At 42.2% G+C, this 60666-nt stretch overlaps 1 pseudogene across 1 annotated transcript; it reads right to left on the bottom strand.

The window, feature by feature from the left end:
* Positions 1 to 3113: 3113 nt before the first annotated feature.
* On the bottom strand, positions 3114 to 53400 carry LOC311143401 (sodium-driven chloride bicarbonate exchanger-like; annotated as a pseudogene). The gene is made up of 25 exons (XR_014615549.1): positions 53394 to 53400; positions 52608 to 52723; positions 24510 to 24591; positions 21318 to 21461; positions 20809 to 20947; positions 19290 to 19450; positions 18810 to 18998; positions 16088 to 16179; positions 14780 to 14937; positions 14244 to 14331; positions 14002 to 14148; positions 13790 to 13887; positions 12414 to 12588; positions 12087 to 12220; positions 10509 to 10754; positions 10251 to 10356; positions 9681 to 9842; positions 9137 to 9250; positions 8855 to 9016; positions 8247 to 8498; positions 7934 to 8002; positions 4390 to 4563; positions 4037 to 4159; positions 3560 to 3627; positions 3114 to 3435 (listed from the first exon to the last, which is right to left on the bottom strand). The product of XR_014615549.1 is annotated as a sodium-driven chloride bicarbonate exchanger-like (transcript).
* Between the last annotated feature and the right edge of the window lie 7266 nt (positions 53401 to 60666).

Here is a 60666-nt window from a genome sequence, read left to right as displayed (position 1 = left end):
AGACTCAGTTGAGCGGATTGCTGTCAAACACTCTCACCTACAGTGTAAGTGACCTGACCTAGTGTATACGGTTGACTGGTCAACTTGAACTCAAAGCATACCCTCACTGCCGTTATTCACTAGAATTTGCACATGCCTTGGCTTTCTCATAAGTCAAAGCTTACAAAGTGAATCTAGAAACTGTCTCAAAAGGAGAATTAAGGTTATTTTTGGGGACATTTTTTGAAGTGTCAAGCCCACATCAGACATTCCAAACAGCATGCAGTAATATTGACCGGGAAAAGAAACATGTTCAAATACATTTATTACGTTTGAGGTTTATACTTTCATAGTAAATGTACATATACAAGATACATCATAAACAGTAATACATCAGCTCCAAAGACCAATAACAACTTATTGTTTTGCAGTTCCATGTTTCCTTACAATGATTTCTGCCACAAACAAAACTGATTGAGTGACTATTTAAACTAATTAATTCCGAGCTAAGTAAAATTAGTAACGAGTAGTAGTAGAAATGTTCAACAAGAGATTTTAAAATATTTTGCAGATACTAATCATTTAAAATGAAGCAACAGGTATGTATTATAGATAAATCGGCATAGCTAATTATATGTGAACAAATTCATTGTTGTTATTGTACAAAGGAAATAGTTTCAAAAATGTTATAACAATAAATATACTATACATTTTCTCCTTCTAGAAAAAGTGCTATTGCAATTGTTTCTATAGCCATGTATGTTGCCCTTTAGCAGACACCTTCAAGTATTAGTTCAGCTTCATCTTTAGTTATTGAGTGGACAATCCTTCCTGGGCACACACGATGGCCCCTGACAAACAACAAACATAAAATGACATATAAGCATGTACTTTGCAGCTTGAAAATATTGATATACTGCAATAACTGCAACTATTTAAACTTTGGCAGTATGACTATGAAAATAAATATGATAATTTAAACTAAAGCCAGGATTTTAATTTCTTCTTTAAAATTGTTTCAATACTATCAATTGATATGCGTAACAGTATTCTACAACTTAAGTTAGGCTTGGTTTACTAATCAGATGCTCAATGTAATGCTTGAACACATTTCCAACCATAAATAATATTTTAAAAAACTATTTTCAACTAATCTCCTTACTGGTAGTAATACATTTCAACAATATTCAAAGCTTAAAGGCTATTGCAAAAAGCTGAAATCATAATGCAAAAAATGGAATGCTAAAACACAGATACTGTAGATTTTCTTTGCATTTATAGCATTTTGAAATTCAAGCAGATGCAGTATATTTTATAATAGTTAATTAATTAAAACTTCATGCGTAACGCACATTTTGACTTTGCCTATAGATAGATTAATTCATCAAAGATATATGTATATATATACTTCCGTTCATAGTCTTTAACTGCAGTATTGTACAAACTTTAAATTGATTGTTTATCTAGTTGGATAATTTATCAATTTCAAACAACTGTAATATTATGATACTGAAAAAATACAAAAACATACAAAATACACACAATAAATTCAAAAACAAACAACTTGAAAATAGTTTCTTAATGTGACAGATTCATCCTCGACACAAACATTCCGTTGCTTTCACATACAGTGAAACTAACCTCTCCTATATCTTGCTGGTATTAATTGCCATTTAAAAACACAAAAAAATAAAAATAAAAGAGGCTTACATTTCTTTAGGTTTAAGCAGTTTTGGACACATCAACTAAAAAATACTGTTTTACGCTTTTGAACACACAAAGATTTAGAAGAAAAAACATAAAGGAATGGTAAACTGTGGCACACAATATTGATTTATTTAAAACACAGTGAAGGGGGAAACGTCATAAACTTGTCTCCCTGTTCGAAGCAGCCCTTCTGCATCTTTCTCCTCTTCTTCTGTTTCCTTCCACTGTTCTTGGATAAGCTGTGGGTATAAACACTGGCTGTTAGTGCTTTCAAGTATACAGCTTCAGAACGTAGCTTATACCTATCAGCTGTCCAGCTCCAACAATGAAGATTCTCCATTGAGAATGCGTTTTAGTCCAGGACTAGGCTTAATCAGTGTCCGGGAAACTGCCCCCAAATGTATTATCAACTGATGTCTTAGTTGGGAGGGTCTTTACATTAACATTAGGTTCATATTTAATATGCTTTAGTAACCACATGCTAATCCACTCGCATATATAGTATTGTACGGTATGTTCCAGGCAGCTGAGAGGTTTGGGGTCAGAAGGGCAAGACCTCAGACAATGTTCATGAAAGAGCAGTTCTTCAGGAGAGATGTACCAATACAAAGTCACCTGCAGCTAGTATGCTGTAGCGCTCCTGGCCAACCTGCCCTTTACAGCCACTGGCTGAGGCACACAGTCAAAGGATGATTGGCATGCTAGCAGAGACTGATTGATACAGTAGCATCATTCAGAGATGGCTCCTATATGCACTTGACATCCTTGCTGTCTCAGTCATGTCACTTTAAACTGAGTTTCTGTTTAATCTTCACTGCCTGTTATCTGCTGGGTTTATATTCCAAGCAGTGGAAAGGTAATGGATTTAGCATCCAAAATGTTTATCTTTGCCTAACATCGGCAGTCATTACAGAGTTCCAAAGAGCTGTGCTCTCTCAGTGTTGATGAACTAAAAAAAAGTATCATGTAGTTGCCATGACAATTTGTAGAATGCAGAATAAGCAGCATCTAGTTTCAACCAAATGGTAAATTGAAAAGTGTGACATTTTTCTGTCCTGCCTCATATCATGCAAAGAGAAACCCATTATTTATTTTAATTTTAATTTTAAGTGATGGTCACCAAACAGACTAAGGATGAGCAAGCAAGGGCACAGGGATCAGACTCTTACCTTTGGGGGATTCAGCATCTAGGAGGATATAAGGGAGCTAATGATAGAGATGGAATGGGAAAATACAGTCAAGAAAGGGAACAACTCATCAGCTCTAAAATGTAATGGCAACCCCTTTCTACATTGAATGTAGATAAATAAAATCAAAATGTTTGTTTACAGTAGCAATGACATACAGTATCAATATCCTAAAAATCCTTTATATGAACATTAAACTTGGTAAATGAATTCAATGGTACATAGATGTTTTTCGTTTCTTTAATGGGTTATAACACAAATAAACTTGACGAGGAATCCTAACTTGAGATATTCTAAATGAACTGATGCCATGGGGAAATTAGCAAGAATGTTTGAGTTACATGCATGTATTCATATTCATAAATTTTTATACAGACTGACAGAATACAAATTTGAAGAGAGGTTTTCAACTTCAATGTGTTGATTTTGGATGAACATGACTGAGGCAATTCAATACCTTTTTGAGTCTAGCTCTTTTTTAGAGTTGTCAGAGTTGACATTCCACGTGTTTCCAAAAGAGCCTTTCAACATTTCATCAGTGATGTTGAGTGCGGATTCACTCCTAAAAAAACAAGACATAATCATGCATAATAATTCACATCAATCAGTTAACTATTATACTACCAATGACGCATGAAGTTTGATTCTATTAATATTTTTTTCACTCACAATGGCTGATAACTTACTTTTGATATCCTTCTAATGGTACTTGCACTACTCCATCTTCCTCTCCCAAAATACTTTGCTCCTCCTCCTTAGGAATAAGAAAATCAACAGGAACTTGTTACACTAGTGATATCTAGTACTGTATGTAATATATTTGTTAAAACAAACGCAGAGATGAACCATTACAACAGAAGTTACATATCTCAAGTAAAAATGATCTACTGATATATGGCATATCAGTGTCATGTATTGATTTTTAGGGTTTATTTTAGCCCACCAAAGGGCTAATCTTCCTTGATGCTATTTTCATACCACAGGAGGTTGGTGCCACCTTAATTGGGGAGGATGGGCTCGTGGTAATGGCTGGAGCAGAATTACTGGAATGGTATCAAATAAATCAAACACATGGTTTCTATGTGTTTGATGACATTCCATTGGCTCCGTTCCAGCCATTATTATGAGCTGTCCTCCCCTCAGCAGCCTCCACTGTTTCATACCTCTTCTTCAGCATCCTCCAGTTTCTTCTTCTTACTCTCTGGCATTAGATCATCCAGCCAGCTCATCTCTCTCTTGGTGAAGAAGCAATCCATCAGCTTCCTAATGAACACCAGAGCCAACACCTGCAAGGAACACAAACTCTACATTACTATACAGACAGAATCATCTGCAGAAGCAATCTTTGTCCCAGCCATAGGGCAGGAGCCTATCTCCTGTTTCTGTAGAGCATCAAGGCATCTAGGCTTCATAATGTATAACTTAAGACAATGGATTGCCTTGGCATATTTGGCATGTAAACCCATTCAGATGAATCTACTGTATGAGACTTAAAGGGAGAAAGATGTTTGCTAACCATCATGGGGAAGACAATGGCATAATTGGAGGTCTTGATGACCCAGAGCATGACCAGGCAGCTGAGCTGGATGATGGTGAAGAGATGGACCTTCCTCAGGGGAACGTGTCTCAGGTAGATGAAGTCAGGCTGGTGCTTGGCTGGCATGCCAAACAGCTTCAGACGGTCAAATAACTGATGAGCAATAGAACAATGGATTACATTACAACCTCAGGACCATTGTATTCCGGTTTCTGTGTTGCTGTACTGTGTTGAGAGGAGTCTTAATGTTCTCAGATGGTCTTTGTGAACTTAGCTTTAGATGTAGGTCAAGTGTGCTAGGACTTAGCCTTACAAGCCTATGTTTGTTTTTTAAAGTACATTTCATGCTTTATTCAGACATGCACAGAAACAGATGGGGTGAGAGTAAGGAGGGAGATTTAGGAGGAAGGGTGGAGATAGGAATTGAACCCTGGTCTCTGGTGTGAAGGCATATACACTGAGTGTACAAAACACTGCCCCCTTTTGCCTACAAAACAGCCTAAATTCCTCGGGGCATGGACTCTACAAGGTGTCGAAAGCGTTCAACAGGGATCCTGGCCCAAGTTGACTCCAATGCTTCCCGCAGTTTTGTCAAGTTGGCTGGGCCTGATCGCCGACAACGATGAGACAGCCTATACGGAGGTCAGAGACCTGGCAGCGTGGTGCCAGGACAACAACCTCTCCCTCAACCTGATCAAGACAAAGGAGATGATCATGGACTACAGGAAAAGGAGGGCAGAGCACGCCCCCATTCTCACATGTAGGGGAGCAGGTTGAGAGCTTCAAGTTCCTTGGTGTCCACATCACCAACAAACTATCATGGTCCAAATACACCTAGACAGTCATGAAGAGGGCACGACAACGCCTATTCCCCCTCAGGAGACTGAAAATATTTGGAATGGGTCCCCAGATCCTCAAAAAGTTCTACAACTGCACTATCAAGAGCATCCTGACTGGTTGCATCACCGCCTGGTATGGCAACTTCTCGGCCTCCGACCGCAAGGCGCTACAGAGGGTAGTGCATATGGCCCAGTACATCACTGGGGCCAAGCTTCCTGCCATCCAGGACCTTTATACCAGGCATTGTCAGAGGAAGGCCCTAAAAAAGACTCCAGCCACCCTAGTCATAGACTGTTCTCTGTGCTACCGCACGGCAAGCGGTACCGGAGCGCCAAGTCTAGGTTCAAAAGGCTTCTTAACAGCTTCTGTTGAGAGTGAAAAACCCAGCAGCATTGCAGTTCTTGACACAAACCGGTGTGCCTGGCACCTACTACCATACTACCATTGTCTTGTCCATTCACCATCTGAATGGCACACATACACAATCCATGTCTCAATTGTCTCAAAGCTTAAACATCCTTCTTTAACCTGTCTCCTCCCCTTCATCTGAAGTGGATTTAACAAGTGAAATCAATAAGGGATCATAGCTTTCACCTGGATTCATCTGGTCAGTCTGTCATGGAAAGATCAGGTGTCCTTAATGTTTTGTAAACTCAGCAGGGGCGGTGTGTTCATTAGGGCGATATGGGCGACGCACTGCCAAACGGGAAAAGGAAGGGATTTTTTTTCTAATCAATTATATCACGGCAACAGTAGTTTTTAGTGTTCTAATCTAGACGTCTGATCTGCCACTAAATGTCCAATCAGGCTAAAGTCGTGCTTCAAATGGCCCCGCCCGTTTTGGGGCGATTTCAGTCAGGTTGAAAATCGCCCCAGAAGTCTCTCAGACTCTCATGTAAAATCTTTTTTTTTTCAAATATCAGAGCTTTCAATACAATCTCTATGGGTTCCGGGAGGGCTTGCACTTACGCGCTTTCGTCATACGTAACATAACCATGAACATAACTAAGAAAAGAGCGGGTAGCAGCGTCAATCAATTCACGTACTACTGTCAAAATGGCTAGCGTTCAGTGCAACTCGATTGTCTCTTTGAAAGAAGTTCATTTTTGTCGGCGAACAAATCAAGATAAATTGGCAACGAAACAATTAGGACCTCCCAGACCAAATGTAATAATTCAACAGGTTTCTACTAAAGGGGGGAAGTCCTACACCCGAGGATTTTCCAAAAATTGGTACGAACGAAAAACCTGGCTAGCAGGCTGCGATGTAGCTAATGCAGTCTTCTGCTACCCCTGCTTACTCTTTCACCCTGAAGGCGGCACGGCAGACAGCACCGCTTGGACAGCGACTGGTGTAACGGACATGCACCATCTTTCAGAAAAGATTAAGAAACATGAGCTGTCAAAGACCCACATGGATAGCTGTTTGAGATTGTCTGCTTTGGGGAGAGTGAACATTGCCACTCAACTGGATGAGGGATACAGGCTAGCTGTCCGCCGCCACAACGATGAGGTTAGCAAGAACCGCCACATCCTCAGCCGGCTAATCCAGTGTGTGAAGTTTTGCGGAGTGTTTGAGTTAGCTTTGCGAGGCAAAGATGAAACTGAGGGCTCCACCAACCCTGGTATTTTTCTTGGACTTGTCAACTTTGTGGCACAATTAGATGAGGTGTTTGATGACCATCTTAAAAATGCTAAAGTTTTCAAGGGCACATCAAAGACCATTCAAACGAGCTACTGGAGTGTATGCTAGCGGTCATGAGGGAACATATTGTGGAGGAGGTGAAGTCGGCGAACTTCGTAGCTATCCAAGCTGACGAGACCACGGACGTTTCTACACAGACACAGCTGGTGCTTGTGCTGAGGTACATAGATAGCAAGAAAGATTTTATTTTTTTCCTGGGGCTTTTTCACAAAATCATGCCCCACGTCGACATTCTGTACCAGAAGCTACAGAAGGACATCGATGCTGTCTTCATCAAACGTGCCCTCGACAGCTTCACAAGCAGTGTGCAGGCCATAAGGTAAGATTAAACAATATCATTCGATCTTTCTCAAAGCAGAGCTTTATTTGAAAATGTATGCATGAAAGGAGACATCATCATATTTACAAATCTATACAATTGGCCAGAATATGGTTGTTCATTTTTACAAAGCCATACATATAGCTGTGTTTACCTTTTCTAGAAATTATTTTCAAATTCTGTTTTCAGGCAAAATGTCTATCACTGTTCATTTTCACAAATCTATACAAGAGGGCAGAATATGGAAGTCTATAAAAATGTCTTATTACCAATAACTTGCATCAATGTTTTCAGTAGCCTCTATCAAAAGCTCCTGCTTGCTTGTTGTGAATTATGCTCAGATGCACATATTTCCAATTCAACCATGAGGCCTTTTTGAAGCAAGTAATGTGTATATCAGTATTGACTTATATGCTGCCCCTGTCTTCATGTTGTTGCTGGACATATCTTTTTAAAAATGTGTGTAGGTCACCTAAATCATCAGAAAAATTGCCCCCCCTGAGAATTTTTTCAGGAGCCGCCACTGAAACTCAGTGTATGTCACTTGTGCCGGGAGTGTTATCCACTCGACCAAGGCCCTGCACCTTACAAGTCAATGTTGACTGAGAATGTAATGTACTGTACAGAAACTGCATCTTAGTGTGTTTAGTGATCTCCTACCTGTATTCCTCTGAGCGAAGATGCTCCCATGTACAGGAATACGCCATACAACACAGGCATGGGAATGTACTAAAGGGACAAGAGCAATTATATTATGATTCAGTCATACAAGCATCAACCAGGAAATGGTTGAAAAAGTGTGATTCAACTCTACAAAACATAGTGGAAAATATTTGAGTATACTTTGAGGCACTGCAGACTAATACACTGGGTGCAAAATAAATACAACGTGTGCATGAGAGACACTTCTATCACACTGCAATAGGAACACATTTAGAGCCAACACAATATGTCCTCAGAGAAGCTATCTGACCTTGAGCACAGATGTCATGAACACCGAGCAGCCCATGAGTAGGAAGATCATGAGGCCGGTGAAGCGCTGCTCGCGGATGCCCAGGAACTTGGGCTGTTCCCCGGGGGCAGAGCACTCTGACTCCAGCTTCAGACTGTTGACGTGGGAGATGGAGAGAACGGTAGCAGCCACGAACCAGGGCAGGCCCATGATGGAGCACACCCCCAGCATGAGACCCACCACGAACAGGTCCAGATGGTACCCACAGCCTTTCTGTGGGGAGGGAAACACAATACAGTACAACTGAGAATACACTACTCAATATTCCGGATCGTCAACATTTTATAATAGTTCAGGAAATTATTGTCAAAATGTTAACTAATTCCCCAAGTAGAAAAATACTTCTGAAAGGGACTTTTCCAGTCCATATCAACCAGTACTGGACGCTTTCCAATATTTCACAATCAACTACACATGCACCAAATCAAAGCCAACTAAAAAGGGGACATTCAGGTTATGGTGAACAAAGCCTCCCATATTTACATTTACATTTACGTCATTTAGCAGACGCTCTTTTCCAGAGTGACTTACAATGAGCTGAGCTGAGCCATTACAGTATCCTACACTACCTTTAGTTTGTGCTCCTTCCTGTTGATGATGACAGCGGTGATCTGTTGGTCCATGAAGATGAGGATAGTGCAGAGCAGAGCAGGGATCACTGTTACGATGGTGGTCCACCAAGGGTTGCCGCCTAATGGGCTGATCAACCAACCACGGTCATCTCTGGTCGGCTGCAAGGATTTGGATTATTGGTAAATATTGCATCTACATAGCATGGCACATGTCCATGGTGTACAGTATTTTGAGTAAAAATGTATAATCATCTTGTAATACTTTGTTATATAGCTCACCTTAAACACACTGGGGACTTTTAGTTTTGGTGATGGGACCCCTAAGGCATAGTCCACCAGTACCATGGTAAAGATGGTGATGAACACAGCAAAGTCACTGATGACAGCTCTCAACTGTGCAAGAGAGGGGTGCATGTCAACTGTCTGGTCTTAGTACAGGAACCATCTATATCATTGTTTAATATCAATCACAGATTGCACAGGGCACTCAAACGCTGAGCACAATGGTTGTGGATTCAATTCTCACATGGGCCACTAGTCAGAAAAAAGGGGGGTTCCTTGCCCAAACAATGGGTTATGCCTTAAATCATAATAGAATACAAAATACAAAGTGGAGGCGCGACTCTTTTCTTAATTAAAAACTCTATTTTATTATTAATTAGCTTTGAACTACCATAATCAGACAGTACTCACATATGACCACTAGAGTGCTCCACTGCACCATAAACCTCAGCAGAATGACAGAAAGCCTGTCTGCAGTCTACAAACACATAATAGATACAAACCAATGGGATTACAGTAGGATCTGGGTCTGCTGCCTTACCTTGGTGGGGAAGTAACGGCTGAACTTGAACTCCTTTAGGAAAGCTGACATGAAGACAGTGGAGAAGAAGAGAACGACGGACCAGAAGAGAACATCTGGAATATAGGGTCCGTGAGGGCCACAGGCGCTGCCCACAAACTCCCCTCTTTTCTCTATGCAGTCCTGCAACAACAGGTAGAGGAGGATGATTGGTCTGCGCTACTACAAGTGGAATTAACGGTGCATGACATTGCTGTCAATTACTAAATCCTTTGGTTAAGAGGGCCTTGGGTTAAGAGCATCCTTGTCCACGAAAAGGAAAATGAATAATACAAATATCCAGTCAACCACATGTCCTTAATCTTCTGCACAGGACCAGCTCCATCTGGGAGAGTATGCCACTTTGTGGGGAACACCTGTTTTTGCTCTCTAATTCCGTTTATTAAACAACAAATTGTTGTCCTTTATGTACTATATGGCCAGGGGGGTTTCTCAGAACACGAGACCTGACCCAGAATAACTCCTTCTCTGAATTTTGCTTGATCCTTTCCATAGATTCCACAGATTTAACTAGACACTCTTATACGGTACCTTAACCTCGAGTGCCTCCCAGTAGATCTCCGAAGCAGTGATGTTGCTCTGCTCCCAGTACTGTACGGTGGCATTGCTTGGATCTGGAGGTTCAACACATGAACACCTATAGAAACAGTGGAACACTTCACCATTAAATCCCTCACTGATCACAATCATCTCAAATTAAAGATATGACTTTCGTTCAGAACTCTAAGGAACCGATTTAGCCTAGTTCTGGATTAAAAGGCACTTTCAATGGAGTGAGTGCAAACGTACGAGTACTGTGTGAGTTTGTCCAGGTTGTTGTTCATGTTGATGGGGTAGTGTTCCCCCAGGTGGATGAGCTTCTCCAAGGCCTCGTAGATGAAGATGATGCAGATGAGCGAGGCGAAGGCCTCCTCTGTGAAGCGTGTGATGTAACAGACCAGGGAGCTAGCGTCTGTGGCCACTAGGACCAGGCAGAGGAATGCTGTCCACAGCCCTATACAGGTTCTCAGTGAGAGGTAGGATAATCCATACTCCCTGAGGAGAGAGTTAAAACCTCACTGTACTGCAGCATACATTATATGACAACATCTGTGGGATATTTTATCCACTATCTACAGATAACTGCCAGAATAATGGAAACACTTGTGTAAATGAGGGATACAAAGTATATTAAAAGCAGGTGCTTCCACACAGGTGTGGTTCCTGAGTTCATTAAGCAATTAACATCCCATCATGCTTAGGGATATGCTGGGCATGCCATTATTTTGGCTACCATGGCTATGCCCCCGTAAGATGTCAATGCCCCCATCGACAGGGCATGAGTGGTCACTGAATGGTTTGATGAGCATGAAAACTCAGTCACCAGATCTCAACCCAATTGAACACATGGGAGATTCTGGAGCGGTGCCTGAGACCAAATGATGGAATTTCTCATGGATGAATGGTGTCACATCCCTCCAATAGAGTTCCAGACACTTGAAGAATCTATGCCAAGGTCCATTGAAGCTGTTCTGGCTTGTGGTGGCCCAATGCCCTATCAAAACACTTTATGTTGGTGTTTCCTTTATTTTGGCAGTTACCTGTATATCTATCTATCCGCAGAATATACTGAATCTGAGGTCGTCATTATAACAATGGTATTTTAATACTCTTTAAAGCAGTATAGGACATTAAATTATCCATGTATTTTGGCAGTACACTCTTAGAATTTTTTTTTCCCAAAAGGGTTCTTTGGCTGTCCCCATTGGAGAAACCTTTTTGGTTCCAGGTAGAACCCTCATGGAACCCAAAAGGGTTTTACCTGGAAACAATAAGGGTTCTTCAAAGGGTTCTCCTTTGGGGACAGCGGAAGAACCATTTTAGGTTCTAGATAGCACCTTTGTTTTCTAAGAGTGTATATTGCATCCGGTCATTCTATATTGCTATTGTTATAAGGACAGAAGATCATCATACAATCTAATCACAGATTATCCGAGATGTGGGTACAGATACAGAAATGGCCTTAGAGCAGTGGGCTAGATAGATGATTAATCACATGGGTGTTATAGAATTGTATAAACTGCATGGTTCGAGCCCTGAATGCTGATTTGCTGACAGCCGTGGTATATCAGACCGTATACCACGCGTATGACAAAACATTTATTTTTACTACTCTAATTACGTTGGTAACCAGTTTATAATAGCAATAAGGCACCTCAGGGTTTTGTGATGTACTGTATGTCCAATATACCACGGCCAAGGGCTGTATCCTGGCACTTAGCATTGCGTCGTGCCTAAGAACAGCCCTTAGCAGTGGTATATTGGCCATATACCACACCTCCTCGGGCCTTATTGCTTAAATAACTACAGTATTTTATTCAAACTTACTTGCAGAATTTGTACAATATCTTCTCAAACACCAGCACAGGCCCTGTGCTGCCCAATATGGTGAGTGGCTGGCCAGCAAACAGGGAATAGGCTATTCCCGTCATGGAGGCGCCAAAAAGTGATTCGATTGCACTCTGCAGGAAACAAATTCAGAGAATATCCATGCGTAAGAAAGGCTGAACTTCAATCAATCTCTTTTTCATTCTATCACTGTGTATTCGACAGGGATGGGCTGCATCCCAAATGGCTCTCTATTGACCATGACCCAAAAATAGTGCAGTATGTAGGGAATAGACAGCCATTTGGGATGAAACCCTGGTGTCTTACTATGCGTCCTTCTGTTGCCTCTCCTAGTAGACCCCCGAACGTGATGACAGGCGACATGCATGCACAGTACAGGAAGAGGAAGGAGGCCAAGCACTGCAGGCTGACAGCGTCTGTGTAGTCAGACAGGTAGTGTGGCGCCTTGCGTTTGATGTCCAACAGGAGACCACCACAGAATCTGGAAACATTATAACACCATAGAGAAAATAGTGGACTGCATTAATACGGTCATGTATAGCATCTCTTCTAATGACTGAATCAAACTACAACCACATGGGTAACCTGCTGTCTCGTGGTGAGGATTTAGCTTGCAGCTGGAGCCTTTCTTTTTGATTTCCCCCTCTCCAAAAGAACTTAATGGGCATAAAATAGATACAGTCATGAGGATGACTTAGCATGAGCTCATGCCCCTGCTGCAGAATATAGACAAGGCAATTGGGAGCTCACTGCAGGAAGTTGCTATGGCAACCTTTGCATGAACTGCACACAGTCACCTGGGAGGGAGATCAGTGGCAATGGCAAGCCTGGCCTCTGTGCAATGTTCCATAGATAGATGTTTCAAATACCAGGAGAAAAACCTGGTTTATTTTTATCCATCTTTCTTTCTTAATACACAACCACAACCACATAATACACAACCACATAATACACAACCACATAATACACAACCACATAATAAACAAACACAACCACATAATACACAACCACAACCACATAATACACAACCACATAATACACAACCACAACCACATAATACACAACCACATAATACACAACCACAACCACATAATACACAACCACATAATACACAACCACAACCACATAATACACAACCACAACCACATAATACACAACCACATAATACACAACCACAACCACAACCACATAATACACAACCACATAATACACAACCACAACCACATAATACACAACCACAACCACATAATACACAACCACAAACACAACCACATAATACACAAACACAACCACATAATACACAACCACAGACACAACCACATAATACACAAACACAACCACATAATACCACAACCACAACCACATAATACACAACCACAAACACAACCACATAATACACAAACACAACCACATAATACCACAACCACAACCACATAATACACAACCACAAACACAACCACATAATACACAATCACAACCACATAATACACAACCACAAACACAACCACATAATACACAACCACAACCACAACCACATAATACACAAACACAAACACAACCACATAATACACAACCACAACCACAACCACATAATACACAACCACAAACACAACCACATAATACACAATCACAACCACATAATACACAACCACAAACACAACCACATACACCCCCCCACCTACCGTCCTGTCCGCTGCAGCTCCGGACCCCCATGTCCCTCGTCCTCCTCCTCTTCATCCCCTGGGTCTGTGCCGCACTGTGCTGCACTCCTCCTCTTCTCCTGTTTTTCAAACACCACATCTGTTATTTTTTTCCTTTTTCAAATGAAAGACATTGCTGTGATTTGTATGTCCAATGATGAAAGACTTGTTTTTAAAGAAGGGGCTAAACTCACCTGAGACGGTACATTTTTTGGTGGCTCTATTCTTATAGAGGGATCCCACTCCCCCGGTGGCAGGACAGTCACTTGGTCAAGGAACTCATCGATTCCAGCAATTAGATCATTGCGGTCCTTCGCTTTGTAGGCGACATCATGGAAAACCTTGGAATGAAGAAGAATGAAAATTCAGTCATTAATTGACATGTTCGTTCAGTCATGCCCAACAACTATGTTCACCATTGGAGAGGCTGTCTTACCTCGTCTGTCATGAGAGTTGCAATGGATCGGCCAATCTCATGATACTGTGGCCCTTTCCCAAGAGGCCCCAGCAGAATGAACAAGAACCTAACAGGGGAAGAGGAAATGGGCCACAATAAGAGTCAGACAGAGCGGTGAAGAGACAGTTGGGGGTCAGCCCAAATAAGGACTAAGAAGGTCATAGTGTTAGTCATAGACAGGAGACCATAGTGATAGACTAATTGGAAGTAGTGTTTGCGAAATCCCTCATTAAAATGCAAATCAATTTATAACATTTTTTACATGCGTTTTTCTGGATTTTTTTGTTGTTATTCTGTCTCTCACTGTTCAAATAAACCTACCAATAATATTATAGACTGATCATTTCTTTGTCAGTGGGCAAACGTACAAAATCAGCAGGGGATCAAATACTTTTTTCCCTCACTGTATTCCTGATTCCAAGGAATCTTCGAACCATGATTTCTGGCAAACCTGGGAATTTTGAGAAAGTTACTGCAATTTTGCAACCCTAAATGGAGGTCACAGTGTTTCTAACCTGGTAACGATGGGGACCTCAGCCAGCCCGTTGAGCATGACTGCAGGTGAGAGACGTACAAACGCCACCACAGGCTTGTCTAGGAACTCTGCCTCACCCACCAACACATTGGACGCTTCCGCTCCCGGCGGAATCTTCTTCATGAAATGGAGGTCTATCTACACGGACACAGGATAGAATACGCAGTCATTAGTTGAGTCTAAATGGTGCATTTTACTGTGTGAATATCGCAAATCCTCAATCCTAAAGAAGAGCATAGGAAAAGAAAAGCTGAAATATGAAATACATTCTCAAAACAAACATAACGTAATCCCTACTGTTGATCCCTACTGTGACTAGGGTTGCAAAATTCCCTCCTGATTTGGGGAATTGTCCAACCAGGATTACCAGTACTGGAAAACCTGGTAATTTTGGGATAGTTATAAGAATTTTGGAACCTTATGTGTTTTTGTAATTAATATCCTGTTGATGACTTAAGATACATAATAGATTAGCCAACTGGACCCTATTTCATCTATTTCATAACATTACCATCATAACATACATATGACCATGTGTTATGATGAAATATTACAGCAGATTGCCATCATCAGCCTAAAGTGGTATCATCAGTTACATAACATTTCCAGAGGTTATCATCTCCTTGATACCCTGTCTGCCCCCGCAGTGACACATTCATCCAGACCTGAGCCTGCCTGACTGCCTGCTAACTGATCCTCCAATCACTATTCTGCTGCGATCCTGTCTGTCTGTCTGTCTGTCTGTCTGTCTGCCATGGAGCTGCACTGCGTCAAATGGAAGTGCTGTAACATTAAGTGGAAGCAGTAGGGGCATCAGAGTCCCAGTTATAAACACCATGCTCACTGCTAACAGAATAGGGAAACCTTGTGGTGAAGGGGAACAAAAGGCTCTGAACAAAAGGTTACCGACAAAAGGTTATCATTGTAGGATTCGGAGGTAAGATAAACTGTTGTTGTCCTACTATAATCTACAGTGTTAATGGCAGTGTGAGTGAGATGACTGGTTTGCTATATTTATAGTATGGTTATAATCATAGTTTATGGTTTAAACAATTTTTTCAAGCAATACATACAAACAACAAATGAAAATGGAACAGATTATTGTGTTCATACACACCTGAACTGCCAGAACTGGCATGTTGAGTATGTGGTACTGTAGTAGGATAGTACGTTCAAGGCCCGTATTCATAAATCGTCTCAGACTTGGAGTGCTGATCTAGGATTGGTTTTGCCTTTTAATCATAATGAATAAGAGGGGGGACCTGATTGTAAGAATGTCTTACTGTACCTTACTGAAGTCCACAGCACTGTTCTCTCTGCTGATTTCAGCTTTGCCGTCATTGGGGACGGGTAGAGAGGTCTGGGGAGAAATCACCTGACCTAGATCAAACAGAGATGACAGAGTCCAATAAGTCAACTACTAAAACCTCTATATCAGACCAACACCAAGGTTTCACGGCAGTGCAGGCGCCAATGGTAATAAATCACAGCATCGTCACACAGAGAGAGCTCTTGGCCTACCAAAATGACCAAAAATGCTTTGGTAATCTATAGATTTGCACTCTAAAGTTGAAGTAATCTGGGATTTATTAGACATTGGCAAAGTACCCTTATTTAGTGCAGATCTCAAGAGAGGACAGAAGATAAAGCCTATGAGTGGCTGCATGGTGAAGGATGGAAGTCATGGATGGCCTTGGTGAGGATGGGTGGATGAAGCTTGTCCATTAGGATTTCAGCATTATCATTGTGTCAAGGAGACTGACCGATACAAACACGAAATTAGCCCACAGCTGCCAGAGTAGAGCAAGAAGGATTTAAATCGAAAGGATTCATTTTCATTAGTGAGAGGGTACAGATAAATACTCATTTCAGTGTTTGATCCGTTCACAAGCCAGTGGAAGCTATCAGTGACTAACGGTTGCATTAAGAATCAAGAGACTCAGAAATAAAAGCATGCCTTGCAAAGATTCATTTCGACTCATATTTCCACATGAAATCAATGAGAGCCCTAAGTCTGAAAGCAATTTACAGAGTCAGCTGCTGCTGCCCATGAAGAAACACAGCGACAAACCCTTTAGATTGAAATGTTCTTACTTGCAATGAGCAGGAGGGTGCCCTCACTAAGATGGCCCCGGTTTGGTTTATTAGTCACGCACTCGCTGTTGCCACGTTTTAATTTAGCTTTTGCATAACTCTACTAGAATGAATGTGCCTGTGACAAACCGCTCTGATTTAAATTACAGCAGAGAATGATTTGCTAAAAGGGTTTTGGGTGGTCTTCATGTATCAAAATTGGCATGTGGAATGCTGGCAAACTTGCTTCCGAAACATAATTCCTGTAAAAGGTGATGGACATTCTCAATGAGGTATCATTCGCAGCGGAACGTAAAGGTTCCTTATGATTTTACATTTTCATTTTAGCCCATTTAGCAGACACTCTTATCCAGAGCGACTTACAGTAATGAGTGCACACATTTTCCTACTTTTTCGTACGGGTCCCCCGTGGGAAACGAACCCACAACCCTATTATCAGTGAACACCTCTGCTCAGGGCCTTTTCTCTTCTGAATATTTTCCTGTCAACATCTTCTACACTTGTTAGGCCTACACTCTATCACTATATTTTAACATAGTCTGATATTAAAAACAGAGAAATTAATATATAGTCGATGTTAATGATAAGTTCAGTAACTCTTTCATGCAACTCTTTCAACTTTATCCCTGTTGATAGTTATATCTAGTAACTTCCACTGATTTCTCACTGTGCTCGATAAAATACAATGTACGGCTCATATGATATGAGATATTGTCTATACTATACACTTTCTCACCTGATGGGCTATAACTAACTTGATTAAATTATCTGAAGTTCAAAACACAACCTCTAACTATTATTGACCGAAACAACTTTGAGATTACCACCTTCACAAGTTATGTTTTAGGAAGTGCTAGCAGTAGAGAAAGGTTCTGTCAAGGTTTAAGAGTTGCCTGGGTCCGGGTCATCCTCCTTGTCCACGGGCTGCATATCAGACTGGGGTCTGGGACCCTGTTTCTGGGGTCTGGGGTCTGGGTGTGGAGTGGCTGGAGGGGGGTGGGTGGTGGATGAGGTCGGGAGTGGAGAGGAGATGGAGGAGGAGACACACTGGGGACAACAGAGTGGCCATGGGGTGCAGGATGAGACCTGCCTGTCACTCCTAGACCCCGCTGCCATAAATGAGCCCCAGAAGGAGGACTTAAGGGTAGAACAGAGTGATGGGCCGCCTGCCAGACACACATACATACATCCACGTATACACACAAACAAACACACACACACACACACACACACAAGGAAACAAGAGAAGAGAGTCACACTGAGACACTGAAAAGAAGGTCAAACATGGACAATGTCATGTAGAATGAGAAAGGCATCCACATGGGATGACTGAGAGCACTACTTACAACAAGATTATTTCCAATTTCAATGTTGCTGTGACCAGCAGTACAAAGTGAGGAGAACTGAAAAACTTGCAGTCATCCTGAACCATTAATGTACATTTTACATTTTAGTCATTTAGCAGACGCTCTTATCCAGAGCGACTTACAGTTAGTGAATGCATACATGTATTTTTTTTTTTTTTTTAATTTATACTGGCCCTCCGTGGGAAACAAACCCACATCCCTGCCGGCCAAACCCTCCCTTACCTTGGACGACGCTGGACCAATTGTGCGCCGCCCATGGGTCTCCCGGTCGCGGCCGGGATCTCTAGGATCTCTAGTGGCACAGCTAGCACTGTGATGCAGTGCCTTAGACCATTGTGCCACTCGGGAGTCATGTGGCAGCGGAATGGTTGCTGAATTCCGGTAACTTTCCCAAAATTCCCAGGTTTTCCAGAAATCCTGTTTGGAGGATTCACGGATTCCCTGCTTATTCCCTCCTGATGCCAGGAATCTTCCAACTGGGATTTCTAGAAAACCTGAGAAGGTTAGAGGAATTTTGCAACCCTAAGCAGAGGGCTGCCTGTTACTGACCGTTCTTGTCCATGGAGTGGGGCTCGGACTGCTTCTTGCCAATGTCAGCGAAGGAGCGGACAATGGGGATGCGGTTGGCCAACTTCTTCTGGTTCTGGTGATGGTGCGTTTTGAGGAGTGCCTCTCTCACCTTCCTCCTCACCTCGTCCCCCAGTGGACCTGTGGTCTCCTGCTGGTCCAACACCATGTCTGACAAACAGGACCACACAGTCAACAGTTCAACAGCAACTAGGATTCCATCCATTACATTCTGATTACAATGTTTACAATTGTACAATGAAGATCATAGAACAGGGTCGTATTCACTTGGAACAGAACGGAAGCAAACGAGCCAAAACGGTGAGGGACCTAACTGGAACTGTCCAATAAGAAATGCTTATTTTTGTTTTACGTTGCAAATCATTTTGCTATGGTATGCACTAATGAATACGACAAAGGTGTATGGGGTAGTTCCTGATGCCACTCAGTGCTCTACAGTACCTGCTACCTCCTCCACAGAGTTGGCCCTCATGTCCAGCAGCACGACGCCGTTGAGGATGCAGCTGCGCAGCTCGAACAGGCTGTGCAGGGACAGCGTGGCCACGTAGGGCTTACTCCACCGCTCCCCTCCATCCTCCACGTCCTCCTCAAACTTCAGCCACCTGTATAAGGGACAAATGCCCACACTCTTAGAAAATAATGTGTTATCTAGAACTGTAGAAAAGGCTCTCATTTTTTCTCTAACTTTTTAGTTAACTGTTCCTTTAATTGCACTTTTTTGTTAAGTGTCTCTAAAATTGCCATAGAGATGTGTAGTCCTCAAATGGCGCTGCCCATGTTATACAGGCTTCTGTGCACTAGTGATCTCTACACATCTCTATGCTCTGAGCGCACCTGCAACCAATTTCCCTTGTTAAATACCTGAGTTCCTTTGTAAAAGGGTTCTTCGGCTGTCCCCTTAGGAGAACCCTTTGAAGAACCTTTTGGTTCCAGGTAGAACCCTTTCCACAGAGGGTTCTAAATGGAACCCCGAAAGGGTACTACCTGGAACCAAAAATGGTTCTACCTGGAACCATAAAGGGTTCTACCTTCTTCTATGGGGACAGCTGAAGAACCCTTTTGGAACCCTTTTTTCTAAGAGTGCAGACCAGTAACACTGAGCCAAGGGACCAGGGGATAGATGACAGCGAGCTGTCCAGCCATCTAGAAGCCATGTGCTGATAGAGCTCACTTTACACTGATGGGGATACCAAGGACACATCAGACATTACCAAAAAGCCTACACAAATACATTTCATTCCAGCTTGAACAAAAAAGGGAATCAGGTGCTCGACTGAGGGACTTGGTCATCCAAAAAAGCATTTAATACCCCAGGATATTTCAACAGGTGACTTTCCCAAGACAATACAGAATAAGTGTCACTCTGTGTCTGCATAAACCTTGTTTTATTCACGGGAAACTAAACACCTCCTACACCGTGGCAGGGACTGACTGACTGAGTGAGTGACTGACTGAATGACTGACTGACTGACAAGCTATGGCAAGTAGAGCTCTGTCCGTCAATATGTGACAATGTGACAGATGTGTCTAGATGCACTGTAGCACAGAAAGTACTGCACAACAGGATATTTCTCCAGTCCAGACATTATGCTTGTGTACTTCCAGTAAACAAGCATTTCCTTTAGAGCTGGGCTCCCATGCATTGCACATGCAGCAGTCTTTATAATTAGAGCATTATTTAGCCCATCTCCAAGGTTACACAACAATCTCTCTTTATGTAACGTTAACTTTTTCAGGTAACAGTTGTTTAATGTTTCAGACATTAAGATATTATAATAAGGAATAAATTATAGATAATAAATCATATTATATATAACAATGTCATCACTTAGCATGATTAAAAGCAACAGGTAAAAAACAACCTATGGACCAACGTTGGAATTGACTAAAAGCATTCAGTAATAACATGACTTGGCGGTGATTGGCTGATGGGCCAGGGGTGTGTCATGTGACTCCTTACCTGGCGGTTTCCCTCCACTCTGCATCCTCTCCGTCTTTCAGGCAGATCTCGTCCAGCTCAGTGAAGAGGTCATGGGGGATGTGCTCCTCATCGTCATCCTCTGTGCCCAGGAGGAACTGCACTCTCTGGGATGGCGTGTCTGGAGCGCAGGGTCAAGTAAGGTCATCACTTACAGTACTGTCTGCTATACACACTCCCTGACTAGGGAGCTCTGCAGCAGACTATGCACATACACTTTTTCATAAATATAGCTACTATATTTGATGAGTATATGTTATGAGTACATTTGATGAGTATACATTGAGTTTTGAGTCCAGATAGCTTTTCTTTTGCGGTGAGTGGACATTAATCCCCTCTTTTGAAATGCATTATGCAGCCATATAGACGTAACATATTATTACAGAATCCTATATCTTTTAGGAGGAAAATTGCATTATTCTACCCCAAAGGACCAGACAATTCGGCTGCTGCTTTGAAATGTGCCAGCCAGCCAGAGTGGCAAAACTTACTGTATGTGGGAGAATCTCTTCCATCCTCCACTCCAGAGTCCCGCTCCCTGCTCCTCTTCCTGTGTCTGTGTCCATGATGCCGATGCCTCCGGTGGCTCTTCCTTCCCAGGGGGACATGTACCCCGATGTAGAGTGTCCTGTGACCTGGAGGCAGCCATCACAGAGAGAGAAATAAGATAAGACAAAATAAAGAAGAATAAGGTAAGAAGTAGAGAAGAAGAGAAATGATTTAATTCAGAGAAGTTATTGATTCAGCCTGCTCCTTTTGTTTATATATATGGGTCAACTTCCAACAGCAATATGCCCACAAAAAAGACAGACATTATGGGTTACAATTTACTCGACTTAGTTTGTTACTCAATACAATATATATACCAAGTAAATACCAGATTACAAAGGGCTATAAAATAAAGCATTACCAAATTGCATTAATATACTGTATCTTAGAATAATCTGGATTTATGATTCAAAGGTCATGTCACTGGTATTTTATTGAGCGATACCTACCACACGTCTCTTTGACATTAAACTGGCATGTATGCAACCCTTTTACTGATATCGTTACTTTGTATCAGTCTAAGTCTAAAAATAAATCTCTGGGAATATTTTTAGCTTCAACATCTGCCACAGAAGTACAATACAGGCTTGGTCTCGCTTAAAATCCCCTTAGTGCATCATCTGGTAGGATGAATAAATAATGTAATAAAAACTCATCTAAAAATAGTGAACAGATTTGACATTCGATATCAAACATATTTTAGTAAAATCAGATTTGATATTACTGTTAAACTGAGTTACATAAATGGGACAGTTGTCAAAATAATACAGGAAAAGCAAACTATTGAGTGAAGTACACCAATTGCAAAGTATATTTTACCATCTGTGAACAGCATGAATATTGTATAAATAGTTCTATAAATATGTCTAATATTCTGAAATTGATTAGTAATTCACACTGGTCTCATCTAGAAACTCAAAATAAACCGTATGGTGTTGACCTGGGATCTATGCAACCAGAACTGCAGAATGGGGAGGATGAGCAGGCAGCGGGGGTGGATCGTCACCCTGCTGATATTACTGAGGCTGAATAGATGTGGTGCTGTCACAGTGTGAGGGTAATCCACCCTGATTCCAGCCTGCTTTGTGAGTGCTCCTTCAGGCCTGGGGCTACTGCCAGGCAGCTAGCAGCCTCTGCTATTCAAACCAATCCCAGTTATCCCACCCACAAACACTAGGGTATCAGGACTAATCACTGCCTCCAGTACTATGATGAATGCATTGCTGGAAATTTAGATTAAATGAATTTTAAGTAACGTCCTTGAAAGCTCAGCATAAATGGTTCTGCAGACTCTTAATTTGTTATTGGAGCTAAGTGCTTTTGTGTGCTCAAGCAGCTCTTTTGTTATCACCCTCTGTAGTCTCATGTGTACGGTGTCCATATTAGGACAGCCTCAGTCTTAGCAGGAGTTGGCTCAATCTAAAAAACAACCTTATCTCTGGTGGCCATATGCAGTGAGGGAAAAAAGTATTTGATCCCCTGCTGATTTTGTACGTTTGCCCACTGACAAAGAAATGATCAGTCTATAATTTTATTGGTAGGTTTATTTGAACAGTGAGGGACAGAATAACAACAAACAAATCCTGAAAAACGCATGTCAAAAATGTTAGAAATTGATTTGCATTTTAATGAGGGAAATAAGTATTTGACCCCCTCTCAATCAGAAAGATTTCTGGCTCCCAGGTGTCTTTTATACAGGTAACGAGCTGAGATTAGGAGCACACTCTTAAAGGGAGTGCTCCTAATCTCAGCTTGTTACCTGTATAAAAGACACCTGTCCACAGAAGCAATCAATCAATCAGATTCCAAACTCTCCACCATGGCCAAGACCAAAGAGCTCTCCAAGGATGTCAGGGACAAGATTGTAGACCTACACAAGGCTGGAATGGGCTACAAGACCATCGCCAAGCAGCTTGGTGAGAAGGTGACAACAGTTGGTGCGATTATTCGCAAATGGAAGAAACACAAAATAACTGTCAATCTCCCTCGGCCTGGGGCTCCATGTAAGATCTCACCTCGTGGAGTTGCAATGATCATGAGAACGGTGAGGAATCAGCCCAGAACTACACGGGAGGATCTTGTCAATGATCTCAAGGCATCTGGGACCATAGTCACCAAGAAAACAATTGGTAACACACTACGCCGTGAAGGACTGAAATTCTGCAGCGCCCGCAAGGTCCCCCTGCTCAAGAAAGCACATATACATGCCCGTCTGAAGTTTGCCAATGAACATCTGAATGATTCAGAGGAGAACTGGGTGAAAGTGTTGTGGTCAGATGAGACCAAAATCGAGCTCTTTGGTATCAACTCAACTCACCGTGTTTGGAGGAGGAGGAATGCTGCCTATGACCCCAAGAACACCATCCCCACCGTCAAACATGGAGGTGGAAACATTATGCTTTGGGGGTGTTTTTCTGCTAAGGGGCCAGGACAACTTCACCGCATCAAAGGGACGATGGACGGGGCCATGTACCGTCAAATCTTGGGTGAGAACCTCCTTCCCTCAGCCAGGGCATTGAAAATGGGTCGTGGATGGGTATTCCAGCATGGCAATGACCCAAAACACACGGCCAAGGCAACAAAGGAGTGGCTCAAGAAGAAGCACATTAAGGTCCTGGAGTGGCCTAGCCAGTCTCAAGACCTTAATCCCATAGAAAATCTGTGGAGGGAGCTAAAGGTTCGAGTTGCCAAACGTCAGCCTCGAAACCTTAATGACTTGGAGAAGATCTGCAAAGAGGAGTGGGACAAAATCCCTCCTGAGATGTGTGCAAACCTGGTGGCCAACTACAAGAAACGTCTGACCTCTGTGATTGCTAACAAGGGTTTTGCCACCAAGTACTAAGTCATGTTTTGCAGAGGGGTCAAATACTTATTTCCCTCATTAAAATGCAAATCAATTTATAACATTTTTGACATGTGTTTTTCTGGATTCTTTTGTTGTTATTCTGTCTCTCACTGTTCAAATAAACCTACCATTAAAATTATAGACTGATCATTTCTTTGTAAGTGGGCAAACGTACAAAATCAGCAGGGGATCAAATACTTTTTTCCCTCACTGTAGGTGGCCTTCTATTCTTCCTTCCACAAAACTGAATTAAGGCCTTAAGGCATTGTACTTCATAAAGTTGATGTACCTTCGAGTTCCTCCTTTTCAAAGTTGGTTTTCAGCATGGACCGTGTTCCACCTCTGTCCACCACAGCCTCTTCATCATTTCTCTGTGAAGGAGAGACACCGTTCAGTCAGGATTTGTTGTTAGAGGATGATTGCAATGGTCAGAAATTGTCTGTCTTTGTTACTTTTCTATTCTTCACACATCATCATTCTAACGTTGTCTAAAATGTGTATGTGACTTTAGGCTACTGAACATCACTTAAACAACCTTATCAAAGGTATATTTGTAGTCTAAACCATGGTATTAAGATATCATAGCTGTCTCTGTGTCCTTGTGTTGCAAGCAGGCATTTTAATAGCAGTTGACCTTTTTTTATTCGTTTTTATTATTTAACCTTTATAAATAAGAAATAATAAAAATAATATGCCATTTAGCAGACGCTTTTATCCAAAGCGACTTACAGTCATGCGTGCATACATTTTTTTTTGTGTATTGGTGGTCCCGGGGATCGAACCCACTACCTTGGCGTTACAAGCGCCATGCTCTACCAGCTGAGCTACAGAGGATCACATGTAACCAGGAAGAAACCCATTAAGACACACAATCTCTTTTGTGTGCTCCCTCAGTGGGCTCAGTGAATAAACACACTAACCCATTTAATAAGACAGTTTCCATGGCAACTAATAGCAAGTCTGCTCAACTAATCGAGAAAATACTGTAGTCATAATCTCCAAACACATTGTTGGACAGGCCTCTAAAGCAGCCAAGCAGCCAATCAACAACTGAAACCCAAAGTTGTGTAGTAGTGAATGTGGGCATTGCTTGATGCCAATATTGTTCCATAATGGGAACAATTACAATGTTGAATCCATATAGTGATTACATAGTCATTATCTTCCCCAGGAGAATATTACTGCTTTAAAACAGACATCCATAATACCCAGGAGTCTCATTAGGCACGGTTGCTTTGAGGTGCAGTGAATCAGACTGATCACGATGCAGTTAATCAGAACTGCACTTGTTGTCTCGGAGCTGCATCCTGCACATAGTAGCCAGGTCACCTAGGCATTTCAATGTGGCCAGCTCAAACATGATCTACTAGAAGGTAAACAACAAAGCACTCAAGAGTTTATTACATGACCGTGACTGCTGTATTCATTACCGTCAAATTTCGATGACGTACTTCCAGAGTAACAAGAAACATAAACTAGTACGTATGCTACCCAAGTATTGGGACAAGAGACGGTTCAAACAGGGCAACATAACAGAGGGGCGGCAATATATAAGACATTTTTAAGAAGGAGGTTAACCTCAGAATACTTAATTAAATGGTGACAGACAGACAGCTGGATAGTAAGGATTTACACACAGTGTTTCTTGTTTAGCAAAGCCCCAGTCTGAGAGAACCTCTTCTAAAAACACGTACCACCAGAGCAAATAACTACTGCTTCCCATTGTGAATGAACTGTGATGCAGTTACTAAAGTTACATTTAGCACCTCACACACAATCCTTCATGGTGAAATGTCTCTGCTAGCCAAAATAATAGATGGAGGAAAAATACTTGTGTCTAAATTAAGTGTGAATGTGTCAGATGTGTGGTGCTGATAAGAGGGTGACTTGGGGAGATTAGTGATGAATGCTGCTGATGCTGCTTGTACTGTATGATAACCACACATCCACCCATGTGAGACAGCAGAAAGGATAATGAGAGAGAAAGAGAGAGAGAGAGAGAGAGAGAGAGAGAGAGAGAGAGAGAGAGAGAGAGAGAGAGAGAGAGAGAGAGAGAGAGAGAGAGAGAGAGAGAGAGAGAGAGAGAGAGAGAGAGAGAGCGCAAGAGCGAAAGTGAGCGAGAGGAAGGACAGATGTTGTCGTTTTAGGACTGGGTGTCACGACATGACAAGATGTTCACAAATCTAATTTAAAAAGATTTGCCCTTCCAAACCCTAGGAATTACAATCTCCAACTGAGCAGTCTTCGTCCTGAACAGACTTTGTCCAGATGTGATGTATTATTAATGTCTATTACAGTCTCACATTGACAAATCTTCTACTCACAAACATGACAGTGATAATAAATCACAAGGTTGTGGGGAGGTACAATAGCAATAAATAAGTGATTTATGCTTTGTCATTGTTATGACTTGGGATATGGCCTCAGGATGGCTGTTATAGTCCAAATGTTATGTTACTGCTAGCAAACCATAAGAACCTATGAATAGCAGAGATGGCCAGGAAATCCAACAACCCAACAACTTCAAGCTGTCTCACCCCTGCTTTGGTGGAACACAAACTCTACACAGTGTTCAGTCTAAAGTCTGCAAGTACCTCTTCTAGTACTGCTACTCTATCACGACCTGCTGTATCCCCAGACACACAGCTGGCCGGACAAGGGCACTGAATCATCAGAGCTCTGCTCAAGCCTCACAGTAGTTCATAGCTCTATGTTTTAACATGCCTTATTTAGTGCCTTCCAGTCACTTACTATGCTAATGAGTGCAATTGCTAATGTGTGCGCGTGGCAGTTTAGAGGACATATGACCAGAACTCCCAGGAGATGGGGGAGGCTGGTACAGCAGGAAGAAGCAGGAGCCTGTCTGCCGGCCTCAAAGGCACCTTTGAGGAGACAGCTGAGAGAGAGAGAGAGAGAGAGAGAGAGAGCGGCACACAGCAGAGAGAGAAGAGAGAAGCATTGACAGATTAAGATATATTTCTTCAAACAGCTAGCAGGTAGAGCAAGTGAATTGTGGGAAGGCTAGTAAGCTAAGTGCAGCACTTCAATGATACTGCCCCCTACAAAGTGCCATTGGATGCTGTGTTTTTGTCCATCCTGCTCAACAGGTCTACTCTTTGATTGGTTTATCAGTATTGACTGTCAGCAACATACTGTAACATTGGATAGGCCTGCATACATTTACCGGAACGTTGCTAACGTTCTTGCTGTCTGATGAATGCGGAGATATATTTCAGATTTAAGTCATTTAGCAGACGCTCTTATCCAGAGCGACTTATGTGAATGATCCTGTTTGTTGTGCCATATGCTCTACATTTGAGTCGCCTCTCACACAGACACACACAGACACTCACACACACAGATAGGCTCACAGACATGAGAGCACTTCTTTCAAAAGAAAAGCATTTTATGCTCTAAAAATAAATGACATTTAATCTGTATAAAACATAATCCAGCTCCTTCTTCTCTTGACATAAGTACTATCATTACAATCTCACCCTGTCTATCTGACCCAAAAAGCTGTCTTCTCCCTAACCACAGAAGTCCAAGGGGTGTTCAGGAGAACTAACGGTAATAACCTTATTACTGACAATGAGTTACTACTGGCTGATCAAGATGTACAAAACTCTAAACTGTAAACACTTGTAATCAGGGGCGCAACTTTCTGAAATTGCATTTTTGTACCCCCAGGTTTTATCATTGCAATGTGATACAAAAACCGAGTTGTAAAAGCAAGCAGAGCAGAAACTGGCTACTCTTTAGTTGACTGATGTAACTGCTGTTTAACTTAACAGAAAAAAACTAAACTAGTGTTTATTCGCAGTGCTGAGCTAGTATTGTAACTGACATGTAACGTTAGCTAATGTTTCATCCCCTCTCGACTGAGGTGAATGAATAAGTTAGCTATGCTAGCTAGTAGCTAATGTTACCACAGCCAGGTCAGCTCTAGCCCCTAGTTATCTGTCAGATAGTAATAATAGCCACCTCATATCGCTATCGAACAGCTGTTGTTTGTATGAAAATGTTTTGTAGCCTTTGTTTTGTCCCGTTTCAGAAGTAAATACACTTGGCTAGCTTTCACCAGTTGATGTACCGTTAGAGGGAGAGCTGGCCAAAAGTTGGCTAACGTTAGCTATTATTTTTGCATCAATGACACTAGACCTGAATCAAACGATGAAACCATCGGCCAAACGATTGAAGATTGATATTCTGACGTTTTTTCAGTGCAATGTGAGTTTTATTAGTCAGTATGGCAATGTACGTTATTGATCTGTCAGTTTCCCTAGCTAATTCCCTACTTTTCACACTGACACAGTAATAAACAGCTCTAACGTTACAGGCTTCACTGTGGTGCACAGCAGAGGTCTGCGTGGGACCGATTTCTTCATCCCGCTCCCGCCCGCACCCGCTGGCTTTCTGTCCAACTCCCGTGTGCTACCACAATAACTGGTCCCAAACCCAACCGCAGTCCCGCAATGTTATTTTAGGCGTATGTGACACAGCTCAGTTGCCAGACATGGTCCTAGTAATTTTGTGCCCTATAGGCAATATGAAATGCGCAAAAATAACTTCAGAAATAAGTTAAATTACCAGAGCTTTTCACATGGGCCTTATATTGTATTACTGGGCTATATCAGCCAATATGCTAGATGTAGTTTGAAGAGAGCAGAGTACTGTACAGTTCCTTGGAAAGATAACTACCCCGTCCTTCTCTGCCCATGCTTAGGCTATAGCCTACTCTATTTAATGGAGACCACACGCACACCTGATCTCACAGGTATGGCTACTGAACTGGAAGCAGCAAGAATGATGACAGCGACACTTGCTACATTTTCCATAGGCCTATAGGATATCGCTTATCGTTTAGGAGGACGATTTGCAGGCAGAGACAAATAAATGGGTAATCAACACTGGGCGCAACGCTGGCTCACCATAGTAGCCTAACCTATGTGCGCGTTGTGCCTTTTCCTTTTCAATGATGACTACATGTTTTGATTTCACTTCAACTCACGTTGGTTGAGCGCCCTCCACTTCTTTCCATTAACCATATGTATTTACAGACACTGTAGTAAACTACAGTCTAATCATATTTAAGTTAATTTCATGTTCAAGTTAACTGCCACGTGATTCTCCGCCAATGAGACCACACATACTAGGCACACTTTAACTCTCACGCTCAACTAGGAGAGGGAGGCTACTGAAGTTGAAGCAGCGAATTCTGAGTGTGTGAATAATGCGGAAAAATATGTACTTTTAATACAATACGTAGGTTAACACGTACAAAGGAGAAAGAGGACCGTTTGTGGGACAATACAAATATTTTCATCCCAAAGTCGTCTGACAACAGGAATGCAGCCCTCTAGTGCAGTCAGTACACAACACTATGCTCATCATGTCTTAACAGGATCAGATGGTGACAGGGGTCCCAGCAGGGCCAGACAGCCAGGGAAGACCAGTCTACAGAGCTCTGGTGAATGTTGCAGTATATTAACAATGTCAGTGAATGATACAAAGTTCCATCTTGAATTGATGGGTAGACCTACAATAGCTACAGGACAGCAGCTTAAAGCTACAGTCTGGGATCTGGGAATAATGGTCATTTCAATTATTGAACCATTGATTCTATTCTTGGATAATATAATGTATAACTGTACACCAAGGTAATTCTTTGTCATGCCTCATTTTAGTAGGATCAGATGGTGACAGGGGTCTCAGCAGGGTCAGGCAGCCAGGGAAGACCAGTCTGTGAGGACGTGAGGTGAATTTTATTCTCTCTGTGCAGCAAACACTGGACAAGCCAGATGCTATTTTAAGGCAGTCTGACAAACCTCCAAAGTTGATTTCCAAACTGTGTCAAGAGTTGATGAAGGCTTTTCAGGATGACACAAAACATGTAAAATAAAAACGTGAGGAAGACCTGGTAGAAGCTGATGATGATGATGAATGGATACAAATGTGTTTAAATTCCCAGTCATGTTCATATAATCTCAGACATAAATTAGTGCAGTTTAAGGCCATCCATAGACCGTAATATATGCCAGTGAAACTGAATTACATGCACTCAGAAATGTCATTCCTCTGCTGGAGATGTAAAACACAAAAGGGGACATATTTGCATATGTTATGGTCTTGTGTAGACTGGCTGAATTCTGGCAAAGAGTATGTTCTTTTATCTCAGCATGTCTACAGATTCTCCCTTCTCCCTGTTTTTGTTTGCTTGGAAAAGTTGATACTGGAGACTTTTCAGAAGAAACTGTGTAACCTAGCATTTATAGCGGCTAAGAAAGGCATTGCCATTAATTGGAAGGTTGGTTATCCTCCCACAATTTCAAGTTATGTATCACTAGATTTGATTTATTACAAGATTAAGGGTATACTGGGCAACTTTCATAAGGTCTGGATGTCTTATATGGAATACAGTATGACTAAAGGAGTCTGTATTGAAAACATGCCCACCTCAGGGGAGATACCTATTTAGGCAATCCCTATCTGCTGGGCTGCTCAGTCCTGGCCCTGGGGGTCTGCCGTCCTGTGGGTTGTCACTCTGGCCTTGGCCTAACACACCCAAAACCAATAATTCATGTTTTACTAAGATCCTAAAGCTGAGTGGGGTGTGTTGGGTTGGGGGGCTGCAGGGTGGTAGGGACAGGACGGGGCGACCCACTATATTGCGTGCAAGTAAAAAGAGCTCTACAGTCCTATTAGTCCTATGAGATGAATTATATGGATGATTTGCTGTGTTAATGTAAATTTTAGGTGTATGTGTTTTTTTATTTATTATTATTTTGTTTCCAAACCTTTCCCTTGGGAATTAAAAAATGTAAGGTGTGAACTGGGAAGGAAATTGTGTTGGGAGAGAGTCGAGTTATTGACTAGACTGGTGGGGGTCTCGGGCGTGCAGGCGGCTCAGGCTGGCTGGTCAGTTCTGGCTGAAATTTGATGTAGAGAATGTCTTAATAAAGACAATCAAAAGTCTTTGCATTTTTTAAAGCGTTGTTCGTTTGTTAGGATATTGGTTAAAGGTGCAACACAATATTTATTATTGAATTATCTTTGATCTAGTTCAGTCTTATTAATCACTTAATCATATTTAATACTGATCTCTTACCTAGCTTGATGACTGTGGGCATTTTTGCTTACTTTTTGTTCTAAATGGAGACGGCATATTGGATTGTGTAAAAATACAGTAAATGAGCTTTAGATGCCCCAAAATATTCTGGGGGAGGGCCCCCAGAACCCACGGCAGGTTATTTCCCCCCTCACTTCTAAAACCAAAGTGGCGCCCCTGCTTGTAATGCTCCCTATCTTATGTTCAAAACCTTTGATTGGGCATTCATTGGCGTTTCACACATCTTTCACCCATGAGTCATTCATGCAAAATTAAAGTTTTCTGTGAAATACCATTTTGTTTAGTTACCAATACATCAGATAATGATAGGCTCACCATTTACTCATTTTAAATACCTTTTAATTCAAAAGAAAAAAATACAAGATACAAAACTAAAAACTGTTATTTTTGAAGTCCTGGTTAGAAAGAATAGTAGATTGTTAATAGCATTTTCCGTACAGTATAGGACTATAACTTGACATGCACCATTTTATAATTTGTATCTAATGGCAGGTTGTGAGCATGTTGAGAAATATGTCAGTTTTACAGTTGAATTATCCTTATAGAGTACATATGTAGGACAAATCATCAGAAATACGGGTATTGTAAAGCAATTGGCTATTGTAAAAACGTAGCACGGTGTTGTATGCCATTTCTGGCCCATGCAACATTGTACAGTACAAGAACACCTTTTCTACTAATACAGTATTGCCTGTCTCTCTGCTTGAAATTTATCAGCTTACAGTGTATCAATGAAATTGAAATAATGAGTGGAGTATTGTTATATCCAACCCAGGTACAGTTGAAGTCGGAAGTTTACATACACCTTAGCCAAATACATTTAAACTCAGTTTTTCACAATTTCTGACATTTAATCCTAGTAAAAATTCCCTGTCGTAGGTCAGTTAGGATCACCACTTTATTTTAAGAATGTGAAATGTCAGAATAATAGTAGAGAGAATTAATTATTTCAGCTTTTATTTCTTTCACCACATTCCCAGTGGGTCAGAGGTTTACATACACTCAATTAGTATTTGGTAGCATTGCCTTTAAATTGTTTAACTTGGGTCAAACATTTCGGGTAGCCTTCCACAAGCTTCCCACAATAAGTTGGGTGAATTCTGGCCCATTACTCCTGACAGTGCTGGTGTAACTGAGTCAGGTTTGTAGGCCTCCTTGCTCGCACAAGCTTTTTCAGTTCTGCCCACAAATGTTCTATAGGATTGAGGTCAGGGCTTTGTGATGGCAACTCCAATACCTTGACTTTGTTGTCCTTAAGCCATTTTGCCACAACTTTGGAAATATGCTTGGGGTCATTGTCCATTTGGAAGACCCATTTGCGATCAAGCTTTAACTTCCTGACTGATGTCTTGAGATGTTGCTTCAATATATCCACATAGTTTTCCTTCCTCATGATGCCATCTATTTTGTGAAGTGCACCAGTCCCTCCTGCAGCAAAGCACCCCCACAGCATGATGCTGCCACCCCGTGCTTCACGGTTGGGATGGTGTTCTTCGGCTTGCAAGCACCCCCTTTTTCCTCCAAACATAACGATGGTCATTATGGCCAAACAGTTATATTTTTGTTTCATCAGACCAGAGGACATTTCTCCAAAAAGAACGATCTTTGTCCCCATGTGCAGTTGCAAACCGTAGTCTGGCTTTTTTATGGCGGTTTTGGAGCAGTGGCTTCTTCCTTGCTGAGCGGCCTTTCAGGTTATGTCGATATAGGACTAGTTTTACTGTGGATATAAATACTTTTGTACCTGTTTCCTCCAGCATCTTCACAAGGTCCTTTGCTGTTGTTCTGGGATTGATTTGCACTTTTCGCACCAAAGTACGTTCATCTCTAGGAGACAGAACGCGTCTCCTTCCTGAACGGTATGACGGCTGCGTGGTCCCATGGTGTTTATACTTGCATACTATTGTTTGTACAGATGAACGTGGTACCTTCAGGCGTTTGGAAATTGCTCCCAAGGATGAACCACACTTGTGGAGGTCTACAATTTTTTTTCTGAGGTCTTGGCTCATTTATTTTGATTTTCCCATGATGTCAAGCAAAGAGGCACTGAGTTTGAAGGTAGGCCTTGAAATATATCCACAGGTACACCTCCAATTGACTCAAATGATGTCAATTAGCCTATCAGAAGCTTCTAAAGCCATGACATCATTTTCTGGAATTTTCCAAGCTGTTTAAAGGCACAGTCAACTTAGTGTTTGTAAACTTCTGACCCACTGGAATTGTGATACTATGAATTATAAGTGAAATAATCTGTCTGTAAACAATTGTTGGAAAAATTACTTGTATCATGCACAAAGTGGATGTCATAACCGACTTGCCAAAACTATAGTTTGTTAACAAGAAATGTGTGGAGTGGTTGAAAAACGAGTTTTAATGACTCCAACCTAAGTGTATGTAAACTTCCGACTTCAACTGTATTTCAGCAGTGCATTGTACACTACACTATAATGGTAGCACATAGACTCTTTTCACTGTGTCCTATTGAAGCACACTGGCTGATGGAGCATGATGATGTAGTATTTACAGCCACATCCATATATGATTTTGTTTTACCTTCCAACATGAATTGATGTCAAATTAATAGATGTATGAGGTACAAATATAGAAATTAACAGTGTTCAGCACTTAAAGTTTTTTTTAGTATGTGGTGAATTTTCAAAACTCTTAGTACAAAACTCCAAACTGGTAACACTTGTAACACAGCCAGTCTTACATTCAAAACCTTTCATTGTGCATTAATTTTGTTTGTAGACATCTTTCACCACACAACCATTGATCCAAAATATACGTTTACTGTGAAATATAATGAGTACATTGGTTTAATCACCAAAACACAACATAATGTTATCTTCTCAATTTAGTTATTTTAACGAGTTAATCCAATAGCAAAAAATCTAAGATACATGTTTCAAAATTGCCCTTTGAATGTAGTATGCTACAGTACTCTTAATGATCGGCTATGAAAAGCCAACTGAGATTTATTCCTGATTATTATTTGACCATGCTTGTCACTTATGAACATTTTTGAACATCTTGGCATGGTTCTGTTATAATCTCCACCCGGCACAGCCAGAAGAGGACTGGCCACCCCTCATAGCCTGGTTCCTCTCTAGGTTTCTTCCTAGGTTTTCGCCTTTCTAGGGAGTTTTTCCTAGCCACCGTGCTTCTACACCTGCATTACTAGCTGTTTGGGGTTTTAGGCTGGGTTTCTGTACAGCACTTCGAGATATTAGCTGATGTAAGAAGGGCTATATAAAATAAAATTGATTGATTGATACTGTAAATTGAGGGTCGTATGCTCATGAGGATGGCAATCATACATCTTCCACCTGTAACGTAATCTTGTATTGTATTTTACAGTATTGTATTATGCTTATGTATTGTAGTGGTACTGTAGGTGGCTCAGTTCACAAGAGCATGGCACTAGCAACACCAGATTTGTGGGTTTGATTCCCACTGGAGTCACATACCAAAATGTGTGGACTGTTGTCACAGGTGTCTGCTAAGTAAATGGCATATATTACAGTATTACAGTACTGTATTAGCCAATGCAATTTTAGTAAAGCAGTGTGTATAGGTTTACCAAACGTTTAAGTGATCATTACATTTACATTTTAGTAAGAGCAGTCGGATTAACTAATAGTAAAATGTATTTTAACAAAAGAGAAGAGAATCATATCAAAAGTAATGTGAGAATTGCATTGTGAAAGGCAATTACTTTATATGAACATATATTGCAATGTGAAACATGTATTTTCTAGATGAAACACTGATTATGTTTGGTGAAAAAGTGACTGTATGATTTTGTGTGATGTACTTAGTCAATTGAAAATGTGCTTAGAGTTTTGAAACAAGCCATTTTGTCGCGATCGTCGTAAGCAACGGACCAAGGCGCAGCGTGATATGCGTACATCTTTTAATGAGTACTTTAAACACGAACAACAAAAAACGATACGTGAAGTCCTAAGGTTAACAAACACAAACCTCTCCGGAACAAGAGCCCACAAATGACAAGTGCAAAACAGGCTGCCTAAGTATGGTTCCCAATCAGAGACAACAAGCAACAGCTGCCTCTGATTGGGAACCACCCCGGCCAACATAGAAACACATAACTAGAACTAAACATAGAACACTAAACATAGAAACTAACACACTGGCTCAACATATAAGAGTCCCCAGAGCCAGGGCGTGACAGTATTCCCCCCCAAAGGCGCGGACTGCGACCGCGCCAACTAAACCCAACAGGGGAGGGGCCGGGTGGGCATTGCGCCTCGGAGGCGGATCCAGCTCCGGGCGTGACCACCACTCTCTCGCTACCCCCCCGTAGCGCCCCTGGTCTGGTCCCGCTGGCTGGAGCTGGACTGGACATTGGTGGAGCGGATTGCTTAGGCTCCGGTGTGGAGCAGCTGACCGGTACCTGACCAGGCACCGGTGGAACAGGCACGGGCTGTGCCGGACTGACGACGCGCACCACTGGCTTGGTGCGGGGAGCAGGAACCGGCCGGACCGGGCTGGCGACGCGCACCACTGGCTTGGTGCGGGGAGCAGGAACGGGCCGGACCAGGCTGACGACGCGCACCACTGGCTTGGTGCGGGGAGCAGGAACGGGCCTGACCGGGCTGACGACGCGCACCACTGGCTTGGTGCGGGGAGCAGGAACAGGCCGGACCGGGCTGGCGACGCGCACCACAGGCTTGGTGCGAGGGGCAGTAACAGGCCGGGCCGGGCTGGCGACGCGCACCACAGGCTTGGTGCGAGGGGCAGGAACAGGCCGGGCCGGGCTGGCGACGCGCACCACAGGCTTGGTGCGAGGGGCAGGAACAGACCGGGCCGGGCTGGCGACGCGCACCACAGGCTTGGTGCGAGGGGCAGGAACAGGCCAGGGCGGGCTGGCGACGCGCACCACTGGCTTGGTGCGAGGGGCAGGAACAGGCCGGGCCGGGCTGGCGACGCGCACCACTGGCTTGGTGCGAGGGGCAGGAACGGATCAGGCCGGACTGGGAACACGCACCACTAACTTAGTGCGGGAAGCAGGAACGGGTTGGGCCGTACTGGGAACACGCACCACTAACTTAGTACGGGGAGCAGGAACGGGTCGGGCCGGACTGGGAACACGCACCACTAACTTAGTGCGGGGAGCAGGAACGGGTTGGGCCGTACTGGGAACACGCACCACTAACTTAGTGCGGGGAGCAGGAACGGGTCGGGCCGGACTGGGAAAACACGCACCACTAACTTAGTGCGGGGAGCAGGAACAGGCCTGACCATACTGGGAACACACACCACTGGCCTTGTGCGGGAATCAGGAACGGGCCGGACCGGACTGGTGACACACACCACTTGCTTGGTGCGAGGAGCGGGCCTGGGTTTCCTCATAAACCTCCGCTCCCTCTGCTGCCTACTCAGTTCCTCTCGCCGTGCCTCCACACTCTCCTTCTCCCTCCTGACCAATGGCCCCCGTAACCTGGTGGCCTCCTCTCCTAGTCCACAAACTCGCCCTGTAGCTGCCTCCAGCAGCCCCGTCGTCCATGCCGTGTGCCCCCCCCCAAAAAAAATTATTGGGGTTGCCTCTCGCCTGTCTGACGACGGCCCGGTTGGCGCCGCTTCTCCTCTCCTGCCTGGACATCCTCCCTCATCGCCCTCCGGTAGCGGACGGCCTCCTCCTCGGTGATCTTCCCCCAACCGAGGAGGACATCCACTAGCGTTACCTCCGGCGTTTGCTCCTGGACACGCTGCTTGGTCCTTAATTGGTGGGATCTTCTGTAACGATCGTCGTAAGCAACGGACCAAGGCGCAGCGTGATATGCGTACATCTTTTAATGAGTACTTTAAACACGAACAACAAAACGATACGTGAAGTCCTAAGGTTAACAAACACAAACCTCTCCGGAACAAGAGCCCACAAATGACAAGTGCAAAACAGGCTGCCTAAGTATGGTTCCCAATCAGAGACAACAAGCAACAGCTGACTCTGATTGGGAACCACCCCGGCCAACATAGAAACACATAACTAGAACTAAACATAGAACCCTAAACATAGAAACTAACACCCTGGCTCAACATATAAGAGTCCCCAGAGCCAGGGCGTGACACATTTTGATGATCTGTTTCGATTTTTGTGCTTAGAGTTGTGAAAATGTACCACATACTTGTGGAAATTACACCAGTGATTGAAAAAAACTGTACTCAATAAACTGAAGCCAATTTAACAAGTTATTATCCATATACTTGAAATACATTCATAGAAATTGCTTAAAATGTTTAAATAGGAGAATTTGCCATAAGGCACCATGTACGCAGTATAAATATTTAGAAACATTGCCAAGAATTAGCATCTTGTACAGAATGTGTACACTAGGAATTATGAAATCAGCTTTATTTTGATGCTATTCACTAAGATGGTCGGAAACTGACAGATGAAATCAACTTTTTTAGTGACTAGAAATATGTAGTTTTTTTTCTAAAGGCATCCAAAGTATAAGCCAAACAAAGTGGGGGAAAACATTGCTGGCAGGCAAAAAGCTAAATTGAGCTTAGAAGACAGCAATGCTGTGCTGCTCTGATTCTTCAGTCAAGACTATGGCCTCCCACACAAAACATACTCTTGTAGGATGATGTCGTGTGTGAACGGGTGGGGGGAGCTTCAGAATGTATCAAAACAGAGACAGCGTAATGACAAAAAAGCACAGATCAAAGGTCAAAAATCATGTTTTGAAAGCCTTGATGACATCTCTGAAGTCCATGGATGTGTTCCAAATGGCACCATATTCTCTATATACAGTGAGGGAAAAAAGTATTTGATCCCCTGCTGATTTTGTACGTTTGCCCACTGACAAAGACATGATCAGTCTATAATTTTAATGGTAGGTTTATTTGAACAGTGAGAGATAGAATAACAAACAAAAAATTTAGAAAAACGCATGTCAAAAATGTTATAAATTGATTTGCATTTTAATGAGGGAAATAAGTATTTGACCCCTCTGCAAAACATGACTTAGTACTTGGTGGCAAAACCCTTGTTAGCAATCACAGAGGTCAGACGTTTCTTGTAGTTGGCCACCAGGTTTGCACACATCTCAGGAGGGATTTTGTTTCACTCCTCTTTGCAGATCTTCTCCAAGTCATTAAGGTTTCGAGGCTGACGTTTGGCAACTCGAACCTTCAGCTCCCTCCACAGATTTTCTATGGGATTAAGGTCTGGAGACTGGCTAGGCCACTCCAGGACCTTAATGTGCTTCTTCTTGAGCCACTCCTTTGTTGCCTTGGCCGTGTGTTTTGGGTCATTGTCATGCTGGAATACCCATCCATGACCCATTTTCAATGCCCTGGCTGAGGGAAGGAGGTTCTCACCCAAGATTTGATGGTACATGGCCCCATCCATCGTCCCTTTGATGCAGTGAAGTTGTCCTGTGTTCTTAGCAGAAAAACACCCCCAAAGCATAATGTTTCCACCTCCATGTTTGACGGTGGGGATGGTGTTCTTGGGGTCATAGGCAGAATTCCTCCTCCTCCAAACACGGCGAGTTGAGTTGATGCCAAAGAGCTCAATTTTGGTCTCATCTGACCACAACACTTTCACCCAGTTCTCCTCTGAATCATTCAGATGTTCATTGGCAAACTTCAGACGGCCCTGTATATGTGCTTTCTTGAGCAGGGGGACCTTGCGGGCGCTGCAGGATTTCAGTCCTTTACGGCGTAGTGTGTTACCAATTGTTTTCTTGGTGACTATGGTCCCAGCTGCCTTGAGATCATTGACAAGATCCTCCCGTGTAGTTCTGGGCTGATTCCTCACCATTCTCATGTTCATTGCAACTCCACGAGGTGAGATCTTTCATGGAGCCCCAGACCGAGGGAGATTGACAGTTCTTTTGTGTTTCTTCCATTTGCGAATAACCGCACCAACTGTTGTCACCTTCTCACCAAGCTGCTTGGCGATGGTCTTGTAGCCCATTCCAGCCTTGTGTAGTTCTACAATCTTGTCCCTGACATCCTTGGAGAGCTCTTTGGTCTTGGCCATGGTGGAGAGTTTGGAATCTGATTGATTGATTGTTTCTGTGGACAGGTGTCTTTTATACAGGTAACAAACTGAGATTAGGAGCACTCCCTTTAAGAGTGTGCTCCTAATCTCAGCTCGTTACCTGTATAAAAGACACCTGGGAGCCAGAAATCTTTCTGATTGAGAGGGGGTCAAATCCTTATTTCCCTCATTAAAATGCAAATCAATTTATAACATTTTTGACATGGTTTTTCTGGATTTGTTTGTTGTTATTCTGTCTCTCACTGTTCAAATAAACCTACCATTAAAATTATAGAGTGATCATTTCTTTGTCAGTGGGCTATTTGGATGCTGAAGGACAATGCTGTCCGTCCACAGCTGCAGTGGCACATAGGTCAGGCTCCATGGCCAGGACCCAGGATGATAATCTGAATGCTAATACACTGGAGAGGGATCAAAGTCTGTGCAGTGCTACAGGATTAAAGTACACACTGTACATTTTGTTTAGCGTACAGTATATTAACATTACATTAGCCTACATTAAAATGAGCTGTTAATGTATTCAAACGGTTTAATTTGTGTGCTTCCTGAAGTGTGTTTCTGTTTGTCGTGTATAGAATTATTTGCTGTCTGTACAACATAGTAGTAGGTTGTTGTGCGTGTAAAGAGTTAAAGTAGTGTAAAACTGTTTTAGGGTTAATCTACTGTTCTCCAGAAGCAATGGCTTGTGACCTATTTCCCCTAACTAGAACACCTCTCTATGTGTGAGTTTCTGGTTAACCTGGTGGGCTATATCCAAAACTCCTAATGAGAATGGCATTGTGCATAGAAGCATGACATACTGTAGGAATGAATAACAAGAGAAAAAAGATGGCCAAAGATCGGTAGGCAACAATACATGTCCTGAACAACAGTGGTGAAAATCGGAAGTGCGATGATGATGAATAGTGTTGGCTTAACTCACACTGTTTGAGTGGTGTGCACTCAAAGCAAAGCTATCTTTAAGAGCAGAGGACTGGAGGATTACTGGGGGCAGCCCAAGTGATTTAATTGGATGAGGGGTCTGATCCCTGCAGATGGCAATGGTCACGCTGGCAGCATCAGCACCAGGCCAGCAGCATCATAATGATAGCAACAACACCGTGCTCAGATGAGCTCAGCTTGGCATAGAACACAAATTACATAGTACAGCGAATACAGTCTTGTTCAAGTTCCATTCACTTTTCCCCAACAAAGTTGGCACATCTCGAAGACTCAGGAAGGACCTCCAAGGGAAAGAGACCCTATAGGCTTTGTAATACAAAATGGTAAGCAGGCTTTGCCTTTGCTGGTGCAGAATAAACATGAGTGCACTTATCTCCTTTCCTGTATCCCAGAGATCAATGGCTGACATCAGCAGGACAGGCTTTCTCCTCTCTCCTCTCTCCTTTCCCCTCTCTCCTCTCTCCTCTGTCCTCTATCTCTCTCCTCCCTCTTCTCTCTTCTCTCCCATCTCTTCTCTCATCTCTCCTCTCTCTTCTCTCCTCATTCCTTTCTCTCCCCTCTCTTCTCTCTTCTCTCTACTGACTGGTTGCATCACTGCCTGGTATGGCAACTGCTCGGCCTCCGACCACAAGGCACTACAGAGGGTAGTGCGTACGGCCCAGTACATCACTGGGGCCAAGCTTCCTGCCATCCATGACCTCTATATCAAGCGGTGTCAGAGGAAGGCCCTAAAAATTGCCAAAGACTCCAGCCACCCTAGTCATAGACTGTTCTCTCTGCTACCGCACGGCAAGCGGTACCGGAGCGCCATGTCTATGTCCAAAAGGCTTCTTAACAGCTTCTACCCCTAAGCCATAAGACTCCTGAACAGCTAATCAAATGGCTACCCAGACTATTTGCATTGTCCCCCCACCCCACCCCCTCTTTTATGCTGCTGCTACTCTCTGTTTATTATCTATGCATAGTCACTTTAACTCTACCTACATGTACATATTACCTCAATTACCTCGACTAACCTGTGCCCCTGCACATTGACTCTGTACTGATAAACCCTGTATATAGCCTCGCTACTGTTATTTTACTGCTGCTCTTTAATTATTTGTTATTTTTCTATTTTTCTTCTTTTTTTATTTTTCCTTATCAATTTTTTACTTAACACTTATTTTGTTGGTTAAGGGCTTGTAAGTAAGCATTTCACTGTAAGGTCTACACCTGTTGTATTCCGCGCATGTGACAAATAACATTTGATTTGATTTGATTTCTCTCCTCTATTTTCTCTCTTCTCTCCCCTCGCCTCCTTCTCTCTCCTCTCTCCTCTGTCCTCTGTCCTCTGTCCTCTATCTCTCTCCTCTCTCCAATCTCCACTCTCCTCTCTCTTCTCTCCCATCTCTTCTCTCCTCTCTCCTCTCTCCTCTCTCCTCTCTCCTCTCCTCTCTCTTCTCTCCCACAGCACTGCTGACGGTCCTCTACTGTATCGCTCTCCTATCTCCTCCTATCTCTCAGAGTTAACATTGTACTCTTACATACAATGTTAACTCTGCTATTAAACTAACGCCATTCAAATAGTGCGTCATTGTGTTAACTTTGCCCTTTAACATGTTATTAAAGAACAGGATACTGCATGCATGATAAAGTCAAGCTGTTTGACATTGAGGTGTACAGATATTTCAAAAAGGCTATCAGTATCACCAACAAACACCAGCATCAAACACACATCCTTTAACCTTAGATAACCTTAAGAACATCTAGAGATGAAAAACCTCCCAAACACAGAGCAGAGAACAGAGCATAGTTATACCTTTACAGAGTAGCAGAGCACAGGCATACCTTTAAAGAATAAAAGCGACTGTTAGGATCCAAGCCTCCAGCAGAATGCATGACCCTTTCCTTTCCTCTTGTAGTTGAGAGTGCTGCTGAGCCGAAGAGAGGAGGCTGAGCCGAGCTGGGCTCCGTAGCACCAGTATGCCTCTACTGCCGGGACAGGCACACACGCGGCAAAGCAATCTACCCGCTCAACATGCCAGGAACCGTCTTACAAACGCACCACTCGCTGTCTCTTTTGATTCACGCAACCTCAATATTTTTTTGTACAACTGAGCAACCATTTATCCACCAATCCTGCATGAGATTACAGCATTGACATCACTGGTGTCCAGCCTCTTATCTATGAGGTAGCTAGCTGGTGCTAAGCCACTGTGTTTCCCTCTTTTGTATGGCTTTCAGAGTAAAGCCCCTGTAGCAGCAGCTTGCCATCGCTGCACTGCTCCACACCGCAACGCAGAGCACAGAGCATCGCCTCGAGCCTCCCCTGGGGCTGCTGGGAGTGTTCCCAGTATCTGCAGCATGACCTGTCAGCTCAGCCACTCTGGCCTGACCTTGCTCTCTCTCTTGCTCTCTCTCTCTCTCTCTCTCTCTCTCTCTCTCTCTCTGCTGATTGGAGCTCAGGTAAACCATGGGGCAATACAAAAGATGGAGAGCCATCACCCCAATGTAGCCAACTAAAACCCTTCTGTGCAGTGTAGGGGCCTAAGTTCATTATTTTAAATGCTGCATTGACTACCAGTACCAGAACAGTGTTTGTCTCTGTATCACTGCCAGATTGAACAAAGACAACAATGTCACTGACACTAAAGTAATTCAATTGTTAAGCATTGATTCTATGAATCTATTGTAGTCACACTGGGATGTGCTTTGATAGAGAGACCAGTGAACATTTTCAAGCACTTTAAAAATAAATCAGAGAGCTAACTTACCACACTTCTGCGTCCAGGAGTTGACACCTGAAAAGACAATATTGTCATTATCAGCATCTTTTAGGCAAGCAAGACCATAGCATGAAACAACTTCAAAAGCAACTTGGTAACCTGTGTAGGGCAGAAGCTGTCCTGCTTTCCAGTAGTCTTGAGGCTGCGTCTCAAATGGCACCCTATTCCCTAATCCCCTTTCCAGAGCCCTGGTCAAAAGTAGTGCACTATAAAGGAATAGGGTGTAGGGTTGGGTGGTATCCAGATTTTTATACGGTCACACTGTTTCTGTACCATACCGGGGTATACGGTATTACCGGAAGTGCACACAAGGGGCGCTATAATTTTTTTTTACAAACATTTAGGTAACAGGGATCTTGATCCAGGAGGACATATACATAGCTTTGAGCAACTACTGAACTAGAATATAATGAAAGAATATCCTATATATATGATGATGATGCCTCTGAATATCAGTCATATATATGAATGCAATGAATGCAGCAAAGCCATGTGTGCATATTTCTGTACACTCTACTAACATCTTATGTAGAATAGGATGATGGTCTTACTACAGGCAACCTATAAAGACGCAGGCCCAGTGCAGTCAAAATTCTGTCTTTCCTGTGTTTTGTATCACATTGTACAACAGCTGATGAAACTAACACTGTAAAAGTGTGAAGAAATTTGATCAGTGTTATTTACTGATAGTTGCTGGTTGAAAATACAATCTACATAGGACCTTCTAATTAGCAGAGGTGCGTTCAGTTCGCTTGAACATTTGCTACGTTGCGGTACGGTTTGTACTGAACAACACGTTTCCCCAAAACGTTCTTGTACATTCTTAAAATGTAAAGTCTATTTAATAGACTTTGAGGTACGTTTGCTCCCGATTGGTGGGTATGGCAAGGTGTGGCTTGAAGCAATGAGTGACGTATTTAAAGGGCAGTGGCCATGCTGACAGTGTTCCCCAACCCCCAACCTCTCCCAGTTTTTCAACTGGTTGTTCAGTACAGCACCGTTTCCATTAAATGTAATGTTCCAGAATGTAAAAACATACTGAACGCAGCCCAGGTTTTGCATGGGTTGAGTTTTGGCTTGCCTGGTGACATCACCAGGCGGTATACTGTAAGTTAATATAGACCAATAACAAAGAGAGTTCACAATCTTTCTGCCATTAACAGCTACTTTCAGATTACATATCCCTCCCCACTCAGACCAGACAGTCCTCGTTTTTGAGAAATCGTTTTTCTGTTGCTAAAAAGCTTTTTTTGTTTCTTTTTAATAATTTTAATGGAGAACTATTAAAGTACGGTATTTAATTGTAACCCAGAAATGATTTGATTTTGAGATAAAAATATATAAAAAAGGCTGCACTGGGCCTTTAAGCTGTGGTTTTCATAAATCGTTTGTATGTCCCTTATAACTGTTTTATGTCTCTCTTTTTGTTGTGGATTTTTCTGAATGTAAAGTAAATTTCTATGAACAACAGACAATAAAGTATACATAATCTAATCTAAATCAAATTACTGATGATTGAAGTGCGTGATAAGTGTGTGAGGTGATTTGAAATGAGATTAAAGTCAGGAATATAATGCTGTAGGCAGAAGAGATTTCTCATCATTCCACATGGCTCTCAACAACCTAGAGAGCATTCTGATTCACGACCACTCTAATTAAGGGGGTGTAACGTTGGGTACAAGACAGCATTAAGCACAGGATCAGAACAGACTCATCCACCTGTCATCCTCCTGTCAGTCACCACACCAGTCAATGCAGACAGAGGATTGTATTTTGGGGGTTATACAAAAAGCTGCTTTACTGTCAACAGCAAATGGATAATGAAAACAAATCTCTTCGGAAGTGATTATAGCAGCACAGATGCCGGTAGTGCATAAACATTTCATTTTTAATTTAATCTGGACTTGTTTGCAAAATGTTCATTGCATCCTTCCTTCCAAATCAAATCAAATCAAATGTTATTTGTCACATGCTTTATAAACAACAGGTGTAGTAGACTAACAGTGAAATGCTTAGTTATGGGCCCTTCACAACAATGCAGAGTGAAAGGAAATAGAGAAATAATAGAAAAGTAAAACACGTAATAATAAAAGTCATAATAAATACACAATGAGGAGCAATAACGTGGCTATATACACGGGGTACCAGTACCGAGTCGATGTGTAGGGATATGAGGTAATTGAGGTAGATATGTACAGTACCAGTCAAAGGTTTGGACACACCTACTCATTAACAAAGGTGTTGACCCATGTGACCTAAATAATTATCACCCTATTTCTAAACTTTCTTGCCTAGCTAAAATATTAGAATCCTTGATTAATTCTCAGCTAAGATCTTATCTTTGAAATGTATTCTAAAATGTACACTACCAGTCAAAAGTTTTAGAAAACCTACTCATTCAAGGGTTTTTCTTTATTTTGACTATTTTCTACATTGTAGAATAATAGTGAAGACATCAAAACTATGAAATAACACACATGGAATCATGTAGTAACCAAAAAAGTGTTAAACAAATCAAAATATATGTTATATTCTTCAAAGTAGCCATCCTTTGTCTTCATGACAGCTTTGCACACTCATGGCATTCTCTCAACCAGCTTCATGAGGAATGCTTTTCCAACAGTCTTGAAGTAGTTCCTACATAAGATGAGCAGTTGTTGGCTGCTTTTCCTTCACTCTGCGGTCCAATTCATCCCAAACTATCTCAATTGGGTTGAGGTCGGGTGATAGTGGAGGCCAGGTCATCTGATGCAGCACTCCATCACTCTCCTTCTTGGTCAAATAGCCCTTACACAGCCTGGGGGTGTGTTGAGTCATTGTCCTGTTGAAAAACAAATGATAGTCCCACTAAGCGCAAACCAGATGGAATGGCGCATCGCTGCAGAATGCTGTGGTAGCCATGCTGGTTAAGTGTGCCTTGAATTCTAAATAAATCACAGACGGTGTCACCAGAAAAACACCCCCACACCATCACACCTCCACGCTTCACGGTGGGAACCACACATGCGGAGATCATCCGTTCACCTACTCTGCGTCTCACAAAGACACGGCGGTTGGAAATCTCAAATTTGGACTCATCAGACCAAAGGACAAATTTCCACCGGTCTAATGTCCATTGCTCGTGTTTCTTGGGCCAAGCAAGTCTCTTTTCTTATTGGTGTCCTTTAGTAGTGGTTTCTTTGCAGCATTTTTCGACCATGAAGGCCTGATTCACGCAGTCTCCTCTGAACAGTTGATGTTGAGATGTGTCTGTTACTTGAACTCTGTGAAGCATTTATTTGGGCTACAATTTCTGAGGCTGGTAACTCTAATGAACTTATCCTCTGCAGCAGAGGTAACTCTGGGTCTTCTGTTCCTGTGGCAGTCCTCATGATGGTTTTTGTGACTGCGCTTGAAGAAACTTTCAAAGTTCTTGAAATGTTCCGGATTCATGTCTTAAAGTAATGATGGACTGTCATTTCTCTTTGCTTATTTGAGGTGTTCTTGCCATAATATGGACTCTGTCTTTTACCAAATAGGGCTATCTTCTGTATACCTCCCCTACCTTGTCACAACACAACTGATTGGCTCAAACGCATTAAGAAGGAAAGAAATTCCACAAATTAACTTTTAACAAGGCACACCTGTTAATTGAAATGCATTCCAGGTGACTACCTCATGAAGCTGGTTGAGAGAATGCCAACAGTGTGCAAAGCTGTCATCAAGGCAAAGTGTGGCTATCTGAAGAATCTCAAATATAACATATATTTTGTTTGTTTAACACTTTTTTGGTTACTACATGATTCCATATGTGTTATTTCATAGTTTTGATATCTTCACTATTATTCTACAATGTAGAAAATAGTAAAAATAAAGAAAACCCTTGAATGAGTAGGTGAGTCCAAGCTTTTGACTGGTACTGTACATATATATAGGAATAAAGTGACTAGTCAACAGGACAGATAATAAACAGTAGCAGCAGTGTATGTGATGAGTCAAAAAAGTTAGTGCAAAAAGGGTCAATGCAGATAGTCCGGGTAGCTATTTAGTTAACTAATTAACTAACTATTTAGCAGTCTAATGGCTTGGGGGTAGAAGCTGTTCAGGGTCCTGTTGGTTCCAGACTTGGTGCATCGGTACCACTTGCCGTGCGGTAGCAGAGAGAACAGTCTATGACTTGGGTGGCTGGAGTCTTTGATCATTTTTAGGGCCTTCCCTGGTATACACCGCCTGGTATAGAGGTCCTGGATGGCAGGGCAGGGAGCTCGGCCCCAGTGATGTACTGGACCGTATGCACTACCCTCTGTAGCGCCTTGCGGTCGGATGCCAAGCAGTTCCACAAGCACTCACACACATGCTAAACTGAGGTTGACATCAGAGGCCTATGCAGTTGCTGGATATTCCCTTGGGAAGCCCATCACTCCCCAATGCAGCCAACCAAAATACTGTCACAGTTCTGTGCAGTGCAATATATAAGCAATAAGCTATACGCTACAAGCTTTAACTTTGTCCACAAGCAATTATTGAATACAATTTGAAGCCTGGTTACAGACACCCATGGTCCTGTGAGCCCTGGTCAAAAGTAGTGCACTGTGAAGGAAATAGGCTGCCATTTGGGATGCATGCAACTTGTCTGATCACTTAACTCAAGGCTCTCTGATCATTAGCAGGGCACTTGGCAGGCACCCTGAGACTATCCCCTAGGATATGATTAAGCAACCTCATAGATCAATCAGGCTTATTTCATAGGTTGCACTAATGTGTCTATGATTCGGTGAATGTCAGTGTAAACATACTGTACAATCTATTTCCCTGGGTTCATGTACTGTATGACCTTGGTGCATGGGGTCACCACTTGTTTTACCAAATTAAAATCAAATGTCATCTGCCAGAGGAGAAGCACTTACTATAATGCAACTATAATTAGGAAATTAATTAAATGTGTATAGGCCTGCAATGGTAAACTACACTCTTCAGTCACAGAAAGTCTGATTTTTTATTCAGATTCACTAATTTATTCATGAGCAATATGTTTATATTAATATTTTAGAACCCAGTGGTATAATTTGTCCTGTTTGACTCACCAAATCCTTGTGCAAGGAATGTCCTCCTAGAAGAAAATTAAGAATTCTGTTCTACTATATTCTACATGACATGAGTCTATAGACTATTGAGGAAAATATAACTATATCTAATTTCACTGATATCATAATGAAAAAAATAGAAGCCTATAATAGAATGTCTTCATGTTGGAACATCAATCAAAGCTGTCAAAAATATTTCCTTCACCTAAATTGCATTTCACATGAAAAAACAACAGCAAGTCATGTATGCATAGGTTAGAACGCTTGGTGTGTGAAAAGCATATGGCATATTTATACTACTGCAGGTGGTTGATATAACCACTGTAGCAGATTCAAAACATTATCCCGGCTTTCCTGTTTATCTAATTGTGTCAATATCGCGGATTTTCGACGTGATATCGGCTATAACACTATAGTATATTCCACATGCTACTTGTCATCATCTGAATCACTTTCACCGTCAAATATTTGGATCATAAATATGCACGCGGGATGTAGTCAATGTGCGCCACAAAGAAGATAACATCCGCTGAGTGCAGTGCAATGCGGTTGAGTGGCTCCTTACCGTTGGCAGTAGCGGCTCCATTTGAGCTCCTTGGTCCTTGATGTCCATGTTCTGTTGCGTGAACAATAATGAATCCGTGTGTATGGAATGGTGGTAGCCTACTGTTCTTTTCACTATTTCTGTCAGGTCTGAAAAGTGCGGTGCAGAAAACCACGAATTGTCACGCTATGGTCACATGTTTAGCAGTCGTCGTGAAGCCTAGCCAGATAATTATTCCTCATAGGGGCGCAGTTTATATTATATCCATTCTCACAAACCATGAGCATCCCTTTTGCTTTGTCGTGATGGGGCAGAATAGATTATCGGGGGCCCTTCTCTTACCCATGATGTTGGTAGGCTACCTCTTGAACGGATGATGTTGGTAGGCTACCATATCTCATTGAAGTTTTTGTGATGACAAAATTACAATTCTAAAAGACAAACTTTACACAACTCTGACTCAAACTACAGTACTAGGCTAGAACCGAGAGCATATAATGTCATTTTAAATGTCCATGTCCTTTAAAAGTCAAGTTTATTTTAAGTGTATAAGTTGTATTTATTAAAATGTATAATGGGTTGTGTATTACCAATAGATGTGAATGCATGGCAGTAAATATGTAGCTGAGAAAAAAGTCCATCAACACATAACATATTCTGCCCCCTCTTGGCTGGTCAAATGTAATGCTCAGATCATAGGTCATGATAATGTCTTATTTTCCCTTTCCCCCTCCTCTAGACAGCTGCATGCCATATTCCCACAAAACCTGTTACTTCTCCAAGCCCTTACAGACCATATACAGTCCAACTCTGAACATTTCTCCATCTCACAACCAGCAGCTCCCCCTGTGCACTCACTCACCACAGATATCAGGGCTCATCCTCATCAACTGTCTCAGATTAGGAGTGGATCATAATGGATTAAGATTACATGGACAAGTCCTGGAGGTTACCAAGATAGGACATCACACTACTCAGACTGGTCACACCTGATCGTTACTTGGCCAAGCTCACGCCATCCAAATTCAGTGTCCAACATGGCCTTGGTTCAAAATCCATGGCAGCAGCTCTCCTTTGGCTCTCAGCATCAAAGGGGGAGCCCACGTTGCCCTCCCTTAGGTTTCGGCTGTGCTCCAGTCCCACTCTAAACAACATGTCCTCCTCAGAAAGCTCTCACCATCCACCTCAAACATCATCACTCCTTCCCTCTGGGCACAATGCCTGCTGCTAGGCATCATATAAAATGTATCAAGTCATACAATCGTTCAGTCAACTGGCAAAGTCTATGCTGTTTTGACTGATTCAGTTGAACTATTGTTCATTCTCATATAAAGTAGTTTTGGGAAAGTATTTGATGCCCTCTGGTGTATATGAATGGAACAGCATCAATGAGATACAGAGATATTGTTGCAGTATTTGCCTTTAGACCAGAATATTGGTCAATAATCATTGTGGAAAGTTAAACTGCATTTGAGAATACAAAAACCTCTATATCAGGCGGTGTCAGAGGAAGGCCCTAAAAATGGCCAAACACACCAGCCACCCTAGTCATACACTGTTCTCTCCTCTGCTACTACATGGCAAGCGGTACCGGAGCGCCAAGTCTAGGTCAAAAATGCTTCTTAACAGCTTCTACCCCCAAGCCATAAGACTGCTGAACAGCTAATCAAATGGCTACCCAGACTATTTGTATTGACCCCCCCCCAATGTTCTAAAACTTTTGACAGGTAGTGTACATCAGTCGGGTTTTAGACCAGATCATAGCACCATCTATGCTTCATCTCTAGTTATTAATGATGTGGTTAACTCTATGGTTAAAAGGCAACATTGTGCTGCCCTCTTCATTGACCTGTCATAGGCTTTCTAAACGGTTGATCACTGACTGCTAATTCAGAGGCTTTCCTCAATTTGCCCTGACAAGGCTGCATGAAACATGTTTAAAAATGACTTCACAGATAGAACTCAATGTGTATCTACTGATGGTGTTAATCAGGTTTCCTGGATATTATGAAAGGTGTCTTGCAGGGGTCGATTCTGGGTCCAGCACTTCTTACTGTTTACATTAACAATATCGAGTTGTCTGTAAAAAATGTTAACCTGCACTTGTATGCCGATGATGCTGTTGTGTGTGCTATTGCCTCCATTGTTGACCAGATCTATCTGAACTACAGTCTGCCTTCATTGTATTACAGAAAAAACTTTACTGACCTGAAATTAGTATTGAATGCAGGTTAAAAAAAGTGCATAAAAATAACGGATTTAAGCACATGTACTTTGGATGGTGTCCATATTGATCATGTCCCTGCTTACAAATATCTGGGTATCTGGATGGATGAAAAGCTGTCTTTTAAAAGCATATTGATGAGTTAGTTAAGAAGCTGAGAATAAAAATGGCGTTATTCTATAGAAATAGGTCCTGCCTCTCGCTACATAGTAGAAAGCAGATTATTCAGTTGATGTCCCTATCAGTCCAAGACTATGGTGACATCATCTATATGAAGTGCCAATTCATTTAAGCCGTTAGATGCAGTATATCATAGCGCACTGCGCTTTATTACGGGTGACACTTTTAGTACTCATCACTGCATTCTCTACCAGAATGTTGGTTGGCCCTCTTTGATGTCACATAGGTTGATACAAAAAGTCCCACTTTACCTAACATCTTTAGACATACACTATATGACCAAAAGTATGTGGACACCTGCACGTCGAACATCTCATTCCAAAATCATGGGCATTAATATGGAGTTGGTCCCCCCTTTGCTGCTATAACAACCTCTGTGCAGGCCAGTCAAGTTCTTAAACACCAATCTCGACAAACCATTTCTGTATGGACCTCGCTTTGTGCACGGGGCATTGTCATGCTGAAACAGGAAAGGGCCTTCCCCAAACTGTTGCCACAAAGTTAGAAGCACAGAATCGTCTAGAATGTCATTGTATGCTGTAGGGTTAAGATTTCCCTTCACTGGAACTAAGGGGCTAGCCCCAGACTTTCTTTTTTACACTGCTGCTACTCGTTGTTTATTAACTATTATCTATGCATAGTCACTTTACCCCTACCTACATGTACATATTACCTCAATTACCTTGACTAACCTGTACCCCCGCACATTGACTCAGTACCGGTACCTGTACATAGCCTCGTTATTGTTATTTTATTGTTGCTCTTAAATTTTTTACTTTAGTTTATTTAATAACTATTTTTCATACCTCTTATTTTTCTTAAAACTGCATTGTTGGTTAAGGGCTTGTAAGTGAGCATTTCATGGTAAGGTCTACAGCTGTTGTATTCGGCACTTGTGACAAATAAAATTTGATTTGATTTGATATGACGAATAAGATTTTATTTGAGGTCTCCTGTTCTCTGTGATAATTCCTGCTAAAAATACCACCTGCTGTTTGTCTGTCTGCTCTCGGCAGCCTGCTGGCTGCAGGTGTGTTGATATCTCTCCTCTCAGCCTGTTTGACTGCCTCAGGAAATAATGGGGATTCAAATATAACACTGCACATGGAACAAGTTTCTATTTACATGTTGTGATGTTGTTTGAATTTGTATTCATTGGAGAGTGTGTGCTGTCATTTTTCGTATGGTTTTATAACAGCTTTCAGACACATTCTGGGTGACTTGTCTATTTGGGATTCATAGATTTCAGTCATGAGGTGCCCACAGGGCCAGACGGATTCACAAAATGCAACAGTAACAACAATTGACTTTTTATGCTAATTCAGAATTTCCTTTGTCTCCATGAGACAGTATAGAAAAACAAGAGCTTTATAGCTGGATTGAAGCTAGATTTCCATGAATGTTAGACATTACATTGTAAAGGTCAGAGATGGCCAAAGGAGTGCAGTACAGTAGGCCTACCTGTTTAAGTGCTCTTGGAGCTGATCTAAGCGTTGCTCCACCTCTCCGTATGTGATTTCACTGGCGGCGTCATCCTCGCCCCTCAGGTCCTGCAATTGTGCTGACTCATCCAGGTAGTCTCGGGGCTTCTCGCAGTCCCATTTGTCATTGCACAGATCTGACGAGGGAGGGAAACACACATCCTTTACAAGTTCACATATGGGTCAGAGCATAGGAGCCTGGTAATCACTAAACCAACCAACCACTAAAATAGAACACTATTCATCTTTTGGTGAAAAGCTGCTGTGTGTTGTTCCTTGTGTTTGTAATTGATTTGCCTAGCTAGTGTTTCAGGAGACATAATTGTTTTCTATTTCGTAGTGGGACATAGTGGGACATAGGCCAAGTTCCTAAGGTTCAAGGACAAGATGGAATTTCTGGAGAGAGCCAAGAACTTGAGAGGAACCAACATCTTCCTCAACGAGGACTTCTCTGAAGCTGTGTGCCAGAGGCGGAAATAACTTATCCCAGCTATGAAAACTACCAGAGAGGGTGGGGACATTGCTTACATCCGCTACGACAAGCTCATTCCCCACGCTCCCTCCCAAAAGCCTGGGAGGAGTGAGAGAACCAAGCTTCCGGGTCAGTAGCTTCAGCCCAACAACACACACTCACAAGTGCCTGATTGACGGACTCTATTAGCCACACAATGTTTTTAACTTATATTATTTCTACCTCCGATAAGCTACCCAGGAAAGGGCTAAGAATAGCCCATATTAATATATGTAGCCTTAGAATTAAGGTTCATGAAATCAGTAACTTGCTATCATCGGATAACATTCATGTACTGGCCATCTCTGAAACTCACTTAGATCTTTCCTTTGATGATACAGCAATACAAGGATATAACATCTACAGAAAAGACAGGAATGCCTATGGGGGAGGTGTTGCTGTATAGCTTCAGAGCCATAATCCTGTAAAGTTTAGAGCGGATCTCATGTCAAATGTTGTTGAGGTGTTGTGGTTGCAAGTTCACCTGCCTCATCTAAAGCCTCTTCTTTTGGGGTGCTGCTATAGGCCACCAAGGATAACAGTCAGTATTTTGATAATATGTGTGCAATGCTTGATACTGTGTGTGATGTTAACAGAGAGCTCTATTTTCTGGGTGACCTAAACATTGACTTCCTCTCAAGAGCTGTATTATGACCCAGGTTATCACTCAACCAACTAGAGCGCGTACCAATAGTGTTGGATCTGTGACATCCACTTGTATTGATCATATATTGACTAATGCTGCAGAGCTTTGCTCCAAAGTAACATCAGTTCCCATTGACCATAACATTGTGGCAATAACAAGGAAATCCTAAGTTTCGTCCTAAAGTATGTAATTTATAAGAGATCATACAAAATGTTTTCCTCAGGACATTTGTTGAAGATGAAAAACATTTATGTTGGTCTGATGTGTATGAGGAAGTGAATCCAGATGCAGCACAGGAAGTATTTGTAAAGTGATTCATGCCAATTGTTGACAAGCATGCACCTGTTAAGAAATTAACTTTGAGAACTGTTAGAGCCCCCTGGATTGATGATGAATTGAAAAATGGTATGGTTGAAAGATTTTCATGCAAAACAGGTGGCAAATAAGTCAGGCTGCTCAGCTGTTTGGTTGACATACTGTAAATTGAGAACTTTTGTGACTAAACGTAACAAAATGAAGAAGAAACTATAATACCAAACCAAGATAAATGGCATCAATATTTTTGGAGTATCTTAAATAAAATCATGGGCAGAAAACCCAATTCATTTCCATCGTTCATTAAAGTTGATGGGTCATTTATAATAAAAGCTGTCATGACTTCCGCCGAGGCTGCCTCCCCTCCTTGTTCGGGCAGGTTTCGGCGTTCTGCGTCACCGGCTTACTAGCTACTGCCGATCCATTTATCATCACTCCATTTGTCTTGTCTTCAATCACACACACCTGGTCCTTATTCCCTCATTAGTCATGGTATAAGTGTTCCCTCTGCTTCCTCGTCTGTGTGGGTGATTGTTTATTGTGGAGGTTTGTGAAGCTCGGTGGAGCTCGTGTATTGTGTATCGACAGGAGTATTTTTCCCGTGTGCCTTGTATTTTCCAGTGCGCCTGTTTTGTACCCTGGAGTATGTTTGACGCATTTCTGCGTAAACCTGTATTTTGCAGATTAAAGCCTGTTATTCTGTGATTTACCCTCCTGCGCCTGACTTCTTCAACACCACCTCATCTCAAAACATTTGATATTGCCAATCATTTCAATGACTGCTTCACTAGTGAAGTGGAAAAATTCAGAAGTGAAATGACAACATTGAACAGTGAACCATCATATTTTTGTATAAAATATATAATAATGAAAGAGAAGGATTGCTGTTTTGAATTTAGTCAAGTTAGTGTGGGAGAGGTGGAAAAACTATTTTTATCCATCAATAATGATGAGCCACTAGGTATAGACAACCTTGGTGGGAAACTATTGAGAATGGTAGCAGACTGTATTGCCACCCCTATTTGCAATATCTTTAACAAAAGCCTAAAGGAGTGTGTGTCCACAGGCATGGAAGGAAGCTAAAGTAATCCCACTGCCTAAAAATAGGAAAGTACCCTTGTCTGGCTCTAACAGCTGCCCAACCAGTTTGCTGCCTGTTCTTAGTAAACTGACCAAAAATAATGCTATTTTTCAGAGAACAAGTTAACTACTGACTCTCAGCATGCATATAGAGAAGGGCACTCAACGTGTACTGCACTGACTCAGATGACTGATGATTGGTTAAAATAAATGGATAAGATGATAGTTGGAGCTGTATTGTTAGATTTCATTGCAGCCTTTGATGTTATTGATCATAAATTGTTATTGAAGAAATTATTTATCCAATAGAACCCAGAGAGTGTTCTTCAATGGAAGCTTCTCTACCATCAGATATGTGCAGTGCGGTGTTCCTCAGGGTGTTGCCTTTGGCTGCTACTCTTCTCTATTTTTACAAATGATTTGCCACTGGTCTTACACAAAGCTAGAATGACTATGTATGCAGATGATTCCACACTCTACAGTGAGCTCACTGAAATTCTAAATAAGGTGTTACACTCAGTATCAGAATGGGTGATTAATAATAAATTGGTCTTAAATACATCTAAAACTTAAAGCATTGTAGTTGGTTCAAAACATTCTCTACGACCTAAACCTTAACTGGAGTTGTGCATAAAGGGTGTGACCATTGAGCAAGTTGAAGTTAAACTCCTAGGTATAACATTGGATGGTCAATTATCATGGTCAAGTCATATTGACAAAGTTGTTGTGAAGATGGGGAGGGGTATGTCTGTTATAACAAGATGTTCTGTGTTTTTGACACAAATCAATTGTACTAGTTGTTCAGTCTCTGGTTTTGTCCCATCTTGATTACTGTCTGGTAATATGGTCAAGTGCAGCAAAGAAAGACCTAGCAAAGCTGCAGCTGGCTCAAAACAGAGCTGCACACCTTGCCCTTAACTGCCTATATAGAACTAACATCAACAACATGCCAGTCTTTCCTGGTTGAGGGTTGACGAGAGATTAACTGCTTCTCTTCTAGTTTTTATGAGAAATATTACTGTGATGAAAATTCCAGATTGTCTGCATAATCAAATAAAATTCAGCTCAGACAACCATACATACCCCACAAGACATGCCACCAGGCAGGGCTTGACGTTCACTTTTTTAGCTATTTAGGATAGATGTTTTACTTGTCCGAAAGCTGAAGTCACTTGTCCGTAACACCTTCAGCAAAAGGGTGACTGAAAATGAATTAAGTACATAGGAGGGATCTGAAATAATTTTCTGCGCTTGCCCATACATCATGTGTCAAACTCATTCCACAGAGGGCCGAGTGTCTGCGGGTTTTCTCTCCTCCCTTGTACTTGATTAATGAATTAAGGTAAATGATTATTAAGGACCTCACCTGGTTGTCTAGATCTTAATTGATTGGAAAAACCAAAAACCAGCAGACACTAGGCCCTCTATGGAATGAGTTGGGCACCCCTGCCATAGACGATGTTATCGCCCCCTAGTGAGAGGGGGCGCCCCCTAGAAGAGCATTCAACTGAGACTGCTCTTCTCTGTGTCACAGAGGCTCTCCGCACTGCTAAAGCTAACTCTCTCTCCTCTGCTCTTGTCCTTCTAGACCTGTCTGCTGCCTTTGATACTGTGAACCATCAGATCCTCCTCTCCACCCTCTCCGAGCTGGGAATCTCCGGCGCGGCTCACTCTTGGATTGCGTCCTACCTGACCGGTCGCTCCTACCAAGTGGCGTGGCGAGAAGCTGTCTCCGCACCACGTGCTCTCACCACTGGTGTCCCCCAGGGCTCAGTTCTAGGCCCTCTCCTATTCTCGCTATACACCAAGTCACTTGGCTCTGTCATATCCTCACATGGCCTCTCCTATCATTGCTACGCTGACGACACACAACTAATCTTCTCCTTTCCCCCTTCTGATAACCAGGTGGCGAATCGCATCTCTGCATGTCTGGCAGACATATCAGTATGGATGACGGATCACCACCTCAAGCTGAACCTCGGCAAGACGGAGCTGCTCTTCCTCCCGGGGAAGGACTGCCCGTTCCATGATCTCACCATCACGGTTGACAACTCCGTTGTGTCCTCCTCCCAGAGTGCGAAGAGCCTTGGCGTGACCCTGGACAACACCCTGTCGTTCTCCGCTAACATCAAGGCGGTGACCCGATCCTGTAGGTTCATGCTCTACAACATTTGGAGAGTACGACCCTGCCTTACACAGGAAGCGGCACAGGTCCTAATCCAGGCACTTGTCATCTCCCGTCTGGATTACTGCAACTCGCTGTTGGCTGGGCTCCCTGCCTGTGCCATTAAACCCCTACAACTCATCCAGAATGCCGCAGCCCGTCTGGTGTTCAACCTTCCCAAGTTCTCTCACGTCACCCCGCTCCTCCGCACACTCCACTGGCTTCCAGTTGAAGCTCGCATCTGCTACAAGACCATGGTGCTTGCCTACGGAGCTGTGAGGGGAACGGCACCTCTGTACCTTCAGGCTCTGATCAGTCCCTACACCCAAACGAGGGCACTGCGTTCATCCACCTCTGGCCTGCTGGCTCCCCTACCTCTGCGGAAGCATAGTTCCCGCTCAGCCCAGTCAAAACTGTTCGCTGCTCTGGCACCCCAATGGTGGAACAAGCTCCCTCATGACGCCAGGACAGCGGAGTCACTCACCACCTTCCGGAGACATTTGAAACCCCACCTCTTTAAGGAATACCTGGGATAGGATAAAGTAATCCTTCTACCCCCCCCCCCCCCCCCCCTTTACTCCAACCCCCCCCCCCCCCCCCAAAAAAAAAAAAAAAAAACATTGTAAAGTGGTTATCCCACTGGCTATAAGGTGAATGCACCTATTTGTAAGTCGCTCTGGATAAGAGCGTCTGCTAAATGACGTAAATGTAAATGTAAATGTAGTGACCATCCAAAATAATATACAAAGAAAAGTAAATAAGTAAATACAAGAAGACTGGCTGGCATTCTACGGGAGGGACGAGGAATCATGACATTGACTAAATATATTTAGTGGAGCCAAATCTTTAGCAAGGCCTTATGCAGAAGCGTGCAGATGTATCGAGTGACACAGTTAACGAGTCTCGCTGGCTGTGTGTCTTGTGATGGGTTGTACATCGTCATGGGCTCAGAACAGGATAATTATAAACTGATTCACATTTTTTCTCATCCTCCCCTCTTATTAGGCCTAGGCTATTAAATGCATTGTATGTAGGTTTCACATTGCTAGAATAATTTGGAAATAGGCCTAGGCCAAATACACATTTCTTTTATAAGTTTTCCTCAGCTTAAACTTATTTATTTTAAATGTCTTGTTTGCTCAATAATTATTCCAATTTAAAAGATGAAACTTTAGGACACTAAAAACTTTATTAGAATAGTTTGGAAAATACTCTTCATAACTTTAATTTGTCTTCATGCTTTTATGATATTTCAGTTAGTAGGATTAGGCTTTTGGTTGTTTGGTTCGCAATGGCAAGGAAGTTCTTTTTTTTGGCCTTGCATGCATTCATAATTTCTGTATTGTAATGATTTGCTCAACTGTAAAGTTTGTTCAAATTTCTCGTTTGATCTTCATATCTTGCTATTGTTTCTTCTATCTCTTTCATTATTACCTTATAACCCATGTTTTTGGGTTATTCAAAAACAACTTAAAAGATTAAACTGAAAGAGTGGCTTAATAGGCCAAGTCATGTTCATATCAAATGGAGAGAAAATATAACATTTGGGCTTTTGCAACAATAAGACACCGGAGTGTCTGCTGTAAAAATAGACTTTGGCTATTGGCCCAGATCATCCAACATTTGAGAGAGAGAAAAATATATATATATATTTTCTAACCGAATATTTTGCGTAACTTTGGTGAGAATGTTAGCTCTGTCTACATTGTTCTCTTGCTTTGTGTAAATATATCACATTTATTGAAATAGGCTATAGCAAATAGGAATATAGCCAATTTACTCATTGTCAACCATGCACTGCCCTGCTGTGCACTGTGGCAGTGCCGCTACCTGATCCAATTCTGATCGGAGTAATTGTTTGATATTGTGATTTTTTTAACTTGGCCATTCGGACAACTGAGATCTATATTCTGCTTGTCCGACTATTTTTTTATTTGCCCCGGACAAGCCTTAATGTCGAGCCCTGCCACCAGGGGTCTCTTCACGGTCCCCAAGTCCAAAACAAATTCAGGCAACGCACAGTATTATACAGAGCCATTATCGCATGGGACCTTTTATCTCCAATTACTCCAGAAAATATCAAAATGACCTTTTAAAAAACGGATTTAAAAAATCTAATGGAACGGCGGGGACTGTGAGGGGACACACACACAAACACACGCACACACAGACAATCTAACACACAACTATTTTGTTGTGTTGTTTGTATTATTTTTTGTGGTTGTATTGTTTGTATATTGTTGGAATTAAACATTAGTGTAACTGCCCTTGTCTATCAGTGTATCAGTGTTTTGGTACTTGTCATGTATTGTTTTGTTTTTTGTGGACCCCAGGAAGAGTAGCTGCTGCTTCTGCAAAAGCTAATGGGGATGCAAATAAACAAATAATAAAGTAGTGGGTCATAGTCAGGCTAACTCTGGTGATATTTCTGCTAGACACACTGCTAATACATGCTGTGTACATTGATTAATGCTGGTGTGGGTAAGAGCAGCTCTTTTGTGATTTGAAACAAACGACAGGCTGATAATGAACTTTCATCACGTTTGTCTGATGTAGCAGGAGCTTTTGGAACGCCCAGACTGTAACACACACTCCTCTTTCTGTTTTTGTCTTGAAACATCCACTGGGGCTGATATGCTTGATCCATTTTAGCTGCAGCTCTCTGCACCTCTGATTTCTGAATCACTAACCCATATTTATATCTGGTACTATCCCAAAGGTTTAGAAGGCAGCCCATGTACTCCCCCTTCACAAAGATGTTGACCCTTGTGACCTAAATAATTATCACCCTATTTCTAAACTTTCTTGCCTAGCTAAAATATTAGAATCCTTGATTAATTCTCAGCTAAGATATTTTCTTTGAAATGTATTCTAAATGTACACTACCAGTCAAAAGTTTTAGAAAACCTACTCATTCAAGGGTTTTTCTTTATTTTGACTATTTTCTACATTGTAGAATAATAGTTAAGACATCAAAACTATGAAATAACACATATGGAATCAAGTAGTAACCAAAAAAAGTGTTAAACAAATCAAAATATATTTTATATTTGAGATTCTTCAAAGTAGCCACCCTTTGCCTTGATGACAGCTTTGCACACTCTTGGCATTCTCTCAACCAGCTTCATGAGGTAGTCACCTGGAATGCATTTCAATTAACAGGTGTGCCTTGTTAAAAGTTTTAATCTACACAGGAAGACTTTCTGGGTCAGATCTGCTGGCTGCATATCATGCTGCTTGGTCTGCAACCAGTGATATACAATGACTGTTTTAAGATTTGAGTATGTTTAAAGTAAATGACTAGATAGAGAACGGGATTAGCCATTTAATCAAATGAAGTAACCAAACAAATTACCATGCTCAT

This window comes from Coregonus lavaretus, assembly GCF_964263955.1.
Source record: "Coregonus lavaretus genome assembly, chromosome: 16".
Classification (NCBI taxonomy): domain Eukaryota; kingdom Metazoa; phylum Chordata; class Actinopteri; order Salmoniformes; family Salmonidae; genus Coregonus; species Coregonus lavaretus.
This window is presented reverse-complemented; position numbering and strand designations above follow the sequence as displayed.